The 72089-nt window shown below is 38.9% G+C and overlaps 2 protein-coding genes across 2 annotated transcripts; one reads left to right on the top strand and one right to left on the bottom strand.

Moving 5' to 3' along the window:
- The first annotated feature begins 16960 nt into the window (after positions 1 to 16960).
- LOC138882702 (uncharacterized) lies at positions 16961 to 17839 on the top strand. The gene is made up of 2 exons (XM_070163317.1): positions 16961 to 17227; positions 17348 to 17839. Exons 1-2 carry the CDS (start codon positions 16961 to 16963, stop codon positions 17837 to 17839), a joined length of 759 nt encoding a protein of 252 aa, XP_070019418.1.
- An 18459-nt stretch (positions 17840 to 36298) lies between these two features.
- Positions 36299 to 36754, bottom strand: LOC138882703 (serine/threonine-protein phosphatase 7 long form homolog). Its single transcript, XM_070163318.1, has one exon. It carries the CDS (start codon positions 36752 to 36754, stop codon positions 36299 to 36301), a length of 456 nt encoding a protein of 151 aa, XP_070019419.1.
- Positions 36755 to 72089: the final 35335 nt, after the last annotated feature.

Consider the following 72089-nt stretch of genomic DNA (forward strand, 5'->3'; position numbering starts at 1 on the left):
GAAAATTATTTAACTGAAAAATATAAGAAGTTTGGAAATTGTACAATGTTTGAATTTGATGGTATCGAGCCCGTATTTTGGTTTCGGAGCACGCTACAGGTTTAATTGGTATTTAAGTTTTGTCTGTAAAATTTGGTAAGAAACGGAATTCATATGACGTGATTCGGACCCTCGGTTGTGAAAATGAAAACCTTAAGAGTTCTTGAGATTTTCATTGATTTTGATGCTAAATTCGTTGTTTAAGATGTTATTTGGGCGATTTGATCGCACAAGCAAGTCCTAATGATATTTTTAGGTTTGTGTGCATGTTTGGTTTGGAGCCCCGAGGGCTCGGGTGAGTTTCGAATAGGCTACGGGGTGATTTACACTTAGAAAATTTGGTATAAGTTGTTGCTTCTGGTGTCCAGGCATTTTGTGCTTCGCGGTCGCGAAGACACTCTCGCGATCGCGAACTGTACTCAGGGCTGGGGTTGGGTTTGTTCATCGCGAACGAGTAGCCATGATCGCGAACGCGGAGCACCTGAGGGATGCTCTACGCGAACGCGACCGGTGTCACGCGAACACGTATAGTAAATTGGAGGTGGGCTGGGAAACGATCATTTCTTCTACACGAACGCGTACATTGGTCCGCGAACGCAAAGGCCAGGGAGGCATACCCTTCACGAACGCGTGGAAGATCTCGCGATCGCGTAAGCCTGAGGAAGGCTGCTCTTCGCGAATGCGATAGTGCTCATGCGAAAGCAATGAACACTGTCGCCCAACACTTAAAACAAAAACAGAACGAGAATAAGGCCATAAATTCATATTTTCACAAACTAGAAGGCATAAAGGTGATTTTCAAGAGACAAGTTCTTCCCCAAAGTGTTGGTATATGATTCTAAACCACTTTCTATCAATTACCCATTACATTTCATCAATTTTCATCCAAAAATATAGGGTTTTCATGGTAGAAATTAGGGATTTGGGTAGAATTAGGATTTTTTGTATAATTGGAATTTAGACCTCAATTTGGGGTCGAATGGGGTCGAATTTTGAAACTAATTGCATATTCGGGCTCGTGGGTGAATGAGTAACGGGTTTTGGTCCGAACCTCGAGTTTTGACCAAGCGGGTCCTGGGTCGATTTTTGACTTTTTGGGAAAAATGATAGAAAACCTATAATTAAGCATTGGAGTTGAATTCTTTAGCACTTATTGATATTTTTAAGTTGATTATGGCTAGATACAAGTAAATTGGAGGTGAAATCTAGAGGGAAAGCGGTATTTGAGGCTTGAGTTTGGCCGTGGAATCCGAGGTAAGTGCTTGGTCTAACCTTAGCTTGAGGGAATATGTGTTGTGTCTTATTTGCTACGTGTTAGTGTCGAGTACGATGTATAGGTGAGGTGACGAGTATCTATACGTTGGTGTCAAGCATGCTCGTGAGTCTTATACTTTGATTGTTGTAACTTTTATTATGTACTGTTCATGCTTAAATTGGTGATTATCACTGTGGAACAAGACTTATGATAAATTCTTGGAATTTGACCATTGTCGAGCATTAGTTCAAGTTGAGGTTTATTTTGTAAAGTAACTGTTGAAACTAGGTTGGTTATAGCTAATTCCCTTGCCGAAATATTATTGTTTCTATTATCGACTCCCTTGCGGGGACGGTATTGTTCTATTGTTGATTCTCTTGCCGGGATGTTATTATTTCTAGTGTTTGGGTGAGGAAGAGTGTAAAGCATGAAGGGTGATGTCGTGCATGATATTGTGAGTGAGTATTAATGCACGAAGGGTGATGTCGTGCTGATATTGTGAGTATTAATGCACGAATGATGATGTCGTGTCATATTATTGAAAGTAAAAGTACGAAGGGTGATGTCGTGCCATGAATATGAGAGAGTAAAAGCACGAAGGGTGATGTCGTGCCGTTTATGTTGATTTCTATTGTGAAGATGAGAGTAAAAGCACGAAGGGTGATGTCGTGCACTTGTTACTGCATTATCATTTTCGTTGCTTCAAGTTTGATATTTACTTTGTCACTTTATTCTATTATTGCAATAACCTAATATCCCCCTCAGCATGTTCCCCCTTTTCCGGTTTTATTCTTCTAAATTTTTGTTATTATTGCTTCTCGTATATGATTTAACTGCACAGGTTTATATGGTTGTCCCGTCCTAGCCTCATCACTACTTCGCCAAGGTTAGGCTCGACACTTACCAGTACATGGGTTCGGTTGTACTAATACTACACTCTGCATGTTTTGTGCAGATCCCGGTACTGGACCCTACGGACCGTAGTTTGAGGTTGCTGCCTTTAGTCAAATGGAGACCTGAGGTAGTCCTGCAGGTGTCCGCAAGCCTTGGCGTCCCCTTCTATCATATTTCCCTTTTGTTTTATCTATTTCTAAGAAAAATTTGTATTTTCTTGTATAGACCATTATTTGTTGTATTCGTAGACAGTCCGTGAAATTGTGACACCAGTTATGGGTGGAGTTTTATTATGTATTTCGTTTTAGCATTAAGAGTATCTTTGGGTCATTTTAGCCTATAACTTGTATAATATGGCGATGATAGAGTGATGGTGTGGGGCTCGGTTTGCTTACTGTTACGAGCTTGAAGACACATATAAGAAGAAGCTAGTTGCGGGTTTTAGTTATCATAAGATTAAGAGTCTACGTAGTGTCTCTTAATGGTCTGAGGAGAAAATTGTACGGGCTTGGTCCAAAATGAATAATATTACACCATATTAGAAGTATCTCCAATCAAAAATTAACTTTTACAGGGCAAAACTAAAACTGGCCTTAATTTACGTGTCAGGTTATACACATGTACGTACATGAATGATATTCATACATTATCTTTATTCTATTTTGTTTGACACTATTTTTTCTGTTAATCCGTTTTGAAAAGAATTGTTGTCAATTTTCTCTAGTGAAGAACTTTTATGGTCACACAAATGTTATGGTATATAATCATAAATTTCAACTGTTTTTTTTCTTTATTAAGCTTTGTGGCAAGTCAGACTAAGAAAAATAAATTGAACTGAAGGGAGCCTTCCATGAATGCCACGCGTAACGACCTGGCCGGTCGTTTTGAGAATTAACGCCCCGATCCCCTATAAATTACTTCCTGCATATCTTTTTCTATTAATGTGACTTGTCGGGATGATTCATTTGGAGTTTCGAAGTGTTTTGGGACACTTAGTCCCTAAATGAGAGCTTAAGTCTTAAAATTTGGACCGTAGTCGGAACAATATGAAGACGGCTTCGAAATGGAGTTTCATCAATTCTGTTATCTCTGTTGGGTGATTTTGGGCTTAAGGGCGTGTTCGGATTATGTTTTGGAGTTCCACAACTCATATACGCTTGAAATAGCGAAAGTCAAATTTTCAGAGTTTTGGATCGGTAGTGGAATTTTTGAAATCAGGGTCGGAATTTGATTCCAGAAGTTGGAATAGGTCTGTAGTGTTGAATATGACTTGTGTGAAAAATTTGGGGTCAATCGGACGTGGTTTGATAGGTTTCGACATCAGTTGTAGAATTTTGAAGTTTCAAGTTCATTAGGTTAGCATTGGGGATGAATTATTGTTTTAGCGTTGTTTGATATGATTTGAGGGATCGACTAAGTTTGTATGGAATTTTAGGATAGTTTGGCATGTTTTCTAGAGGTCCCGGGAGCGTTGGGTATGTTTCAGATGCTCAACGGGTGAAAACTTGGACTTAAAGGATTTTCTGGTGTGCTTGTTCTGGTGTTTTCGCACCTGCGGTAGGGAACCGCAGGTGCTGGGCCACATATGCGGATAACCAAGCACAAAAGCAGATTTTGGGAGAAGGTCCGAGGTCGCAGGTGCGAGGGGAGTTCCACATCTGCGATGGTCGTAGGTGCGAGTGAAGGAACCGCAGGAGCGTTGGGACCGCATAAGCGGACAAGGGTCCGCAGGTGCGCACGCGCAGGTGCGACCTCTTGATCGCAGATGCAAATTAGGTGCTATAAGTGAAAAATTGCATTTGCGATGGAAATTTCACAGATGCGGGACCGCAGATGCGATCCTTGGCCCGCAGAAGCGGAATAGGCAGAAAAGGGGATTTTTGAGGGTTTGAAATTCATATCACAAAAATTCAATTTGGAGTTCAGTGGAAGGCATTTTTTCGAGAGAATTTGAAGGAGAGCTATTGGGTAACAAATCCCAACTCAATTTTGATCATATTACATTAATTTAGTGTTGTTTCTTCATTTAACCAAGGAAATTGAGTGAGAAAGTTGGGAAAATGAGGGGAAAAGTTCCCCAATCGAATTTCTGAGTCTGGAGTGGGATTTCGATATCCGATTTGTATAATTTTGGTACGAGTGAATTCATGAGTGAATGGGTGTTCATAATTTGTGACTTTTACCCGATTCCGAGACGTGGGCCAGTGGAGGCCTTTTGGGAATTTTTCTATTTTTTTGCCTTAGCTTTGATTTCATTAGCTAAATTAGTTGTTTGTAGCTATATTTACGTTGTGTAATTGATTTAGATAGATTTGGGCCACTCGGAATTGGATACTCATGGCAAGACCATGATTTCAGATTGATTTGAGCTTGGTTCGAGGTAAGTGGCTTGTCTAACCTTGTGTGGGGGAACTCCCTTTAGGATTTGGTACTGTTTAATATATGAGCGCCGTATACATGAGGTGACGAGTGCGTACAAGGGCTATTTGTTGAAAAACACTCCGTTTCCATTAAGTAAAATATCGGTTTTCCTTAAAATTGAGCTACACTAATCTATGTAATTATCTTGTTAGGTTTAGAAAAGCATGCCTACGTACCTTAACTTCCTCAACTTCTTATCTGAAGTCTGTATAGCATGTTTAGTGAAATTTTCTATTCTTCCTTTACTCAGACGTAGCATAAATTGTGGATTTCTTGTTGTAACTGCTCTTTTGTTGGTTGAGCTGCACTACGGAACGGTATTTCGGTAGATCCCCCTGCATCTTTACTTTGGGACTACGGGACGGTATTCCGGTAGGTTTCCCTGCACATTTACGTTTGGGACTACAGAACGGTATTCCAATAGATCCCCCTACATCTTTACTTTAGGACTACATGACGGTGTCCCGGTAGACCCCCTGCACATTTACGTTTGGGACTACGGAACGGTATTTCGATAGACCCCCTGCACGTTTACGTTTGGAACTACGGGACGGTATTCCGGTAGATCCCCTGTTGATATCTCTGCGTTTGAGCTGTTGTTCTTCTATGCTTACATTCTTGTTAAATTTCAGTACTAGTTCTTACTGCGATATCTCATTCTGTTATATTTTATTATATATATACCAGTAGGGCCCTGACCTGATCTCGTCACTACTCGATCGAGGTTAGGTTTGGTACTTACTAGGTACCGCTGTGGCGTACTCATGCCCTTTCCTGCACATATTTTTAGTGTGCAGATCCAGGTACCTCACATCAGTTGCATTACCAGTGAGGCGAGATGACTGTAGAGACTTCGAGGTATATCTGTCGCGTCCGCATACTTAGGAGTCCCTATCTACTCTTTCTCAAGTTAAAGACTTCTTGTATTTTCTTCTTGTATTAAACTCTGGAGTATGGGAGTACTGCATCTTTATTTAGCTTATGACATATGACATTTCGGATTTTGAGAGAGTTTATGTACTGTTCGAAAGTATTTATTGTATATGCCGAGCGGCATCGCATTTCCTTGTTTAAGTTTACTTATTAATTGATAGTTATTATGTTTTCGTTCCTCTTTCCACGAAATATTATGCTTACCTAGTTATAGAGATTAGGTGCCATCACGACGGTTCACGGAGGAAGAACTAGGGTCGTGATACCACGATTGCCCCTCCTTTACCTCATTATCACGGGCACTGAACACTTAGCACCATAAAACTTTAAAAAATGAGTTTCTATATGTCCACTTAAAATTTTAAGAAAAAAGAAAAAGAAATTAATCATACAAAAAATTATTATATTATTTTGACAAATTTCTTGTGTTTTTTTATCTTTTCACAATTATGGTTGACTGTGTCAGCTCTTTTCACAATTAATCTTTTCACAATTATGGAACCCTAACCAACATTTTGGATTTAGAGTTTTCACCCCCTAACATAGGCTTTTTTTAAAAAATATATTGATAAAATAACTTGATATTTAAACATAAATATTTATGATCTGTTGTGTATATAATAATTGACCACCTCAAAGGTCGGAAGAAGATTCTTGAAGACCATGTTAACCCTTGCTGAAAGGGGTATTTAATGTTCGGCTATAATTTCATATTTTAATACATTATTTACCTTACATTTCGAAGCTTTAATGCTAAACTATATTATGTTTGTATTTAATTGAGTTTATTTTATGTGTAAGTACGTTAAAGACGAAAGTGAAAGCAAAGTAAAGATTTTATGTGTATTTCATATACTACAAGAATGACTTGTGATTATTTGATGATGGAAAGTATTATGATGTCATGATTGGGTGATGATTGAATACAAAATTATTTAAATTATAAAGTGAGCAAATTGACGTAAGAGACAATTGGAAAGCAAAGGCAAAGAGTTGGAAAATTAGGCAGAAATCAGAATGTGGAAACGAAGCAAAAGAGCAGGCGACGCGAGACCTTTTCCTGGCGTTAGAGCTTGCGTCGCCAGGACTAACGCACGGTCTTTCGCGTCTTTCGGGTTTTTAAGCCTATTTTGTCTCTTATATGGTTTTAGACTTGCTTATTTCGTCTAGGTTTATTTTCTATACATATAAATAATTATAAAACACCAATTTTGGGACCAAGAAGAGGAGATTGAGTTTGAACATAATTTAGACCTAAGGAGGCTAAGGAGATCGGGATTCGACCTAAGGAGGCAAGAACACATTAGGAGCAAGACGGAGAATTCTTCTATGAGTTTTTCACTTCCTTCTTGCTACTTCTATTATTAGTTATGAATTCTAGTACTGTAGTTATGCATACTATTATGAATAGCTAATTTGTTATCTAGGGTTTTGATGGAACCTATTGGAAGATGATTTTCCTGTTACGTGAATATAGATATATCGCAATATTTTCTCTATTTGTTCAACTACGTTATTATTGTGGTTGGTTGAAGAGCTTTCAATCGGCTGTGCCTATTTAGTGTGTATTACTCAGGAGAGAGTGCATATTTAGGTAGTTGTTAAACAACATCACTCCTAACGTATATGAGGGACCAATACGAAGGGTTTAAAGGTGGGATTAGGGATAACGAAACCTTGATGCGATCCGAGTGAGCCATACTTAATGCCAGCTAGCGTAATTCGGGAGAATATGTCTAATAAATTGTGGTAATTATTCGGGAGAGAGTTACGACAGTAAGAGTGCTCATGATCCGTAGAGAAGATTTAGGCAAATTGATAAAAAAAACGTAGCAGAAATGATTCAGACAATAGAAGAAATCATAACTCTAGATCTCCTTAATCTTGTCTCCAACCCTTATCCTTGTTAATTAATAGTTTTACTGCATTCTAGTATTTATTAGTTAATTATATAAAAATAAACATTATAATCTTTATAATTAGGAAATTGTTTGGACTTGTGTTTTTAGCGATATTGAATAACTGTAGCTAAGCCTTAGTTCTCTGTGGGATTCGACTCCGGACTTGTAAACCAGATTATATTTACAACGACCGCTTAGTCCTTTTTATAAGGCATAGTTGGACGTGATCAGGTATGGGAAAATTTAGAACCCGTTTGGATTAGTTGATTACAAATAGTTGATATGCTTGAAATGTTGAAAAATATTTTAAGTGCTGAAATTGATTTTTTTTTTTTAAATAAACATTTACGTGTTTGGATAGACGTGCTGATATTGGTTATAAGCAGTTGATATGTTTGGTAGAAAAGTGCTGATGAGCTGTTCTTTTGTTAAAAAGACAAAAGTGCCCTTAAAAACTTTACAACAGATTATACATTAAAAAGTTTCTTTATAAAGAAAAGGGGATGAAACACGAATATGGAATGAGGAGAGAATTAAAAAATTTATCTTAGGAAAAATATTTTATGAATTAAAAATATTAAGAATTTGTCATTTACTAATGAATATCATGCCCATGAACTTTTCTACATTTAACTACAACTCATTTGAATGTGCAAGAACACTACACGAGCTGATGAACTTGTCACCACTGATTATTTTCGATTCACCAAAGCTTGACGATGTCAATCAATTTTTACTATATATTTTGATAGCCAAGATTTATGAGCCAGGTTGCATTGCGTAATATTTGCCTAATTTCCTACTTTTGGTAACCTAATCATTAATTGTCGATTGACTATTGATCATCCCTTTTTCCTTAGAAGTAAATGAACACACGTTCTGTTACACGACCCAAAATCTCACATGTCGTGACAGCGCCTATCTCGATACTAGGCAAGCAAATAACCTCAATAAATCACATTTTTTAAGTTTGAAAATATAATATTTAAAGTCAATACTAGAATCTCATTAATACCGACATAAAACACTCTCAAAACCCGGTGTCACTTAGTACATGAGCTCTAAATGATAACAAAGTCTGACTGACAAAGATACTGTGAAAATATAGAGCAGTACAATAACCGAAAGGAAGAAAGAGTCAAGGTTAGCGTACGCCAAACAACTACCTTGATGGTCTCCAACTAATAACACCCTGAGATCTAACAGTCGTCGTATCCGGAAGCACCTGGAACTGCACACGAGGTGCAGGGTGTAGTATGAGTACAACCAACTCAGCAAGTAACAATACTAAATAAAGAACTGAAATTAGTGACGAGCTTCACAGCTAAGTCCAATTACAGTAGTTTCCAACATAAGAAAAATATCCATGCTTGCAAATTCAACAATTAAGGCCCACACAGTAATTTCATATCAAGTTTGACTAAACAGAAGGGTATGGACCCGTCCAGTTGTTTCGTGAGTTACAGCTTTGTTCTCTATTTTTCTACTTCATTTGTGTTCCTAAGTTGTACTATGTCTTACCAGGTCAGTTGGTTCGGGTCCGAAGTGGTTTTGGAGGAAAGAGTTTAAGATGGAAAAATTGACCGGATATTGACTTATGTTTAAACAATCTCAAATTTGAATTTTGATGGTTTCGTTATCTCCGCTAGGTGATTTTGGACTTGGGGCCGCGTGCGGAATGTGATTTGGAGGCACGTGGTAGAATTAGGCTTGAATTGGCGAAAGTTAGAATTTTGGCAATTTTGGTCGGTAGTGGACATTTTGATGTCTGGGTCAGAATGGACTTCCGAAAATTGGTGTATGTTTGTGGTGTAATTTCTGACGTGTGTGAAAAATTTGAAGTCATTCAGACGTGATTTGATAGGTTTTGATGTCGTTTGCGAAATTTGGACGTTCAGAAGTTCTTAGGCTTGAATCTGAGCATAATTTGGTGTTTTGGTATTTTTTTTAGTGATTCGAAGGTTCGACTAAGTTCGTATAGGGTTATATGACCCGTTGGCATGTTTGGTTGAGGTCCCGGGGGCTTCGGGTGTGTTTCGGGTGGTTGACAAAACAAGTTTGGAATTGGAAAAATTGCTGAAATTGAACTCAATTGTCATAACCGCACCTGCGGAGTGGTAGCCGCAGGTGCGAGCCCGCGGAAGCGGGTAAGGAGCTGCAGGTGCGGCCAAGGCTGGGTGGGTTGAATCATAGGAACGAAGAGGTGTGCGCATCTGCGAGCCCGCAAGTGCGACGATGGTTCCGCAGAAGTGAAGGTAGGGAGTTTGGCTGTTTTCGCAGAAGCGGAGAAATGATCGCAGGTGCGGTTTCTAGGACGCATGTGCGACGTCAGTGTTTAAGTAAGGTTTCGTAGAAGTGGAGCTCTTACCGCAAAAGCGGCTCCGCAGGTGCGAATATTGGACATCAGGTGCAGAATTAAGAACCTGTAAACAGAACACTTCACGAATTTTCCACGTTTTCGCCATTTTTTAATACAGACTTTAGAGCTTTTGGGAGGATGTTTGAAGGGGATTCAAGGATATTCATTGAGGTAAGTTTCTTGAGCTTTAATATCATTAGCTAAGGTATTTTCCGTTGAATTATTACCTAATTAGTGGAATTTTGAAATAAAAATTGGGGGTTAGGGCTTGGAATTTGGAAAGAGTAATTTGGGGATTTGAGTGACCAAATGATGTTGGATTTTGATGAAATTGTATGGGTAGACTCGTGAGTGAATGCGCCTTCTAGTTTTGTGATTTTTACTGGATTTCGAGACATGAGACCGGGGGCCCGGTTTGAGGCGATTTCGGGATTTGAGCCCGATTTAGTAGTTTGTTTTGTGGAATTGGTCCTTGGCATATATTGATTGTGTTGTGTTGCTTTTGACTAGATTCGAGGCGTTTGAAGGCCGATTCGAGAGGCAAGGCCATCGCGGAGTAGGATTTGGCTCGGATTGAGGTAAGTAACAGTTATAAATCTGGTCTTGAGGGTATGAAACCCCGGACATTGTATCTTGAGATTATTTTGGACGTGACGCACATGCTAGGTGACGAGTGTGTAGGCGTGCACCAAGGGGATTGTGACTTGGTCCGTCCCGTAAAAATTGTAAAATTGAACAACATGTTGCTACCTCTTTGTTATCTATGTGTCATGAAAGATTGACTGTAAATCATGTTAGAAACCTTGTTTAGGTTATATGTTGGCACTGTTGGGTCCCGTAGGGGCCGCATTACTTGTTGAATTGCCTTTTAAATGCTAGTTGTACTCAGTCACAGTTTTTACTCATATATCATATCTTAGTCTCTGTATTTTATATGATACTTCATGTTATTGTTGTTTGGGCTGATTGTCCTGATTTCTAAGAGCACGAGAGGCTGGAGAGATTGATGACTGAGTGAGGCCATGGGCCTGATTATGAAGATATTTATGGGATCAGGCTGCGCACCGCAACGTGTTTTATTGATTTATGACTGAGTAAGGCCGTGGGCTTGATTGATTTATTCCATGATTGGTTTGTTATAGCGTTTGGGATGAAGGAGCCCCTCTAGAGTCTACACACCTCCAGTGAGCGTAGGTACCTACTGAGTGCGAGTACCGAATGCCGAGTGACGAGTGATTATGAGTGACTGGGAGGAATGAGTGATTGTGAGATTGGAGTGGATTGGGAGGACTAAGAGATGATTGCCGGAGAGGCAGTATTTGATTACATTATTGATGCACACTGTTGCCTTATTTCCATGTTTTGGAAAACTGTTGAAAAATATTCTTATCTGGTTTTACTTGAAATTGACTAAAATAAACTAATTTGACTTGAATTACTAGAACTTGGGAAGCATGGCTATTTTCCTTTATGAAATTATTGAAAATGAACAAAACTGCGTAGCTCGATCTTCAATTCCTTATTTATTATTGTTACTTACTAAGTTGGCATACTCACGTTACTCCCTGCACCTCGTGTGCAGATTCACGAGCTGTTGGACGCGGTGATTTTTTATAGTACTCGTAGCTGGTCATTGGAGATCTCGAGGTAGCTTCCGGTATTCGCAGCCCTGCTTTCTTCTTTCCTATCATTCCCTGTTTCTGTATTTTATATTTCAGACTATGTTAGTCTTGTTGGTTTTCAGATCAGTTGTGTTAGATGCTCATGACTAGCGATACCCCGATGTCGAGCTTTATTCCCGCACTTATTTTTTAGGTTCACCCCTTATTATGGCAAAGATTTTAGTTATTTTAAGAGTTTTAATTATTTCTGATTATTGTTGAAAGTGTTTTCGTAATGTCGGCTGGCCTAGTATCATCGACAGTTGCCATCACGACGGGTAGTGTTTTTGGGTCGTGACAAGTTGGTATCAGAGCCTAGGTTACATAGGTCTAACAAGTCATGAGCAAGTTTAGTAGAGTCCTTTGGATTGGTACGGAAATGTCTGTACTTATCTTCGAGAGGCTAAAAAACCTTTAGGAAACTTCCCGTTCTTTAATTCTTATCATGCAAATCTGTTGATTCTGGTAACTAAACTTTTGTTATTCTATTCTGTCACAGATGGTGAGGACACGTGCTACCGGTCAGGACAGACAGCCATCAGTACCACCAATTGGGGCCGCGAAAGGTCGAGGTCACAGTAGAGGCTGTGGTAGGGGCAGGGGTGCAGCCCGCACAGCAGCTAGGGCAGCACCTACAGATCCACCAGTTGCCCTAGTACAAAATCAGGTTCCAGCTATGGATGCGCTAGCGGGACCAGCTTAGGAACTAGCTGTTCCCTTCGTGATTCCAGGTCTTCAGGAGACATTAGCTCAGATTCTGACCGTGTGCATTGGCCTTGCTCAAACTGTCTCTGTTGCCACTACAGTAGCCACTTCCCAGGCCGTGGGAGGCACTCAGACTCCCGCCGCCTGCACACCCGGGTAGGTTTTCCAAGGACTTCAGACACTGGGGGCACCATTAGCCCAGCAGGTTGCACCTGCTCAGAAATATGTGATTCCAGTCATGCCTGATGATGAGCAGCGTAGATTGGAGGGGTTTGGTAGACTTTAGCCTCCGACTTTTAGTGGCGTAGAGGGCAAGGATGCCCAGGGTTTCTTGGATAAGTGTCAGAGAATTCTTCGTACAGAAGGTATTTTGGAGACCAGTGGGGTCTCGTTCACTACTTTTTAGTTCTTTAGAGCTACCTTCACTTGGTGGGAGGCTTATGAGAGGCGTAGGCCTGTTGGTGCATCCCCTTACCTGGCAACAGTTCTCCATTCTCTTCGTGGACAAGTATATGTCGTAGTCCCGCAGAGAGGAGCTGTGCAGGCAGTTCGAGCAGTTGCGTCAGGATGATATGACTGTGATACAGTACGAGATGAGTTTTTCTAAGTTGGTCCATCATGCTATTTGGTTGGTTCCCACAGATAGGGAGAGGATCAAAAGGTTTGTTGATGGCCTCACATATCAACTGCAGATTCTTATGACTAAAGAGGGGGTGTCTGGTGCTTCTTTTGAGGAGTTTGTTGACATTGCTCTAGATATAGAGTCGATTCCCTGCCAGGAGCGAATAGAGAGGGAGGCCAAGAGACCTCGTGGATTTGGTAGTTTTGGTAGTGTTCCTTTTGGAGGTCAATTTCACCACGGTAGGGGTCGTCCTTTCAGGCATGCTCAGACGACTCGTCCAGCTCACCTTGGTGTATCATCTGGCCATAGTTTTCACAGTTCTCAGCAGGGTCACTCATCTCTCAGTGCTCTTCCAGCTTAGGGTTCGTCCCGTGCTCCATCGGTTCAGGGCTAGTCTATTGTCGGTTCATCTACCAGTTTTCCCGATGCTCGTGGTTCCCTTCAATCCCCACCACCACCACCAGGGGGTTATTTTGAGTATGGGGAGTTTGGGAATATATGGAGGTAGTGTCCTCATCGTCAGGGATGTCCAGAGCAGCAGAGTGGTTAGGCTACATCTTTAGCACTAGTTACATCGCCATCCCCCCAGTCAGCTCAGGGTAAAACTCAGTGAGCTAGGGGTCGCTCAAGAGGGGGAGGCCAATCAGGCGGAGGTCAGGCCCATTTATATGCTCTTCTAGCCAGGCCAGATGTTATTGGTTTAGATACTGTGATTACAGGTATTATCTCAGTCACCGAGATGCTTCGGTATTATTTGACCCTGACTTTACTTATTCATATGTGTCATACTTTGCTCATTATCTAGACATGCCCCGTGAGTCTCTAGCTTCATCTGTTCATGTATCCACCCTAGTAGGCGATACTATTATTGTGGACCGTGTGTATAGGTTGTGTGTACTGACCATTGGGGGATTGGAGAATATAGTGGATCTTCTATTGCTTAGTATGGTTGATTTTGATGTGATATTGGGTATGGATTGGTTGTCTCCCTATCATGCTATTTTAGACTGTCACGCTAAGACTGTAATGTTGGCGATGTTGGGGTTACCTCGAATTGAGTGGTGATGTCATTTAGATTATGTTCCCACTAAAGTGACTTTATACTTTAAGGCCCAACAGATGGTTGGGAAAGGTTGTGTATCCTATTTGGCCTTTGTGAGGGATGTCAGTGCAGAGACTCTTACTATTGATTTAGTTCTGGTGGTGAGGGATTTTTCGGATGTGTTTTCTGCAGACTTGTCAGGCATGCCGTCGGATAGGGATATTGACTTCGTAATTGATCTGGTGCCGGGCACTCAGCCCATTTCTATTCCACCGTACCGCATGTCACCGTCTGAAATGAAGGAGTTGAAGGACTAGCATCAGGAGTTCCTTTAGAAGTGGTTTATCAAGCCTTATGTCTCACCTTGGGGTGCACATGTTCTATTTGTGAAGAAGAAGGATGGCTGTAATAATCCAAAATATTTTTTTTAAAATACTTATTAATTGTGAAACTAGAGAATCAATTTTTATTTATAGTTATTGAATCAAATATTGAGTCCGAAACTTTTTTGATGGTTTTTTGGACAAAAAACACGTGTCTAATGTTTCAAAAAAAATGTTACGTTTCTAAGTAAAACGCAGTACTATATTGCGTTTTACTTTAACGGAAATTTGGCCGTTAAAGTAAAATGCAGTATAGTACTGCATTTTATTTTTAATTTTTTTTACTAATTCGTAGTACTATACTGCGTTTTACTTAAAATCAGTACAACACATTTGTTTTTTTTGTAAAATGCAGTATAATAATGCCTTTTACCTGAAACGTACTATTATACTACGTTTTACTCTGATTTTTGGCCCCACCAATTAACTGACATAACAATCTTTTAAATACATAAAACGTAGTATTGTACTGCATTTTACATAGAAAAATTCTTGGACTTACCTTATTTTAGGCGTTTCAATTTTATGAAAATCCATTCAATACTTTACTTCAAACTTACGTTCATACTTCTCTCTTCTTCTTATCAATCATTTTTTTACAACGTCTGAAGTGCCAAAAATAAGGGTTTCACTATATTGGGGGTGAGGTTGTGCTGGAGAATAACTCTGTGAGGTATAGCTCACCTCCACAGTGTCATGTTAAATTGCCGCTTACTATAGAGTACAATAAATTGGTATCGTTGTTACGTACAAAAATGAGTGATAGGAGGTGTTTGGTTAACCTTAAAGTAACCGGTAGATTTTCGTATTCAGTGACTCCGTAGGGGTTTGCTTTTTATTCTGAGTTTAACATCGAGGATGATGAAACTCTTAGAGATGTTTTGCGTATTTCGGATGAATACAGGGAATGTATTGTAATAAAATTATTGGAAATGTACGTCAAGGTGGAAGACGTTTCCAATAATGAGGGCGTGCATAGTAGGGATAACCCCCAGTCATCGGGTGGTTATTCTGGAGCAGTTTTTGCCGGACAGATTGCTGATAAAAGAGCTTGCCTTGATTTAAACTTGTCACCACCGGCGAATGAGCAACCACAAAATAATTTTTTGACTTTATATAATAAATAAGACGACTAGTAAACTTCAATTTTACTACGCTTTAGCGATGTTTATTTTATGTTTTAATTAGATTTGTATTAACACTCATATTTTTCATAGGGGGTACCGTCCGGATATGAATTTTACAAGTTATGACCCCGCCCCTTGTTGGAATATGCGTAGTTCTGGAGTATTGGACCAAGGTGGTCCATCCGGGAGTCATCGCCAACAAGAAAATATCCATCATGAAACGTCAAGACAGTACGACTTGTAAGTAAAATGATATAGCTATATCTAAAGTATTTATCTAGTTGGGTAACTTGTCATTTTGTTCTTTTTATGTAGTGAAAATGAGCTTCTTGAAGCTCTTGACCTCACACAGTTGCCCATAGACGACGTATTTACTCGTGATTTGGCAGATGCGCAGAGTCAGGAAGATGATAGTGATTATGACAACAATGCGGATGAGTCTGGGGATGACACACCCTTCCATGATGAGGGTGATGATGAGGAGGAAGTGAATGTTGAACCTGAGCTGACGAGGGAGCATGTTCCTCCACCTCCCGCTAGACCAAGAGTGTACGAGTCCCACGTGCCATTTCATGAGCGGAATATTCCCTACCTTGATAATTTTCCAAGCATGCCGAACGTGGATGCCCTCACAAGGGATGATGATGTATTTCGGTCAGTGATGTAGGATGAGTCTAGACCAGCTGTTCTGACAAAGGGCATGTATTTCCCCGAAAAGCTCGCCTAATTAGGGATGTAAAAATCTACAGTACAAGAGAGTGCCGTGAGATAACGGTAAGTGAGTCAACTACGGAGAAATATAAGGTTGTATGCCGTAGAGACTTTATGGGTTGTCACTGGATGTTGTGTGCCACCAAGAAGAAATCAGGTTTGTGGAAAGTGGGTAAATTTATTAGCGAGCACAGATGTGAAATGGACACATACAATGAGAATCACTTTAACTTGGATGTGGACTTGATTTCTCCTGTCTTGATTCCATATTTGGAAGTGTCCTGATTAAAGAGTGTATTACAGTTGTCCACCAGGAGTATGGTTGTACTATAACCAAAAGAAAGGCATATCTCGGTCACAAACGTGCCTTTGAACTTATTTATGGCGACTGGGATAAGTCTTTTTCAAATCTGCCCAGGTACATGGCTGCACTGCAACACTTTAATCCCGAGACTATTGTTGAATGGAGGCGTGAGCGGAGTCCGGACAGACCCGAATATATTTTCAACTATATGTTCTGGTCATTTAAACTAGCAATTGATGGTTTTGTGCATTGTCGTCATGTTATTTCCATAGACGGTACTCATGTCTATGGAAAGTATGATATTAAGCTTTTGATTGTAGTTGCAGTAGATGCCAACGGGCAAATATTTCCACTAGCTTCTGCCATATGTGCCAACGAAAGCGAAGAGACATGGACGCTTTTTTGAACCACTTGAAGCAGCATGTTGTCAAACAGCGTTCAGGTATTTGTCTAATATCTGATCGGCATGGTGGTATTTTAAATTTTGTACGTTACTTTCCTGAATGGTAGGAACCATATGCATACCACCGTTACTGTGTGCGTCACCTGAAGGCCAATTTCCAGAAGAAATATCCTGACAAGGCCTTGCATGACTTAATGTGGATGGCTGCAACTGAGCACCAGAAGTGCAAATTCACGAGGCGCATGGAAGCGATCCGGCAGTTAGAACCACAAGCCTATACTTGGTTGATGGGGCATGAGCTTCACATATGGACATTGCATGATGATGGCGGCAGACGATGGGGAGCCCTCACTACAAACGTGTCGGAGTCATTCAACGGCTTGTTGAAGTCTGCTCGTGGTCTGCCTGTCACTTCCATAGTCTGCATGACATTCAAACAGAGTGTAGAGAGGTTTGTTGAAAGGCATGTATCTACATCAGCATTGATGGACAGGGGTGTTCAATTTATGCCAATACCCATGAGAAGATTTAAAAGGTCCAGGAGGCGAGCATAGTGGCATTCATTTCTTCAGTACGATCATGAACAGGGTATTTTTGAAGTTAAGACCGCTATCCGTAGACACCGTGGGAATAATCTACAGACAGTGAATGAAAATAGAAGGTTGTGTTCATATGGGAAATGGACCATATACCACATGCCGTGCGCACATGCGTTGAAGTGTTTTCAACAAGTTGTATATGGGGCAAAAAACTATAGTGATAGGCAATACAGTGTTGCTGCATGCATAGACACGTATAGTGGGAAGTTACAGCCATTAGGTGTTGAGCATTATTGGCCGTCGGAACCTTTTAAGATGGTATGTAACAAGGACTATTTGCGCAAGCTGCAAGTACAAAAGAGAACGCGTATACGGAACCAAATGGATGTTGGTGACACCGTTTATCCGCGTAAATGTGGCATATGCTCACAAACAGGACACAACCGTCGTAAATGTCCTTCAGGTGGTGTGCGTGGTGGTGGTAAGCCATCTCCTGGTGCAAGTTCGTCGAATGTACCCAACTATCAAGGATACCCCTAATCTTTTGTTTTGGTATTGTTTTTTGTAATACGTGTTTGTACTTGTGTATGTTGCATTATATATCAAATAAACTTAGTACACATACATGCCATACATGCCAATACATGCCACTTCAATACATGCCATACATGCCACTTCAATTAAAATAAAACATTACTACAGCACAAACACAAACATAACAGGCCAACATAATAAAAATACATAAAATATGAAAAATACACTAAACACATACATGCCAATATTTAGTGTCGGTTGCCATTTATTCTCCGCTCCAACCACTTAAATCGTTCTTCTATTTGTTCTTTTTCTTCTTCTACCTCTTTCAGTTTTGCCTTCACCTCCGCAAGTTCCCGTTTATATTTTTTTTTACATTCCTTTTGTGCTTTACAATTCCATTGTGCTTTTTATTTTTCTTCTCCCACCTCCTTTAGTTTTGCCCTCATTTCTACAATAATTCTATCGCTTTCTCTTTGTGTTTCCCGTTGGCATAAACACATATTATGAAGAAAATGCAGTTGTTCTCTGTAGCATTCCTGATAACATGGTTCATCAACCCATTCCTCAAAATCACAAATAGGTTCACCGGGAACCTTGTATAACTGGTTCATACAGCACCAGTAGCGGCGTCCAACTTCACCACCGTCCCAACAATTTTGCATCGAGCATTCTTTTCCATAGTTGCACTTTGGTGGACGAAGAGGTTGAGCCATTTAATGAAATATTTGCTTTTAGTAAAAACCTTACTTTTAATGAAATATTTGCTTTTACTAATTTTTGAGCAAACAAAATAACTATAATGAGGCCTCTATTTATAGGCGAGATTTAATATATAAAGCGTGGTATAGTACTGCGTTTTATGGAGTTGTCTTGTCGTTCTGAAAAAAGATTAAAACCCTGTGAAAAAAGCTGCTTTATTGCAGAAAATTTTAATATATAAAGCGTGGTATAGTACTGTATTTTATGGAGTTGTCTTGTCGTTCTGAAAAAGATGAAAACCATGTGAAAAAAGCTGGTTTATTACAGAAAAATTTAATATAATGCGTGGTATAGTACTGCGTTTTATGGTTTTAGTTATCCTTTGTGCAGTGATGGTTTTAGTTTTACTGTTTGTTTTTGTGTTACGTTTGCAATGTTTGTGTTTCTTGTGTAATATTTAAGTAAAATTGTTGTTCAAACGCAATTAAAATAAAAATGTTGTTAAAAGATAATTGTTACCATTATTTACATAATGCACTATTTACACAAACTAAAAACATAAGTAAATCAGTGAGTCCCGCAGCCTGTGTGCTTCAGTGCTGCTGCCGGCCTAAGTCGCATCCCCTGTCGTCCGGGTACACTATCTGGATCATCGTCATCAAGCCGCCTCTTTATGTGAGGATGTGCAGCAACATCGACACCACAGCTAGCAGGATCAGAAGAATATGTCGTCGGGTCGTCAGTAACCTACAAAACAAGTAGTAATCTTAGCATGTGAAAAAGTATATTTGTATTGTACGTGTTGAGTCAAAAATTATTTTCTCACCGTGGTCTCGTCGGCTGCCTGAGTATATGCATCCATGGTATCATCATCAAAGCATGTAGTGGCCTCAAAGATGGGCTGGGACAAAACATACATAAGAAAGTTAAAAATTAATTAATGTCAGCTCATTAAGGAAAAGAAAACAAATTGAAATTTTAAAATAATACAAACATACCTGCCCCGGTGGTAGATCCGCATCAACCGCCGGGGATGAGGCATAACTCAACCTGCGCCCGCCATCCACGTCCCGGGTAGGCTGATCCTCAGCTGCGGTAGATGGGCATGCAAAGTACTGGTCTACATCCCCGTCGAATGTACCCGTGATCGACAATGCTCCTTGTAAGCACGTGATTTTTGCCCTATATGAGAATTACTCCCAAAAAATTCAAAATAAAATAATTTTCCTTGGTGTGCAATTTTGTGATATTTTTATGATATTTTTGGATAATTATTTGTATTTGTCTGTACATGTTTAGTTGTTAAATTAATAAAAAATACAAAAATATGTCGCATTTTGCATGTAGGATGTAATTCTACAATTGTTAGTAATTAAGTTTGTTTTACAAAAATTGAAAATTACAAAAATAGGCATCTTTTGCATTTTTAGCATTTAATGTCCAAATATACAATTTTATGCTTAATTATTATTTAATTGTGCGTTAATTGTTATTGGGAGTTAATTTGCGCTTTTATAACTTAATTTAGTTCTTAATAATAATTTAAGTATTTTTTATAATTTAGTTTTAGAAAAATAAAAGAAGACCAGAAAGCAAAAATACAAAGAAAAATCGGATTGGGCCACTTCTTCAATTGTAAGCCACAGGCCCAAAATATTGTCCAACCTTCCTCATGAACCGGTCCATTTCAAACCGGGTCGACCCGGTCCGCCCCATAACCCCAATACCCAACCCCTCTACATTTTTCATTTTTGTCCAACACAAAACAAAACAAAAACCCAAACCCTAAAACACTAAACCAATCCGCCCCGCCCCCCTTCTTTCTCTTCATCTTCTCTAACCTCCAAGCCCCACCTCCCATGGCTGCCTCTTTCCCTCCATCCTCACGTCCAAGCAGTCCGCCATCGTCATCTTCTGCTTTGTCATCACCATGTTCGCCATTGCTGCATCTTTGTCGTCAACCATCATCCATGGCTGCCATGGCTAGTGCATCCATCGATGCCACGGCTGCGTCTTTAATGCCCATGGCTTCTACTGTTCTTCACCTCCAGCTGCTGCTGCTTCTGTGTTCAACCTCGCCTTCCATGGCCGACTGTGTCGTCGACTAAACGACCAGCTGCTTCACTACAGTCTGTCGACCAGCTCTACTGTGCCGCGATGCTGCTTTGCCATGTTGCTGCTGCGACTACGCGACTGCTGCTACTTCCTCGCCACGGCAGCTGCTTCTGCTTTCTTCTCCAACTGCTCCCCGCCGCTTCTGCTGTTGCTTCATCTTCTTCGTTTCGTCAAAGTTCGAGGGTTTTTCGTTGAGTCGAGGTCCGGTACGTCGAGTTTTCTGTCCGAGTTTTCCATTTCCGTTCGTCGTTGGTCATTCCTAGTTAGTTGTATTTTGAGTTCCTCCGTATTTTGTTTTTGATATTCTCAAATCTAAAATCGGTAAATGTTTGTTTTATTCATTATTTTGTGAATTTTTCAGTTTGTTTCATGTTTGTTTCATTGTTCTTATTTATTGTTTAGGTAAAAGTTGTTAGTTTAATGTTGGTTAGATACAAATTGATGTTTAATTAATTATCTCTTCAATTTGTTTCATGTGTTTTATGTATTTTTCAGAAATTGTTAATATTGTTAAATTCAAGTTTAAGTTCATAATTGTTTCTTCGTCAATCTTGTTATTTGTCTAAAAGAATTTAGTTGTAATAGGGACATATGTTGGTTTAATCGTTTGAATCCGTCATGTTTGTTGTCTAAAATGGATTTAATTCATGTTCATCTTGGTTTGAAGTTCATTTTAATCCAGTGATTTAGTGTGAGTTTATGTTTTGGTTTTTGTTCGTTGATGAATCATGTATTGTGTTGTTAATATTATTGTTTCATTGCTCATCCATTTTTGGTTTAAGTTAACCAGGATTGGTTCCCAATATGGTTGATTTATTCACATTAATTTGATGTTGTTCATCTGTGTTCATATGAGTTGTTGTTGAATTTGTTTAAGAAATTGGTCATATTGGCTATATTTTGGTTGAGTTTGATTAATTGATTGGTTATAGTTGATGGGGGTAGTTTGGTAAATCGCAGTACGTGCAGGGGTAAAATGGTAATTGCAATAAGGTCGGAGGGGTAGTTTGGTAATTGAACATTTTGAATAATTCTTTATGTTAAGCATGGGGGACAAAATGTAATGGGATGGGGTTTGATATAGTTGTTTAATATAAATGGGGGACAAGACAAAATGTAGTGGGGGGAATATGGTAATTATTTATGGTAGGCATGGAGGACAAGAAGTAATGGGTTGGGTTGATATATTTGTTTAATGTAGTGGGGGATTAGTGGGAAGATAATGGGTTTGGTAGGAGAAAGTATGGTTTTATTAATGGATTAAAGGGTTTGGGATGGAAAATAAATAAGAGGTCTTGAATCAGATTTTAGGAGGAGAATAAGAAAAAGAACGGACAGAGAAGAATAGAGAGAATAAGAGAGAGAAAAAAAGAGCTGAATATTTAAGAGAAAAAGAAAAATTCCGAAAAATATTTAAACTTTCAAATAAAAAAAAACTAAAAAAAATCTTCTGCTTTCTTTCATTGTTTGAAATAAGCATTAATTGTTGTTGTTTCATAAAAGCTTGAAGCTTTTGTTTTGGGATTACTACTCCACCGGTCTGTTCCTGGGTTGCAACTGTTGCTGGACTGTTATTGCTGTGCTGTATTGTTATTACTGCTGCTGATTCTCATCTTCATCTTCTTTTGTTTCCAATATCAGGTACAAAACTGACACGCTGATTATTGTAAACTGAAACAGGAAGCATGAATACGAAAATGAAGAGTTGAATTCTAAATTTACTTTAATTATATTCTGAAGTTTATTTGAATGTATAAATTATTTAGCTTGCAAAAATCAGAATCATGTAGTTATTTAATACATATAGTGGAACATCCGTCGATAGCTTAACGGATGAACTATCTATATATCGCCTAAAAATAAATAAATGGTGTAGTAACTCTGCCGAGTAAAAAATCTAACGAATAGGCCATCTAGTAGGAACTTGGTAGAAATATTTTTTAGTTAAATAATATTGGTTAATTTCAGCATGTAAATGGTCTAGGATTAAAATTAGATTGCTAAGTTTTTTTTTCTAATTTGACAAACTGAGAGCATGTCTAGTATAATGTAACTAGGTAATAACATGTGAATAAGACGACCCAGGTCTAGTTTTATGTCATACACGTTGGGCCTCGGCCTGCAGTGGCAACGGACTGTCCTGTTTGCATCATTTTCAGATTTTATGAATCATATTCAAAATTCATCTATAACAACTCAAGCATGTAAATAAATTAAGATATTTTCTCTTTTATTTTGTAGAGACAAATTTCAATAGAAAAATGTAGGCATTTTAGGACTGTCCTTTTAAAAATAAAATGAGACGAGCCTCGCTTAATAAAATGTATAGATTGCGGGGCCCTCATAAAATGTTTAATTAAAATTAATTAGACTTCGGGATCAGCCGCTTAGCGAACTTCATGGCTGTCCCCATAAATAATAATACGCTAATCGCTTTAGGCACGATTTTAATAATAATACATTCTTAAACACGGGTGCGCATTTATGCGACCCAAATCCAAATCCCAAAACATTGAATAAAAATACGTTCCGGATCGCGGGTGCATTTTATGTGACGCAATCCAAAGACATGTTTTTAAACGATGTTCACATTCTTTTAAAAAATATAATAATAAAAGCGGCTAAAGGATAAAATTTGCACATAAGTTTATAATACATTATATCAGATAATCAAGCCAACTATAACAGTTGAGCGACCGTGCTAGAACCACGGAATTCGGGAATGCCTAACACCTTCTCCCGGGTTAACAGAATTCCTTATCCGGATTTCTGGTTCGCGGACAGTAATACAGAGTCATGCTTTTCCTCGATTCGGCATTAAAATTGGTGACTTGGGACACCCTAAATCTCCCAAGTGGCGACTCTGAAATAAATAAATAAATTTCGTTTCGATTGTCCTTTAATTGGAAAAACTCCTTGTACCCTCGCGGGGGCGGAAAAAGGAGGTTCCATAGCTTTGGCGACTCTGCTGAGGATAAATGGACCCAGAATCTCTGGTTCAGGGTTCAAGAATTCGAGCTTAAAATAACTGTTATGGTTGGCTTTGTTTGTTATCGGATTTTTTTTTAACGTATTCATGCTTAATGTGCTAAATGTTGCTTTTTACCGCTTTAATATTATCTGAATTGTGCATATAAAACTGCTACGAAACCCTTCTTCCTTCTGAGTCTTCTGAATTTATGGTGAACACGTGCGCGTGGCCCCCCTTTCTGTTAGAAGTCATACCAAATAATACGAAGTTGGGACAAGTAACTAGGCCGGGTAGACTTTCGTGCTCCCGGTATGTTGCCCCCACTTCGGCTCAAGCTGTCCACTTGGGTAAACCATGTCTAAAAGAATATGCCTCAGGTTTTTCACTTAGAATAACTCAGCTTCATGCCGGATCCCTAGTAGGAACAAACGTTGGAGGCTCAACACAGGGGTTGGGTCTGTCTATGACAGGTATACCAAAAAATAAAAATGACCATCCTGATGCATCTTACTTGCTGCTACTTGCGCATTTATTTAATTCGGACTTGTGTGTTGACTGACTTTTGAATATCAGGAATAATATTTTGAAATTGAAAAAAAAAGAAATAGTGGTTAGGGAATTGATTGTTTATTTTTAAAAAAAAAAAACCAACGCCCGAATACCGTTAAAACTCTGCCGAAATTTTGAGAAAATGAAAAAAAAATTGTCATACTAGTTTGTTTTATTAAAAGCAAAAGAAAAATAGAAAAAAAAAGTCGTTGTTCTGTCTTATTTTTAAAAACATAAAAATAAAAAAGGAAAATAGTTTGTCTTCCCCTGAAAAATGACAATGAAAAAAAAAGTCTTATTTTTAAAATAGTTTTTTTTATTTGTTTCTGAAAATGCCAAAATGAAAATGAAAGAGTCGTGCTTGGAAAGTGGTTTTGTTATTTGTTGCTGAAAAAGAAAAAAAAATCCTGTTTTAAAATAGTTCGGTTAATTTGCCCGAACTACACGGGTTTGATTCTCACCGGATGTGAGATACGTAGGCAACCCTCATCGGGTCCAACCCCACCTTTTGCTAAGATAACCAAAAATAAAAAATTAAAAAAAAATATGTCAAAGTTTTAATTTTGTCATAAATAAGTCGGGTGATGCTGTTTTGTCAAAAATAGTCGAATGCTCCCGAAAGGGACGCCGAAAGGCTGACTTTGCATAAACAGCCACTTTTTGGGTCATGTTTAAGATGTGGTCCAGTTGACCCACACAGCCTTAAAAATCTTCGCCCTCGAGGCGCAGGAGGGTCGTGTTTGCAACACCAGGTTTTTATTGTAATTTGAAAAAGAAAAAAAAACAAAGAGACCGTTTGGGCTTTTGGTCAAAATAAGCCGAGCCAGCTTCGGCAGTGTCTTAAACCGTTCTTGCCAAAATAGCCTTAGAGTATCTTTCAGTTGTCGAAAGGTTATTTGCGTAAAAGAATGGACAAGTTTGTAAAGTGTCATGAAATAATCCTCCCCGGCCTCAAAATTCATGTGAAATTTGGAAGGGGCCACATTTGCAAAAATAACCGTTTGGTTGCATTTATCAAACGGAGAAAGGAAGCTGGCCATTTATTTTTGGAGTTTGTAAACCTTTTAATTAGAATATGTGGGTTGTTTGATCTTCGAGTTTGTAGGTCATCTTTAAACCTTTGAAATCCAGTTTGTTTTAATATGAATATTGAAAAAATTATTGTTTATCTTTATTTGGTCCGAACTACGCAAGGTCTGATTCATGCGGGGTCATGATACGTAGGCAATCTCCATAAGATTCGACCACAACAAAAAAAAATAAAAAAAAATGATGAAAAAATGAAAAAAAATCGAAAAAAAGAGAAAAAGAAAAAGAAAAAAAATGTTGTTAATAATGAGGACCGACTGAGTCCATTCTATTCTGTTTTGCTTTGATTCACAAAGAAAGTTAGGTGGTTGGTTTGTAGTAAGCCGTAAATACAAGACCCAGAAGCACACTTTGCGGGGATCAGGCCTAATAACAGAAGCACTCGAATCCTATTGGGACTTGTTGACGGAGGTTGATGATATTGAAGATGGTAATGGTCTTGGTAGTATTGATGCGAAGCTCAGTGGCTAAGATGCCAGTTTTGATAAAGTGGGAGGACGCTCCGTTCCTTTGTTAGCAAGAGAGAAACTTGTGGTGGCTTATTTTGTTGTCATTTCTGTTGACCGGATTATTCTTAGGGTTGTAATCCGGATATTGTCTTGTGTCAAACTTTCTTATCTTCCCATTTGTCATAGCGGTCTGTTTAAGTTTGTCCATGCTATTTTAGGATTTTATTTTGGTTTGTTTTGTTTGTTTTGTTATTCAAACCATTTCGCCGGTAGTCTAACACAAAAGCCGGTCTTTTATTATTTCCAGTCATCTTTTTGTTTAGTCCTCTTATCATTTTTGTTCAGCACCGATTTTAGTGACATGACATGCGCACACAGTTTGGGCCTAATCTTAAAAGTTAATCATAAAACCCCAGAAAGGTGATCAGAGCATTTAAAGGAAATAAGGACGGTTTGAGATTATTCGGAGCTCGAGTCATGTGGAACTGGGGCAAGTAAAGCACAAAGAAGCCCGTTTAAAAGCAAGATTTGCCAAATTGGCATGAGGGTCGTTCATGGTAATAAGAGTGAGAGTGTCGCCCAACGGTGCTTTAGAAATGACAAATTTAAAAGCAAACGTGTGAATATAATTGTCAAGTCCAGCACCATCGGAAGAGACTATAAATCTATGTTCAATTATGTTGTTTGCACTTGGCATGTTTTGAAGACTGGAATGACGAAGGCATTTTGTTCTGCTACCTAAACACTTTATCCTTTGTTACCCCTTTTGAGCCTTATTTATTTTTCTTTCATACCCCTCATTCGGAATCATTAGCAACGACTAGAAAACACAAGCATTACAGGTAAACAAAAAAAAAAGAGAAAAAAGAAAACAGCAAAACGACAAAAGAAAAATGAAAAAAAGAGAGAAAAGAAAAATGATAACAAAAACAAAAGAAAGTCAATTGAAAAAAGAGGAATTGGGAACTACGTTTGACCTGATTCCTCAAAGAGGATACGTAGGCGCTTCACGGCTCGGTCATAGGGTGCATAATGGCCACAATGGTCACAGTGCGCATGGTGTAATAAAAAAAATTAAAAAAAAAATAATTATAAATAAATAATCCCCAACCAAGAAACTGGGGCAAGGGTTGCGCTTGTGGTAAGCAAAATTGGTTCCGAATGTTGTAATTTTAAACCCCAAATTTATTTTGTTTTTGAGTCTTTAATACCCTTTATTTCTAGCCTATCCAAAACCCACATTACGGTCCAAAGAAAGACCTTCTGATCAGTCTTCAAAAGATGTCAAGTCAGACAAATGAGAGTCTTACCGGTGAACATAACATTCTGTTCCAAAGCAGAAAGGACTCTAATCTCCAGCAGAGAGAGTCATACCGGCAACGCTCCAAATTCCCAGCTGGAAAGTGATACAAATGAGAGAGTCTTATCGGTGAAAATCTTCACGGACACCATAAGGCGATGAAAGCTGAGAGAAAAACCAAAATGAGAGAGGCTTGATAGTGAAAATCCTTCGGGCACTACAAGTCGAATAAGATTGAGAATCAGATGGGGAATTGCCAATTGCAGGTCTTGAAAGACGATTGACGGCGGAGGATAGGCCGCAGGTGCATGTCATGACCATTAGAGTCGATATCTGCGTTTGATAGGTTTTTATTTATAGTTTCTTTTGTTAAAGAGTCATCTTTTTCCTTTGTCTTTTTATTCTGTTCCCTTTTATCTTTTCCTTTCATAGAAAAATACCCCAGTAGAGTATGTTTGGTCAGAACAAGTGAGAATTGACTTCAAAATATGCCATCAGCTTTACAATTATGCAAGATGAGATCTGGCTAGTACATCCAAGTGGTATAGTCAGCAAGGAACAAGCGCGAGGCCAGTGTCAAGAAAGATATCATCCCTTGCCAAAATCAAAGGTTATAAACCTCAAGGCCAGGGCCCGTGGACAAATCAAAGAGAGCAATGAGCATGATTTGGGAAATTCTTGCGAGACTAAAAGGTCGGGAAAATGACAGTTTCTGAACTATGCCACAAAAGAAGAGGTTTATCCCCGGCAGAAAAGGATTATCCCCAGCAGATAATATCATCCCCAACAAGTTGTGGAACGCAGAGCAAGAAAGGAGAAAGGGAAAGCCATCCCCAGTAGGAGTATCACAACCAACCACCGCGTTTTAAACTAACAAATTTTGTTTAATTTGAAACAGGTAAAGGAAATGACATTGATGACAAAAATGCATGCCATAAGGGAGACTGTCAAACTGGAGCAGAAAATTTTCCTTTCATTTAGAAAATTTTCTGGAAGTCAGATACCCATTCGGGGTAGAATAAAGATAGCACCAGTCTCAAGGGAAGTGGTCTTTGAACCAGTTTTACCCCCAACATAACAAGTTTTAATAAAAGGAGTTGTATCCCCAGCGGACAGAACCAAAGAGATGAAACTGGTGTTTAGAAAAAGCGAAAGCCATTATCATCCCCAGCAGCTTCCAGAAGAATGAAGCATCGATTTGAAGGGATAAAATTCCCCAGCAGCGTTATCCTCAACAACGTTATCCCATGAAGATAACACTTTTATCCCCAGCAGTGTTGAGAGAAAATAAAAAAACAATTTGAAGGAGGGGAATAAAGGAGACTCCCCCAGTGGTATTATCCCCAGCAAGCAGGCGTCCACCTGGAGAACAAGGAAGAACAATTGAAGTAGCAAGCAGGCCTCCACCTGGAGAACAAGGAAGAACAGTTGAAATATCAGCAAGCAGGCGTCCACCTGGAGAACAAGGAAGAACAGTTGAGATATCAGCAAGCAGGCGTCCACCTGGAGAACAAGGAAGAACAGTTGAGATATCAGCAAGCAGGCATCCACCTGGAGAACAAGGAAGAACAATTGAAGTAGCAAGCAGGCCTCCACCTGGAGAACAAGGAAGAACAATTGAAATACCAGCAAGCAGGAGTCCACCTGGAGAACAAGGAAGAACAGTTCAAGTATCAGCAATCAGGCGTCCACCTGGAGAACAAGGAAGAACAATGGAAGTATTAGCAATCAGGCGTCCACCTGGAGAACAAGGAAGAGCAATGGAAATATCAGCAAGCAGGCGTCCACCTGGAGAACAAGGAAGAGCAATTGAAATATCAACAAGCAGGCGTCCACCTGGAGAACAAGGAAGAGCAATTGAAGAAATAGCAAGCAGGCGTCCACCTGGAGAACAAGGAAGAACAATTGAAATAGCAAGCAGGCGTCCACCTGGAGAACAAGGAAGAATAGTTGAAATAGCAAGCAGGCGCCCACCTAGAGAACAAGGGAATATAATTCAAATTTCAAGGTCAGGAGCCCCCCTGAAGAACAGAATGGCAATTTTTTTTGACATTATTGGTTGAAGTCAGGAGCCCCCCTGAAGAACAGAATGGCGATTTATTTTTGACATTATTGGTTGAAGTCAGGAGCCCGCCTGAAGAGAGGAAAGGCGTTTTTAAAAGTTGTTGAAATCTCGCCAACATAAAGAAAGGAATGGCATTTTTTTAAAAAAAGTTGTTGAAATCTCGCCAACCTAAAGAAAGGAATGGCATTTTATTTTAAAAGTTGTTTGTTTGAAGTCAGGAGCCCGCCTGAAGAGAGGAATGCCGTTTATTTTTAAAGTTGTTATTGAAGTTAGGAGCCCCCCTGAAGAACGGAATGGCGTTTATTTTAAAAGTTGTTTGTTTGAAGTCAGGAGCCCGCCTGAAGAGAGGAAAGACATTTATTTTAAAAGTTGTTTATTTGAAGCCAGGAGCCCGCCTGAAGAACGGAATGGCGTTTATTTTAAAAGTTGTTTGTTTGAAGTCAGGAGCCCGCCTGAAGAGAGGAAAGGCGTTTTATTTTTCAAAATTGTTGTTGAAGTCAGGAGCCCGCCTGAAGAAAGGAAAGGCGTTTTATTTTTAAAAAACAAAAGTTGTTAAAATCTCGCCAGCAAAAGAAAGGAATGGCATTTTATTTTGAAAAGTTGTTGAAATCAGGAGCTCGCCTGAAGAGAGGAATGGAGTTTATTTTTAAAGTTGTTATTGAAGTCAGGAGCCCGCCTGAAGAGAGGAAAGACGTTTATTTTAAAAGTTGTTTATTTGAAGTTGGGAGCCCGCCCATATAACAGAGGAATACGTTTCAGTATTACATTTCAAGCGTTGAAGTTGGGAGCCCGCCCATAAAACAGAGGAATACATTTCAGTATTACATTTCAAGTGTTGAAGTTGGGAGTCCGCCCATAGAACAGAGGAATACATTCAGTCTTTTCATTTCAAGTGTTGAAGTTGGGAGCCCGCCCATATAACAGAGGAATACATTTCAGTATTACTTTTCAAGTATTGAAGTTGGGAGCCCGCCCATACAACAAAGGAATACATTTCAAGATCAAGTCAGAAGACAGTAAAACAGAGGGTTACAACAGGAATCCCCAGCAGGAAACAATAAAAATCCCCAGCACCGGAAAGCAGAAGGTTGCAACAAGAGGTCCCAGCACAAATTCAAGCGCCTGAGTCAAAAGGAAGAAAGGACGCGTCTTGAAAGAAGCGGCTGGAGAACGTTAAATCATGTCCAGCATAACAAATCTGATGAAGAAAGCCGTATCCCCAGAGGAACCGCCGAAAAGCTTAATAAAGAAAGCCATGTCCCCATCGGACCGAACAAAATGATGAAAACTGGTATTCAGAAAAGCAAAGGGCTAGAAGCATCGGAAGAAAAGCACCGGAAGAAACGCAAGCAGAGAAGAAAGCAAGGCAACAAGAACAAATTGCAGTCTAGCCTAGCTTCTTGTTTTCTTTTAAGCACGGCGTAACAAGGAGATCGGTAAGCAGTGGTAATAGCATGCAACAACAGTAACATTGCAGTCCCACGGTAGTCTCAGCTACCAAAACTTTCCGAACTACATTGACCTGATTCTTGTTTAGCCCATGATATGTAGGAAACCTTTGAAGCAAAGGTTCGGTTAAATCTTTTTCAAAAAATGCTTCACACGGAGTACTCGGATGGGCAAAAATCGCTCGCTTTATCTTTGCACGAAAACCCTTCGTGTCTTCGGGCAAAGAGGGGCAGCTGTAAGCACGTGATTTTTGCCCTATATGAGAATTACTCCCAAAAAATTCAAAAATAAAATGATTTTTCTTTGGTGTGCAATTTTGTGATATTTTGTGATATTTTTGGATAATTATTTGTATTTGTCTGTACATGTTTAGTTGTTAAATTAATAAAAAATACAAAAATATATCGCATTTTGCATATAGGATGTAATTCTACAATTGTTAGTAATTAAGTTTGTTTTACAAAAATTGAAAATTACAAAAATAGGCATCTTTTGCATTTTTAGCATTTAATGTCCAAATATACAATTTTATGCTTAATTATTATTTAATTGTGCGTTAATTATTATTGGGAGTTAATTTGCGCTTTTATAACTTAATTTAGTTCTTAATAATAATTTAAGTATTTTTTATAATTTAGTTTTAGAAAAATAAAAGAAGAAAAGAAAGCAAAAATACAAAGAAAAAACGGATTGGGCCACTTCTTCAATTGTAAGCCACAGGCCCAAAAAATTGTCCAACCTTCCCCACGACCCGGTCCATTTCAAACCGGGTCGACCCGGTCCGCACCATAACCCCAATACCCAACCCCTTTACATTTTTCATTTTTGTCCAACACAAAACAAAACAAAAACCCAAACCCTAAAACACTAAACCAATCCCCCCCCCATTCTTTCTCTTCATCTTCTCCAACCTCCAAGCCCCACTCCCATGGCTGCCCCTTTCCCTCCATCCTCACGTCCAAGCAGTCCGCCATCGTCATCTCCTGCTTTGTCATCACCATGTTCGCCATTGCTGCGTCTTCGTCGTCAACCATCATCCATGGCTGCCATGGCTAGTGCATCCATCGATTCCACTGCTGCGTCTTTAATGCCCATGGCTTCTACTGTTCTTCACCTCCAGCTGCTGCTGCTTCTGTGTTCAACCTCGCCTTCCATGACCGACTGTGTCATCGACTAAACGACCAGCTGCTTCACTACAGTCCGTCGACCAGCTCTACTGTGCCGCGATGCTGCTTTGCCATGTTGCTATTGCGACCACGCGACTGCTGCTACTTCCTCGCCACGGCAGCTGCTTCTGCTTTCTTCTCCAACTGCTCCCCGCCGCTTCTGCTGTTGCTTCATCTTCTTCGTTTCGTCAAAGTTCGAGGGTTTTTCGTTGAGTCGAGGTCCGGTACGTCGAGTTTTCTGTCCGAGTTTTCCATTTCCGTTCGTCGTTGGTCATTCCTAGTTAGTTGTATTTTGAGTTCCTCCGTATTTTGTTTTTGATATTCTCAAATCTAAAATCGGTAAATGTTTGTTTTATTCATTATTTTGTGAATTTTTCAGTTTGTTTCATGTTTGTTTCATTGTTCTTATTTATTGTTTAGGTAAAAGTTGTTAGTTTAATGTTGGTTAGATACAAATTGAAGTTTAATTAATTATCTCTTCAATTTGTTTCATGTGTTTTATGTGTTTTTCAGAAATTGTTAATATTGTTAAATTCAAGTTTAAGTTCATAATTGTTTCTTCGTCAATCTTGTTATTTGTCTAAAAGAATTTAGTTGTAATAGGGACATATGTTGGTTTAATCGTTTGAATCCGTCATGTTTGTTGTCTAAAATGGATTTAATTCATGTTCATCTTGGTTTGAAGTTCATTTTAATCCAGTGATTTAGTGTGAGTTTATGTTTTGGTTTTTGTTCGTTGATGAATCATGTATTGTGTTGTTAATATTATTGTTTCATTGCTCATCCATTTTTGGTTTAAGTTAACCAGGATTGGTTCCCAATATGGTTGATTTATTCACATTAATTTGATGTTGTTCATCTGTGTTCATATGAGTTGTTGTTGAATTTGTTTAAGAAATTGGTCATATTGGCTATATTTTGGTTGAGTTTGATTAATTGATTGGTTATAGCTGATGGGGGTAGTTTGGTAAATTGCAGTATGTGCAGGGGTAAAATGGTAATTGCAATAAGGTCAGAGGGGTAGTTTGGTAATTGAACATTTTGAATAATTCTTTATGTTAAGCATGGGGGACAAAATGTACTAGGGTGGGGTTTGATATAGTTGTTTAATATAAATGGGGGACAAGACAAAATGTAGTGGGGGGGGGGAATATGATAATTATTTATGGTAGGCATGGGGGACAAGATGTAATGGGTTGGGTTGATATATTTGTTTAATGTAGTGGGGGATGAGTGGGAAGATAATGGATTTGGTAGGAGAAAGTGTGGTTTTATTAATGGATTAAAGGGTTTGGGATGGAAAATAAATAAGAGGTCTTGAATCAGATTTAGGAGGAGAATAAGAAAAAGAACGAACAGAGAAGAATAGAGAGAATAAGAGAGAGAAAAAAGAGCTGAATATTTAAGAGAGAAAGAAAAATTCCGAAAAATATTTAAACTTTCAAATAAAAAAAAACTAAAAAAAATCTTCTGCTTTCTTTCATTGTTTGAAATCAGCATTAATTGTTGTTGTTTCATAAAAGCTTGAAGCTTTTGTTTTGGGATTACTACTCCACCGATCTGTTCCTGGGTTGCAACTGTTGCTGGACTGTTGTTGCTGTGCTGTATTGTTATTACTGCTGCTGATTCTCATCTTCATCTTCTTTTGTCTCCAATATCAGGTACACAATTGACACGCTGATTATTGTAAACTGAAACAGGAAGCATGAATACGAAAATGAAGAGTTGAATTCTAAATTTACTTTAATTATATTCTGAAGTTTATTTGAATGTATAAATTATTTAGCTTGCAAAAATCAGAATCATGTAGCTATTTAATACATATAGTGGAACATCCGCCGATAGTTTAACGGATGAACTATCTATATATCGCCTAAAAATAAATAAATGGTGTAGTAACTCCGCCGAGTCAAAAATCGAACGAATAGGCCATCTAGTAGGAACTTGGTAGAAATATTGTTTAGTTAAATAATAGTGGTTAATTTCAGCATGTAAATGGTCTAGGATTAAAATTAGATTGCTAAGTTTTTTTTAATTTGACAAACTGAGAGCATGCCTAGTATAATGTAACTAGGTAATAACATGTGAATAAGACGACCCAGGTCTAGTTTTATGTCATACACGTTGGGCCTGGGCCTGCAGTGGCAACGGACTGTCCTGTTTGCATCATTTTCAGATTTTATGAATCATATTCAAAATTCATCTTTAACAACTCAAGCATGTAAATAAATTAAGATATTTTCTCTTTTATATTGTAGAGACAAATTTCAATAGAAAAATGTAGGCATTTTAGGACTGTCCTTTTAAAAATAAAATGAGACGAGCCTCGCTTAATAAAATGTATAGATTGCGGGGCCCTCATAAAATGTATGTATTAATTACTTAGAACTCGGGATCGGCCGCTTAGCGAACTTCACAGTCTTACCCATAAATAATAATACGCTAATCGCTTTAGGCACGATTTTAATAATAATACATTCTTAAACACGGGTGCGCATTTATGCGACCCAAATCCAAATCCCAAAACATTGAATAAAAATACGTTCCGGATCGCGGGTGCATTTTATGTGACGCAATCCAAAGTCATGTTTTTAAACGATGTTCACATTCTTTTAAAAAATATAATAATAAAAGTGGCTAAAGGATAAAATTTGCACATAAGTTTATAATACGTATTATATCAGATAATCAAGCCAAATATAACAGTTGAGCGACCGTGCTAGAACCACGGAATTCGGGAATGCCTAACACCTTCTCCCGGGTTAACAGAATTCCTTATCCGGATTTCTGGTTCGCGGACTGTAATACAGAGTCATGCTTTTCCTCGATTCGGGATTAAAATTGGTGACTTGGGACACCCTAAATCTCCCAAGTGGCGACTCTGAAATAAATAAATAAATCCCGTTTCGATTGTCCTTTAATTGGAAAAATCTCCTTGTACCCTCGCGGGGGCGGAAAAAGGAGGTTCCACACTCCTGACGGGGTGACATCCGATGCTGGCAGAGATAGCTGAAGGTTGTACGAAGGCATGCTTCTGGAAGGCTCATCTACCCGAGGTATATAATCCGACTGATCATCTCCAAGCGCCTCAAATCCAAAGTCCTCATCATGTCCCTCAATAGGTGGGTCGACAGGTGCCTCAACACCCCCTTGCTGGGTACCACCTCCTCGACATCCCCCGCGACCTCGTGGGGCACTCCTCCCTCGTGCCCTATCCCTACCTCGTGGGACACCCCTACCCCGATGGTAGTCCTCTGGCGCTGTATACTGAGCCTCGTGGTCTAACCTCGCGACATCTCTCGCCTGAAACAGGTTCTAACGAGCCAACTGTGCCACCCGTCGGCCATAGTCAACGACTGCAGGGATGTCGGTATGCTTCTGCATCTCCTGTCCCAACTGGTAGAGGTGATGATGCCCAATAGCCTATGAAACATTTAAAATATTAATTAAATAACACTATATCACAATTATACGATATTAATAAGCCAAAAAACATACCAGTGCCTCGTGCCTCCCGGCGTATGGTCTATAGCGCTCGCCAAGTACATGAATGGGGTTCCCGATAATCAGTCGGGTATGACGGCAGTACCATGATGCATACATATGAATAGTGGCCTCCTGGGTAAATGTAGGTGCTGGTGGAATACGGTCAGCTCGCTACTCCTCCCAACTTTGGACCTGCTGCTCTAGCCATCCCATATATATATATCATCCAGCCTGGCACGGTCATCCCGCTGATGGTGTGTAGCCACCCATCCAAGCTCCCCCAGTATAGGCTAGGGACAGTGAAACTGGCGAAGCACATGCTCTGTGGCATGATACTCAACCATATCGAAGAAGATCATCGGGACGGAGGTGCTCCAAAGTAGTCGATCGACTGAGTAATAAACGAGCAGCTGAGCTAGCAACTTGTCGCTCTATGGGGTCCAAATGAACTACCAAATAATAACATAAAAGTGAGTATGGCAACACAACTCAATTTAAAACAAGTAAGTGTAGGTACATATTTACCTGTCTGTCCACCAGCATATCTAGCACATCCCTAATAAGGGGGAGATTATGATGATCATCGGTCCCTCAGTAGTTCCCACGGCGGAGAATCCACCTAGAAGCTAGAGGAAGAAATGGATAAGCCTCACCGGGCGCAAGTGGTGGTAGATGTGGTTGCAACGACATAATCCGCTGCCAGGCCCAAACCTAAGATAAAAGGTTGATGTAAAATTTATGATTCATTTCGACCATATAGAATTCGGAATAATGAACAGAGTATTCGAAAATGTTGTCACATGTAGGAGGGGTAGAAAACAACATATGTCCACCAATGGGCCCATGCTCGACCGGCACATGCTCCTATATAGGTATGCGAGAACAGCAGCACCCTAGCTATACTGGGGTAAAGCATCAAGCTGCTGAAGATGATGGAGAAAGCGCATACTCACGAGACTCCCCGAAGTGTTTGGGAACAAGACACAACCGAAAAACAGGAGCAACGCCAACCACGTGTACCTCTCAATATGGATATCCTCCGTCTCATCCGTAATGTCTGGGTGCAAAACAGCCATATGATCTCTAATGGCTGACAAAGCAACGCGACTGCCCCCAGCGTCACCCTAATGTCTATAACCAGTGAAATACCCCATCATATCCAAAAACTGTGCACGCATCATGGATCTAATGTACTGGGGTAGTGCCACGGCCCATCCATCTACGCGTAGCCCGTATAAAGCCTGAACATCCTCCAGCGTGATGGTGGCCTCTCCAGTGGGCAAGTGAAAAGTGTGCGTTTCCGGTCGCCACCGCTCTACCAAGGCCGTGATGAGAGACCAATCAAGCTGCATCCGTCCAAGCTCAAAAATCGTATAGAAGCCCGTAGCATGTAGGCGTGCGACTACGCGGGCATGGAAAGGATGATCCACGATGAACTCCCACAAATCGTCAGGTCTACTGGGGCGGAGAGCCTGCATCGATAGTTGTCCCTCCCATACAAAGGAGGACCTATGGTCGCCCTGCAACACTAGTAGCTGATCCTCGGCAGGTCCAGGATGCGCAAGCGGAGGAAAGTTCATGTCGTATACTATAATTTAAACAAAATTAATTGTGTGTGTTAGTTTAAGGAATTAAATAATTAATTATATTTAATATTGGACTGAATAATTATGTATGGGTTCCAAGCTCGACATTTGAGGCCCGGTTGCACCAAGTTATCCTTAATTATTACGCGTGTCAATTTCAACATTTTTAGAATTTTGTGAGCTTAATAAATTAAATAATTAATTATATTTAATATTGGACTGAACAATTATGCATGGGTTCCAGGCTTGATTTTTCAGGCCCAGTAGAACCGAGTTATCCTTAATTATTATGCGTGTCAATTTCAACATTTTTAAAATTTTGCTAGTTTAAGGATATAAATTAAAAATTATTGAATTGGACTGAATAATTATGTATGGGTTCCAGGTTCGATATTTGAGGCCCAGTAGCACCAAGTTATACTTAATTATTATGTGTGTCAATTTCAACATTTTTAGAATTTTGTTAGCTTAATAAATTAAATAATTAATTATATTTAATATTGGACTGAATAATTATGTATGGGTTCCAAGCTTGATTTTTGAGGCCCGGTAGCACCGAGTTATCCTTAATTATTATGCGTGTCAATTTCAACATTTTTAGAATTTTGCTAGTTTAAGGAATTAAATTAAAAATTATTGAATTGGACTGAATAATTATGTATGGGTTCCAGGCTCGATATTTGAGGCCCGGTAGCACCAAGTTATCCTTAATTATTATGCGCGTCAATTTCAACTTTTTTAGAATTTTTCTGGTTTAAGGAATCAAATTAAAAATTATTGAATTGGACTGAATAATTATATATGGGTTCTAGGCTCGATATTTGAGGCCCGGTAGCACCAAGTTATCCTTAATTATTATGCGCGTCAATTTCAACTTTTTTAGAATTTTGTTAGTTTAAGGAATTAAATAATTAATTATGTTTAATATTGGACTAAATAATTATGTATGGGTTCCAGACTCGATATTGGAGTTAATTTTACAATATATATTAGAGTTTGCAGTTACTACATACTTAAACTACATAGACTCTACGCTAAAAGGTTCTACATTTTACTACGCTAAAAGGCTCTATATTTTACTACGCTAAAAGGCTCTATATTTTACTACACTAAAAGGCTATATTTTACTACACTAAAAGACTCTACATTTTACTACGCTAAAAGGCTTTTTTTTTTACTACTCTAAAAGGTCACTATTACATATAAAACAACTAACATAAAATATAAATATAAACAACAAATAAAATAAATAATATTAATTTTTTAACAATCCAAATAATTTATGAAATTTTAATAATTTTTTGTACCAAAGCTAATAAATCAATCCGGGTATAAATAAGATACAAATTTAAACATAAATATAACACAAATTAACATGAAAACACATTAAACAATACAAATATGCATGTACTATATGAGTTTCGAAATAAACAAAATCGAAATACCTCGATTTAAGTTTTTTGAATTTGATTGAAATCGAATTTTCGCACTCGAAAGAAGGAATCCAAAGCTTGTCTTGTGTGTGGGACCTACACTCCTCTTTAGGTGACGGGTGGTGCCAAAATTTTTTTTTACTTTTACGCGGGGGGGGGGGGGGGGGGGGGGGGGGACCAGTAGAATCCAAAGAAGAAGGGGTCGTTGGTTCTGTGGTCCAAGGAAGAAGAAGGGGTTTATTTTATTAAAGCAATTCGCAGTATAGTACTGTGAATTAGTAAAAAAAAATTATAAATAAAACGCAGTACTATACTGCGTTTTACTTTAACGACCAAATTTCTGTTAAAATAAAATGCAGTATAGTACTCCGTTTTACTTAGAAACGTAACATTTTTTTAAACATTAGAAACGTGCTTTTTTTTGCAAAAAAACCATCAAAAAGTTTAGGACTCATCAAATATTAAGCTAGTTGAGGAAACCTACTACTCCTATAATTGTATACAATAATGTCAAGTAAATTTTCTGGTGGGCCTAGCCCTATTGTGAAAGGTCACGTGTCAGATTGACCTTAGAGGATATAAGTGTTAGGTCTCTTCATCATTGGGAATAAAACAAAAAAGAAAAGAAAAAAAATGGAGGACTTTAGAAGAAAACTGACGCGGCAGCGTAAACGAGCTCAAATTGTGGCGTCACTATTGACGAAGCCAAGGAAGGGAATAAACTTGCAGGCTTCAGGTATGTGTAGTGATTTTGGTAAGGATTTTGAATATAATTTTGTTAAGTAATAATTAAGGGATTAAGGATATGTTTCGTTGTATAGTTTTTGGGGAAAAGAATTACTGACTTCTACTACTACAAAGTCTAGATTTTTACGGCACCAAATTGGACTTTCAGTGATTAATTAATGATTAGCCCATAATTTATAGATAAAGTAATGATGATTCAATGATTAGAATGGTTTATAAAGTCATCTCCAACCTTGCCCCATCCTCGTAATGAGGGAAATATTTGAGGAAAATTAGCTCCAACCCTCCCCCATTTTTGTCCCCAAAATGGGGATGAATAATGTTCCCTCAAATAAGGGGGTACACTATTCATCTCCCCGATTACTATTCATCACTTTTTTATTATTATTATTTTATTATTTAATCTTTTTATTTATCTCTTTATATATATACCTAATTATGTTTATGTAATGTCTTTATAATATTAATATTATATCTTAACTTTGGTGTATAATTTTGATAAATTAATTTTCGTGCATTTATTTTTATGTAGAAATGACAGTAGATGAAAATCAACGATTTCAAGAATTTTTATTACGACATAGAAGAATTAAGGACAAAGATGCTCAATTTGCACTTCGTAATGCATTAATAGATCATTTATGGGAGAATACTAGAGGTTGAAGTTGAATATTTATCAGGTATTTCGAATGAATTTTATCGTTATGTAATATATATTTAATTAATCTTTTATTGCAATGATTTCACTTTTATTTGAGTTATTAGTTAATCTATAATATTGCTTACAAATTATATTATTTAAAATTTTATGGAATTGTTTTAATTATGGAAATTACAAATTAATAAAAATAAAAGATGGAATTTGTTTAATGGAAATTAAAAAATGAAATTGAAATGAAAGAAAATAATATAACATAGAAGAATTAGAAGAATATAAAAAAGTTTGGGGAAAAAGATGGGGGAATGGTTGGAGTAAGTTGTCCCCAAAATGGGGATTTCCCCATTTTGGGGACCAAAAATGGGGTAAAGGTTGGAGATGCCCTAATAAGATTGGGTAAATTAAGGCATTGTAACGTATTCTACAGTTGCATTGCTGCGACATTCATGTTCTGCGTTTGCTAATTTGTTCAGATTTTTAGTAATTGGATCGGGGGTTCACTTTGATTTTGACTTGTCCTAAGATTATGAAAAATTATTCACCTAGACTAATTAGGACGTGTTATTCAATATTTTGAATAGATTGAGGCCATTTGAGGTCGTTTGGTTGGTGTTCTAGGCATTACAAAATTGGGGAACTTCCCGTTAGTGAGGTAAGTGAGACTTTAAGTTTTGATGCTTGCTTTTCTAATATCTATTTTGGAAGTATATTTTATTTCTGCCTGGTCAATGTGTTGGAACGAGCGTGTGCTTGACAAAATCGGTGGTCTTTGACCAGCCGCAGAAATATATTATTTTGTAAAAGGCTAAAATTATTTAATAAGTGATTTGTAGTGTAGGTGTGATGGGGCGTAGCCTTGTGCTATGGCGTTGGAGCGTTATAAATTATTTCTTCGCTGACATAATATATTTGGGGCATTGTGTATGCCGCCGTGACAGATTTGGGGCATTGTGTATGCCGCCGTGATAGATTTGCGGCATTTTATGTGCCGCCGCTATATATTTAGGGCATTGTGTATGCTGCCGCTATATATTTGGGACATTGTATATGCCGTCGTGATAGATTTGGGGAATTGTGTATGCTATCGTGGACTCGTTGGGGTGTTTGGTTAATTTCCTACATTGCGGTTAATGACAAGTCCTTAGTGTAGATTGTGTTGAGATATATGTAGTATTGTTGTTGAATAATTATTTGGACCTTATAGAGTAATTATATGATAAAAGAATTTTTGTGCGTATTATTTGTGTGCTCATTGTGTGTATATTTTCTAACACTTGTTCCAGAGGTATTCAGACTGGCGGGTCGATGATCTTACTGGGTTATATTTACGTATAACTCACTCCTTACCTGCATGTCCATGCAGATACTATTGGTGAAGACGAAGCTAGTAGCCGACGAGTTCGCTAGAGTTGATTTAGTTATTGAGGTGAGCCGCCGCATTGTTCGTGGAGGATGCCCAAAGAGTCTTTTATCATTTATTCATATGCGGCCTTTGTAATTCTATTAGATGCTCCATGGTCTAGTGTTGGATTTGGGCTAGAGTTTTAATCTAATATTTTGAGATATTAATTGTTCATAATAGTTATCAGATTATTTGGGTACTCATTTAATTAATCAAATGCTGCAAATTAATGGCTAAGGTAAGAAAGTATAGTTCGCCCGACAGGTGGTGTTAGTTGGGTGCCAGTCACGTCTAGGGGGTAGTTTGGGACGTGACAAAGTTGATATCAGAGCTTAGACTTTAAGTCACGGGTCATGGAGAAGTGTCTAGTAGAGTCTTGCTCATAGGTATGTAGGCGCCCATACTTATGATCTTAAGGCTACTAAGCATTTAGGATGTTTTCACTTCTTTCATTCCTCATTCGTGCGTTAAGCTAAATCGAGTTTATTCCTAGTATGTCCCTTTAGTAATTGGCTAGGCCGCGTGTATCCTCGTCTATTAGACGACACCGTAGATATGGAAGTTTCTAACAATCTATGAGCAATTGAGAGTGGCCTTGAGTACATGAAATATTACGTGCATTGGTGATAGTTGATATTTTATTTGTTTTAAATTTTGGGATAACTCTATTTTCCAAGGAACGTGTGCCAAATTTTTTTAAAAAAAATAAGAGGTTTGAGAGTTAGTCAAATTTTTTAATGTTGGAAATTTGTGTGAATTGTAAAGTGATCTAAGGATTTGATTTTTCCTGAGAGCGACATATTCAATATTTGAAGTTGTGGATACAACTCCATGTTATGAGTTTGATTTGGATAAGAAAAGAATTGGACGTAGAAGTATAAAGTATAAAGTAACAATGTCTTAAACACATCTAGACTGTAAGGCTTAGCATGAAAGATATTCTGAGAAAGATGCTTATATGGGTCTAAGCTTAATCTCTTTTGAAGTGATTTGATTACTAGTGATATCGTGATGGTACTGTTATAAGTGTATTTGGGGCATGACTATTCTAATTTAAGTGCATTGAGTATGACCTTGATTGTGGCACTAGGTGATGTAAAAGGTACAACATATTATACTTGGGGTCCGTTAATGAATTCCAATCTATGAGAGAAAGTAAGATATAAGTATAACGCTTAATGCACCAATATAGCAAAAGAGTGAGTATGAAACTTAGCGAGTAGTGGCATGATTAGCTATTAAAATAAGGGTAGAACGTATAGTATGGAGACTGTCATGTACCATATACAAGAGAGATAGACAATTTAAAGAGTTGAAATACTTGAAAAGAATTAACAAATGTTATCGAATGTAGTGTTTTATCCTGACAATTGTCATGTTGTTATATCTTGTATTACATGAGTTGAGAAAGTTTGAATATTGACGAGGTGATGCAATAATTGAAAAAGTATAATTTTACCCAAGTGGGGGAGCCTACTATTATTGATTATATTTATCAGACATGTGGGACCACAGTTACGACATAGGGATGGTTGCGAATTTGTTATGGTTTGTATTGTTGACATTTAAGTGAACTTGTGCATGAATTGACTAGTTTTATCATATTTAGTACTCCTAATGTGTCATACGTGGTGACAATCCTCGTAAAAAGACTATATTTGTGGATAGAGTATATAGAGGATGTGTGATACCCTACTAGTGTTGCCGATATCTGACTTTAATGTTATTATGTGCATGGAATGATTAGTATCACGCTATGTGATGCACAATTGTCAGGTAAAGGATATTAAGTTTGTTATTCCTATGGTCTTAGAATAACATGGAAGAGTATTCACGATTGACATGGGTGAGAAAGTTCCTTATACGAAGGTTTTACACAAGATGAATAGAAAGTGTTCAACATATCTATCTATGATTTTTAAGGCAGTAGAGTAGAGATTCTAACCTTGAGGATATTTGTAGTTGTTAATAAGTTTCCAAACGAGTTACAAAAAGCGTATGTAGGGTAAGTATGAAAAGATAAGATGAGTATAACGACAAAGTATTCATACCTCTCTTTTCTAGGGTATAGCTCGCTTAACATTCGAGGACGAATGTTCTTTTTAAGTGGGGGAGAATGTAATAATCCAATTTTTTTTAAATACTTATTAATTGTGAAACTAGAGAATCAATTTTTATTTATAGTTATTGAGTTAAATATTAAGCTAGTTGAGGAAACTTACTACTCCTATAATTGTATACAATAGTGTGCAAGTAAATTTTCTGGTGGGCCTAGCCCTATTGTGAAAGGGCACGTGTCAGAAGAAAACTGACGCGGCAGCGTAAACGAGCTCAACTTGTGGTGTCACCACTAACGAAGCCAAGGAAGGGAATAGACTTGTAGGCTTCAGGTATGTGTAGTGATTTTGGTAAGCTTTTTGAATAGAATTTTGTTAAGTAATAATTAAGGGATTAAGGATATGTTTCGTTGTATAGTTTCCAGGGAAAAGAATTACTGACTTCTACTGCTACAAAGTCTAGATTTTTACGGCACCAAATTGGACTTTCAGTGATTAATTAATGATTAGCCCATAATTTATAGATAAAGTAATGATGATTCAATGATTAGAATGGTTTATAATGAGATTGGGTAAATTAAGGCATTGTAACGCATTCTACAGTTGCATTGCTGCGGCATTCATGTTCTGCGTTTGCTAATTTGTACATATTTTTAGTAATTGGACCGGGGGTTCACTTTGATTTTGACTTGTCCTAAGATTATGAAAATTATTCACCTAGACTAATTAGGACTTGTTATTCAATATTTTGAATAGATTGAGGTCGTTGGAGGTCATTTGGTTGGTGTTCTAGGCATTGCAAAATCGGGAAACTTCCCGTTAGTGAGGTAAGTGAGACTTTAAGCTTTGATACTTGCTTTTCTGAAATCCGTTTTGGAAGTATATTTTTTTCTGCCTGGTCCATGTGTTGGAACGAGCGTGTGCTTGGCAGAATCGGTGGTCTTTGACCAGCCGCAGAAATATATTATTTTGTAAAAGGCTAAAATTATTTAATAAGTGATTTGTAGTGTAGGTGTGGTGTGGCGTAGCCTTGTGCTATGGCGTTGGAGCGTTATAAATTATTTCTTCGCCGCCGTTATAGATTTGGGGCATTGTGTATGCCGCCGCTATATATTTGGGGCATTGTGTATGCCGCCGTGATATATTTGGGGCATTGTGTATGCCGCCGCTATATATTTGGGGCATTGTGTGTGCCGCCGCTATATATTTGCGGCATTGTGTATGCCGCCCTGATAGATCTGGGGCAATGTGTTTGCCGTCATAATAGAGTTGGGGCATTGTGCATGCTACCATGGACTCGTTGGGGTGTTTGGTTAATTTCCTACACTGTCGTTAATGACAAGTCCTTAGTGTAGATTGTTTTGAGATATATGTAGTATTTTTGTTGAATAATTATTTGGACCTTATAGAGTAATTATATGATAAAAGAATTTCTGTGCATATTATTTGTGTGCTCATTGTGTGTTTGCTTTTTCTAACACTTGTTCCAGAGGTATTCAGAGTGGCGGGTCGATGATCTTACTGGGTTATATTTACGTATAACTCACTCCTTACCTGCATGTCTTTGCAGATACTATTGGTGAAGACGAAGCTAGTAGCTAACGAGTTCGCTAGAGTTGATTTAGTTATTGAGGTGAGCCGCCGCATTGTTCGTGGAGGCTGCCCAAAGTGCCTTTTATCATTTATTCATATGAAGCCTTTTGTAATTCTCTTAGATGCTCCATCGTCTAGTGTGAGATTTGGGCTAGAGTTTTAATCTAATATTTTGAGATATTAATTGTTCGTAATAGTTATCATATTATTTGGGTACTCATTTAATTAATCAAATGCTGCAAATTAATGGCTAAGGTAAGAAAGTATGGTTAGCCTGGCATGTGGTGTTAGCTGGGTGCCAGTCACGTCTAGGGGCTAGTTTGGGACGTGGCAATGGCACTATAAGAATGTGCATTGGTTAGTGGCAGTTGAACAAAGTCAATATCAAGAACAAGTATCCCTTGCCGTGCATTGATGATTTATTTGACCAGCTTCAGGTAGAAAGGGTGTTCTCTAAGATTGATCTCAGGTAAGGATATCACCAGTTGAAGATTAGGGATTTAGACATTCTTAAGACGGCTTTAAGGACCCAATATGGTCATTATGAGTTCCTTGTGATGTCTTTTAGACTGACCAATTCCCCAGCAGCGTTCATGCATTTGATGAACAGTGTGTTCCAGCCTTATCTCGACTCGTTTGTTATTGTATTTATTGATGATATCCTGGTGTACTCTTGTAGCTAGGAGGAGCATGCCCAATATTTGCGGATTGTGGTGGAACGGTTGAGGGAGGAGAAACTTTATGATAAGTTCTCTAAGTGTGAGTTTTGGCTTAGTTCAGTGGCGTTCTTGGGGCACATGGTGTCCAGTGAAGGTATTTAGGTTGATCTGAAGAAGATAGAGGCAGTCCGGAGTTGGCCCAGACTGACGTCAGCCGTAGAGATTCGTAGCTTTCTTGGTTTGGCGGGTTATTACCGTCGGTTTGTTCAGGGTTTCTCTTCCATTGCATCGCCTTTGACCAAATTGACCCAAAAGGGTGCTCCTTTCAGGTGGTCGGATGAGTGTGAGACAAGCTTTCAGACACTCAAGACTGCCTTGACCACAACTCCAATGTTAGTTTTGCCATTAGCTTTAGGATCATATTAAGTATATTGTGATGCTTCTCGGATCGGTATTGGGTGTGTTTTGATGTAGAAGGGTAAAGTGATTGCTTGTGGTTCTCGTCAGTTGAAGCCCCATGAGATAACTACCATATTCATGATTTAGAGTTGGATGCCATTGTTCAGACGTTGAAAATTTGGAGGCATTATCTCTATGGTGTGTCTTGTGAGATTTTTACTGATCATCGTAGCCTCCAGCACCTGTTCAAAAAGAAGGATCTAAATTTGAGGCAGCAGAGATGGTTGGAGATGCTAAAGGACTATGATATTAGTATTTTGTACTATCCGGGAGAGGCCAATATGATGGTCGATGCCTTGAGTAGCAAGGCAGCGAGTTTGGGTAGTTTTGAATTCCTTCCTGTTGGTGAGAGACCCCTTGAAGTTGATATTCAGGACTTGGCCAATCGATTTGTGAGATTGGATATTTCGGAGCCCAGTCGGGTCATAGCTTGTGTGGTTTCTTTGTCTTCTTTTTTTGATCGTATCAGAGAATGCCAGTATGATGATCCTCATTTGCTTGTCCTCGAGTACAATGTTCTACATGATGATGTCAGAGATGTGACTATTGGAGATGATGCGGTATTGAGGGTGCAGGGCCGGATATGTGTGCCCAATGTTGATGGGCTACGGGAGTTGATTCTAGAGGAGGCCCATAGTTCGCGGTATTCCATCCATCTAGGTGCCGCGAATATGTATCAGGATTTGAGACATCACTATTGGTGGAGGAGAATGAAGAAAGATATAGTAGAGTTTGTAGCTCGGTATCTCAGCTGTCAGCAGGTGAAATATTAGCATCAGAGGCCGGGTGGCTTGCTTTAGCAGATAGAGATTCCAGAGTGGAAGTGGGAGCGGGTCACCATGGATTTCGTAGTTGGGCTCCCACGGACTTCGAGAAACTTCGATGCTATTTGGGTGATTGTAGATCGGCTGACTAAGTCCGTGCACTTCATTCTTTTGAGTACTACCTATTCATCAGATCGGTTGGCTGAGATTTACATAAGAGAGATTGTTTGCCTTCATGGAGCGCCAGTTTCTATCATTTCGGACCGAGGCACACAGTTTACATCGCAGTTTTGTAGAGTCGTGTAGCGAGAGTTGGGCACTCAGTTTGAGTTTAGAACGGCATTTCACCCTCAGATGGACGAACAGTCCGAGCACACTATTCAGGTATTAGAGGACATGTTACACGCTTGTGTCATTGATTTTGGGGGTTCATGGGACCAGTTTCTGTCACTCGCGGAGTTTGCTTATAACAACAGTTATCAGTTGAGTATTCACCTTAAAACCAATCACATAACACAAAATCCTGGATTCCATACCCTCATAACCAAATTTAGAACTGTTACTTACCTCGAACTGTGTAATTCTTTATTCTGCTATGTCTTTTCCTCTCGTATCGACCTCCAGATGCCTCAAATCTAGCCCTGGTTAATTTTTTTTTGAGCAAACAGGAAATATATATATTAGTAATTAAGTAGGGTTCAGTACATTGTACGCATACTTGGTGTCTCTAAGGAAATTTGATTACCTAGGCTTGCTAGAGTGTTACAAGCATCATAAGATAGAAATTTCTCAAAAATATATTGTTTTAGTAGGTCCTTTTCCACAAAACATTTTACATAAGGTGGAGCTTCAACAAAAGTCTTCTTGCCTTCCAATTGATCCTTAGCCTTTTTGCCATGTGATGAGCTACACTATTCCTTTACCTGAATGTGTGCTGGAAGATTATCTCCTTCTGTTGGTGCATTAACCACCTGCATTCATTGACAATATCGTCATATAACCTATTGCCCTGTAGGATGGATTGGATAGCCTCCACAGAATCTGTCTCTATTACAAGCGGGTACATTCTTCATTCCTTAGCCATTTTGAGTCCCTCTAGTAGAGATTTTATCTCCGCTTCTAGTGATCTGCCTGCATATGATTGTTTACCAAAGCCCACAATCCAGTGTCCTTTGGCATCCCCGAAAATACCTCCCAATCCACATTTTGTGTAACACTATCAAAACAAGCATCAACATTAAGTTTAGACCATCCTTTTGGTAGTTTTTGCCATGCAATTTTGATGTGGATTTTTGGAGGAGTGTACATACTTTTATCGGTGAGGAGTTTATATTCAGTAGACTTTTGAATAATAAATTCACCATTGATGGGAGTAGTCGTGTTATTTTGGTTATTATTGTTTCTATTTATCCAAGTGTACCATATAATAAAAGGAAAGAAGAGGTCCCAATTAATAAAATTATTCCAAATTGGGTAGTTAAAAAATTTCAATTGGTTCAGCTAGTGGTCACCTGGTTCTTTATAGTATTGATGCCAGACACGGTTTATTCAATTCAATCAATACTAATTATAGGAATTAATTCCATATGTAAATACAAATTTTCCAACAAAATCCGAAATTTAACTAAAAAATTGCCCTTAGGGCCCACGTATCAAAATCCGACGAAACTCACAGAATCCGACGAAACTCACAAAATCCGACAATCCATTCAATTACGAGTCCAACCATACCAATTTTATCAAATTTCAATAACAACTCGACCTCCTAATCTAAAATTTTCATTCTTGAAAAGTTTTGCAAAAATCTTGATTTCTTCTATTTAAAATCGAAATAAATGATGAATATAACAATGGATTTATGAAATAAAATCACCTTTGGACATAAGACACTTACCCAAGTCGAAGTCACGAAGAAATCCACAAAATCACCCAAGAATCGAGCTCCAAAATTCCCAAACGAAATGAAGGAAACGACCATTTTTTATCTTTAAATTTCTGCCCATCCGTCACTTAAAGTCCATTTTCCGTCACTAAAAGTCCACACCAGAACTTGCTTGCATCAGCAGTTATTCTTTTCACCTAAAGAGCTCTAACTCCATCATACAAACTTGGAATTCGATGATTCTTATTCCTATGAGTCACAAATAATAATACGAACCTAGTCCTTCAATCGAAACTCAATTCGGAGCCCATTTGCTCAATGTGATACCAATTTCGCTCGTTAAACAATTAACTAATGTTTCGTTCTAAAAACCCAATCGCGACTTGATGAAATTAGACCAAACTTTTCAAATCATTCCTATTATTCATTATCAAAATTCCAGAAGTCTCAAAATAGGATTTCGATCTCTAGAACTAAATATGGACCTTTGGATCATTACATACTTATGCTCAAAACACCAAACTCTTCCAAAAACTCTTCCATAACTCATCCGAGCCCCATGAGACCCCAACCAACTATACTAAAAAGTCCCATAATATGACACGAACTTAAGCGATGCCTCAAATTACATTAAACAACAATAAAACATAAATCGCACCCCAATTCAAGCCTATTGAAAACTAACAAATTCCAAATCCTACATTCGATGTCGAAACATATCAAATCAATTCTGATTGACCTCCAATTTTGCACACAAATCATGAATGACATAATGGAGATGTTCCAATTTCCAAAATTTGATTTTGATTCCGATATCAAAAAGTCAACTCCCCGGTCAAAATTAAATTTCCTATTTTCAATATTTCAAGCCTATTTTAGCTATGGAGCTCAAAATAAATATTTGGACACACTGCTAAGTCTTAAATCACCATACAGAGCTATTGGAAGCATCAGAATTCCATTTCAGGGTCGTTTACACATAATTCACCATCCAATCAATTTCTTCAACTTAAGCTTCCAAAACAAGAATTGTTCTTTCAATTAAATCCCGAATCATCCGAAACCCAAATTTGACCACCCTCGCAAGTCATAATACACATTTCAAAGCTGCTCGAAACCTTAAGTCACCTAACGGAATGCTAATTCTCAAAATGATAAATCGGGTCATTACATTCTCCCCCACTTAAACATATGTTCGTCCTCGAACGTGCCAAGAGTTGTTCCTAAACCTTCAAATCACTATTTCACCTTATCACGCGCATACCTAGGGGTGATCCCACGTCTCTCTATTCAATATAGGTCTGATGACACCACATAACTGAAAATTACTAATTTAGCATTAGCCCATAAACTTTGGAATCCAATTTCCAACGTCCAAAAATTTCTTTTGAAGACCCGAATCTCACATCTACATTGTATATGAGTCTTAACAAGTTGTATTAAGCCTTAGCCATAACTCCAGATGTAATCACATGATATACACACAACCTGCATACTCGCAATAGTTTCTAATCAATGTAGCTGCTTAAAAACAAACCCGATACTGGCATTATACCCCATATCAAACAATACCTCATTCCAAAACCTTCGTACACTGCCAATAATGAAAGAAACACGCAAAATTTCATGACCACTTACCAGATCAACAAGTCACGGAGCTTTCCCTCGTTCAACAAGTACCAAAGCCAATTATTTAAGCCGAATTCTAAATTATTCTTCCAACATGCTGTAATCAAATCTGGTAGTATCCATTCTAGGTCTAATGACCTCATCTCATCCAACACAACCACTCTAGTGATATGCCACATCAATACAATCTAAAGTCGTAACCCGTTCAATCAGTGCACCAATAAGCAACATTCCAAATATGCTCAATCACGGAAAATGACTCAAACGAGAGAACCATCCTGCAAGTTCAACAAGTACCTCTACAACCAAAATGCTACAAACCCATCATACCTAGTAAAACCAAGACACACAAATCTAACACAAAGGATCATCTCCCGACATAACCCAACTGCAATGCATGACCCCATCTAAGCACTGGTCCATATGAAATATCTCAAGCCACATTGCTCAAAATCAACAACCACATGAAATTTGACATCAAGTACACGAAGTGCATGACCATAAACATGGAGAAGAAAATAACACAATATACCACAATCCGGAAAGACCATAACTAAGGCGCAATCAACCATTCCACACCCCAATCATCATCTCACTCGAATTTGCCTATAATGCCCAAATAGAACCGCACCATGTGTGAATATAGCCAACAAATCACAACCTTTCGTAACATGGAAGAGTAACACATAGAACATATCCGATACGAATAAAAATAAATTCTAACCGAATGGCACATCCCTCAACAATAGTAGTTTGGAGTCAACAAATACGACTCAGTGTAGAATACACATCCTCATTGGGCCTATCAATGGGCCCCCAAATCAATTCCAGTCATCCCCAAATGGACAAATAGCCCTCCAAACCTAACCATAACACATATTATCATCTGAATAGCTTTGGCCACATCTTCACAGTCCACAGTCATGAAACAACCTGCCTCAGATAACTCCTAGTCTCCAAATCTATAGAACACACGAATAACCATATTTGATCCCAAATCCACCACCTGAATGTCTAACATATCTCTCATACACGATCATCCCGTGAGGAATACTTCTATGATTCTTTAGTGCCATATAACAATAATGTGAATTTCAGTAGTGTATCAACCAGGTGGGTACCGCTATACTAATAAGCATCTATAAGTTAAAACACTATGCACCTTCTAAAATGCGCACCATTCTTAGGAATTACCGAGTTGTTATAACATTCATCTAAATGTCTGAAACTAATCATGTTGTCCATAATTCATGACCTTCCCTTCAAAACTGAATTGCCGCCTTGTACATTCAATTCTCAATCCCACAAGACACACCGCCTCTATTAGACCACTATACAAAAAGTACGAGAATTTCATATCACCTCTGAGTCACTAGTAGAATACATACCCGATTAGTTAGAAATCTTCCATCTGCTCCCTTCCAGGAGGGAATCACAATACACAACACGTTCCTCACACCAGTAGAAAATATCCGGCTTAAACCATGGTAAAAACCATCAAGAACACTTTGAAATCTATTTGCACATAACCAAGCTATCAAGACTGAATTCCTCTAACTCGACCAAGCCACGTAGGTTACCAAATCCAAGAATATTGCCACCAAAACATCTATAGAGCCTCAGCAGATTATAATTACCCTCGTAAATACCACAACTGAGACACCCACTCTGAAAAGATATGGGACTTAAAATTGTTCTTTTACCTTTCTTATACTGGAATATAGAATCCATAGTCATAGAGAATTAACGCAAGTCCCGGCACAATCTAATGCAAATCTCAGATTCTATCCATATACATTCTTAATTATCAAATGTAAATCTCGGACCCATTAGAACCTTCTCGAGAGTCACCACTCTACTGAAACCTGAATTGCACTGCCCAAACAGGCCAAAAGACACATGCCCCATTACCACAACAACACACAAAAAAGTAACCATGCCTTAACACCACCGGTCGAATTCATATTCCATGCGAGCTACATTCTTCGCGATTAACAACTTAATCCTTCCATGATTTTTCATATTTTCATAAGTGCATTATATCCTGTATTTGGTAAATTGCCTTACTCGAGTCATCATCGATCTCAGTCTATGCAGTCATAACTGTTCCACAAGTATGTCTCTGACCAAAACATAAATTTAACCTATAGCTATGAAATTGATTTATCAATAGCACGCTCCCCCACTTGGCTCAAAGCCATAGATCAAAACGCTCAATAATTCACAATACCCATATTCAATTACTGCTATAACACCATAGTGAGATTTAACTAAATTTTTCCCAAGCTCAGGCAACATAACATATATGGTACCTCAAATCGTCTACTAAGCTCGCCTTCATTTCATGTGACGGTCAAGTCAACTTTCTTGACAAATTTAAATTCAAATCTCAATACATCTACCTTACTGATAGAAAAGAAGATTCTCCACACAACATTATAAAGATCATGCCTCTGTAGTTTATTTCGCACGTGGTAACCCACATGTTTAGCCTCAAACTGGCATCTTTCTAGACCTTTTTTACTACCACAACTACTACATAATCACTTAACCTTCATGAGTTTGAACTCATTAAAAAGACACAAAAATTTAATTTGTTCCACAATTACACCACGTGAAAGATCCTTGAATGCATTCATAACTCGAGACTCTACGTCAAATCAAGATAGAAGTTAAATACCCAATAGTCCTTTTTACATTTCAAGCAAACATTTTTTTCATCACTTTCAAACCATCTGAACACATTCCACAGTCACAATATAATCATCATATGGTTATCCAGCCGTTCATCGAGCCACAAATTCAACTCGTAGGGACACTACCGAATATATGAGTCCAATTGTACAGATTCACACAACCAAAACTACCGAGCCTAAGTTGTGGTTGTCCCATCAATAAAACATAGAAAAGACATCTCATACCTCCTTCATAGAATCACAAGTTGTTGATGCATAACTAATACCGAACACTCACATACGCATAAGAGTGAGTGAAACAAATTCAAAGAGGCACGCTTCAAGCTGAATCAATGTCGCACGAATAAGGAAAGAAAGATGGGAAGTTTATCCTAAATGCCATATAGCCTCTCAAAGATAAGTATTGACGTCATTATACCGATCCGCAAGACTCTACTAGACACTAGCTCATGACTCGTGAAACCTATGTAACCTAGGGCTCTAATACCAACTTGTCACGATCCAAAATTTCACATGTCTTGATGGCGCCTATCTCGATACTAGGCAAGACAATAACCTTAATAAATCAGATTTTTTTCTAAGTTTGAAAATATAATATTTAAAGTCAATACAAGAATCCCATTAATACCGATATAAAACACTCCCAAAGCCCGGTGTCACCAAGTACATGAGCATCTAAATGAACAAAGTCAGACAAAGAAAAATACTGTCTGAAAATCTAGAGCAGTAAAATAATTGAAAGGAAGAGAGAGTCAAGGTTAGAGGACACAAAACAACTACCTTGATGGTTTCCAACTAATAACACCCTAAGATTTAACAGTCGCCGTATCCAGAAGCACCTGGATCTGCACACGAGGTGCAGGGTCTAGTATGAGTACAACCAATTCAACAAGTAACAATACTAAATAAAGAACTAAAAGTAGTGACGTGATTTAGAGCTAAGTCCAATTACAGTAGTTTCCAACATAAGAAGTAGGAACACTTGCAAATTTAACAATTAAGGCCCAAATAGTAATTTCATGTCAAGTTCGACTAAACAAAAGATAATATCTTTCAGAAATTTCCAAAATCGTGATATATGATAGCTGAAATGCAACAATAATGAAATCAATGCATTCTCTCAGAACAACAGTCAGTCAGTCGTTCCACTCTCTTAGCACTCGACACTCACACTTAGTAGGTACCTGCGGTTACTGGGGGGTTGTACATACACCGGAGGGGCTCCTTCAGCCCAAGTGCTATAATTTACACGAACAACTCACGTGCTACACGGACAACTCACGCACTACACGGACATCTCACGTGCTATAGTATAAATATCTGGATCCGCACGGACAACTCACGTGCTATAATATTAATATCTGGATTCGCACGAAAAACTCATGTGCTATAATATAAATATCCGAATCTGCACGGACAACTCACGTGCTATAGTATAAATATCTAAATCTGCACGGACAACTCACGTGCTATAGTATCAATATCTCACAATCAATCCCTCGGCCTCACTTAGTCATAAATCTCTCCAGTCTCGCGGGGACTTAGTAATCATGAAAATCAGTCCAAAATGATGATATGATGTATCAATAAATACCAACAGAGACTGAGATATTGACGCGCCCTTGTTTTCTCGCAAAATCGGGTTTCGACATTGACAACTCTTTTAAGGAAGGGGAGGAATGGTTATTAAAAGAGAGTCACCACCTAACGGATTAAGGTGTGTTAGGGAACCTATTGCAAATGACTCAGGTTTACTAGTTGAGTCACCAAAGATCGGGCAAGGGCTCGAATTACCTCGAGAAGAAGGTGTTAGGCACTCCTCGAGGTCCATAGCGGTGGGTCCCGTCCAAACTCAAATCATGTGAATTAGTCTAATAGAGAAAAGAGGGGATTATTTTAATAGGAATGGGGGGTCCTAAGTTTTTTAGCCTAAAGGATCACCCCGTGCAATATAAATAATACTTCATAACTCCTCTAGGACGGGAGTGTTACAAATATTATTCAGCGGGCATAGACTATCATCTCCTGCTACCCGATTACTATCATTAAGTTATTTACCTAAAAACGCTATAGTCAATTCTAAATCGCACCCTATGCGTCTACTACCCGTCCCTTACCTATGGTCCCTGAGGCATTTGGACCTCTATTTTGGATGGTTCTAGACTCAACTTAGGTTGCTCAAAAATGGTAAAACTAAGTGACATACAAAAACAAGTTGGACTTTTATATAAAACAAATAGGGTATCATATTATCCTACACACATTAGGAACCAAATGCACGTAAACAGATTAGGTGTATTTACAGTTTCAAAAGTAAAGGTTGTTAGGTCCTATAGACATGATCTCTAGGTGATTCGGAATTCTAATCATACTGGCAGTTTATGTAAAGCAATTCCTACGTGATTGCGTATATGCCTACTGAATATAATTAGAAGCGATTAAACCTATAGACATGTTATCTAGGCGAATTACTCAGCAGTTGATAGTGATAACAACGAAGAATATTCAGAATTACTCAATTATTCCTATAGGCATGCTTTCTAGTGATATTCAGCAATACACCATATGAAGTTCCAGTTTTAGTACTTAATGCATATGGTAATTACCCTATGGACATGAGTTCTACCTCTGATGATTGAAACTGCTATTACTTCTTATAGATATGCATACTAACTGAGCAAGTGTGACAATCGATTAAACCTACATGCATGATTTCCAAAGAGGTAGATTTGAATATGATGTAATGAAAGTTGAACTTAGTTATTTTATTTCCTATAGGCATGGTGTCTAATCATGTAAAGCAAAATAGGCAGGATATTCATAGAACTTATTTGAGCCAAAGAAAATCCCTATAGGCAGGTTATCTACCGAGCATATTTAAGCCAAAGTAAACTCCTATAGGCAGGTTATCTAAGATGTAATAACAGACAAAGTACACATCTAGGCAAGTTTTCTAGCATATAATAGCAGAATGTTTTAAATAAAGTAAAGTCTATAGGAAGGTTATCTAACATACAATAGCGCAAAGTAAATACCTATAGGTATGTTATCTACCCATTTCATACAAAATATCAAAAAATAAGCCCATTTTCCAATTTATTATTGCCCCAATTGTTATTACAAATAATTATTAAGACCAGAATCGAATGAATGAATTACAAGGTACATAACTATAGGAAGCCTGCAGCAGGCCAAAATACGACTGGACAGGCCAAGCCTTCAACTCACAATAACTCCAAAAGCCCATGTTCATTGATACATAGTGACCAGCAATGAATGAATCACCTCTATCTCAATACCAAGCCCAAATTTCTAGTGTGTCAGAGTTTCCAAGGGCTTCAAGAACTCTGGGCAGTGCTCACACTCGAGAGGAATAATCAGAACAATTCAAGGAAAACTATGCACCAAATCCTGGTGTGTCAGAGTTCACGAGGGTCTTATAGGAACCCTAAGCATTGCTTACACTAGGAAGGCCAGGGGACAGTACTTAAATTGCTTTAGCTTTCAGCCAGAAAAGAATGACAATTTAAGAGAGAAGGGTAGATTGGAGAGTGCATATAGGGACAAAATAACACATAGAACAAACACATTTGAAATTAAGCAGACTTGATAAAGTTTTGAAAGTTAACAAAGTCATATACTAATAAGGATCAGTTCATGCTTCACAAAGATGACAAAGATTTCATATCAGGCTAAGTCACAGAAAGGGAGCTGATAAGTCAGGGAAACATTAATTAGCAATAACAATTTAACAAAGGTATCCTAACATGGTGAGCACAGAAACAGACATGTAATATGGCAACAGGTTTAACAACAAGCTAATGAGTCTACTAAGGCTTACATAATTAACTAGTTCTTAAGTAAAGGTATCAAAAACATGTTTAATACTAAAATATAATCCTAGCCTTGAATACAGAAAATAACTAGTCTAATAACAATAACATATTAAACGAGTAATAAAGGAACAAAGGATTAAATAACTTACGAATTCAGATGAAACATAAAAGAATCTAGAAATGTAGCAATGGTCACCAACAGAAGCAAACAATAGAGGATTTCTGGCTTTAGCTTCCAGCCAGCCAAGAATTAAAAGATAGAATAATAACAGTCTATAGTTTATGGTAGTGAAAATGTTTCGAACTCTAAGTCTAAAGGGGAATGGGGGAGGGGTTTAAATAACACTAAATTAGAGCACACAAATATGGTAATAATTAGTCAAAGTACCACAAAGGAAAACATCTAATAGTTAGTAAGAAAAGAAAAACTCGAAACCCTAGTTTAGGTAAAACATACAAAATCGGCAGAAATAACAAGTAAAGAGGATTATATAGACAAAGATCTTAAATCAATAATTAAAGAATCGAGCAGATTTGGTTTGATTTCAAAGAATCAAAACCCCTAATTTTAGGGTAAGTAAAAATCAGTCAGAAATTAACGAAGAGAGTTATAATAAGATGTACAAAGACATATAGACGAAAAAATTAAAGGAAAACTAATCAAAGAATAGAGAACAATATTAGATCTAGAAAGATCAGAACCCTACTTTTAGGGTAAGTAGAAAATCGCGAAGAATCTCAGAGATTCATACCATAAAGAAACGAGAACGAACACAAATAGAAAGAGGTCAAAGATTTGAACCAGATTTGGTTCAAAATTAAAGAGATCCGCTTGTCATGTTAGGCAAGCAATTATGTAACACCATAAGCGAGTAAACCAGGAGTGACAGGGGGTCAACAAGGTAAAATCATTGATTGATTCCATTTTGGGTTGGAATCAGAGAGGGTAATAGGTGACGGTGCTAGGGTTTCCACAAAAGAGAAGAAGAATAGAGAGCATTTAAGGGCGGCGGGGTTTAGGGAATGAGGAGATTAGGGTTGGGCTGGTTAATTTAAAATTGGGGAATAAATGAGGGTCGTTGATCTTGAAAGATCAATGACCTGAATTTAAGGGAGATTGGGTCGGGTATAGAAATGGATATGAGGACTAGGCTAGCAGGTTTTTAGCTAAAGTGTTGGGCTAGGTGTTTAGGTCATTGGGTTGGGGGTTGGTCCGAAAATAGGCTCAAAAATGGGTTGTTATTTAAATACCCAAATTTAATTAATAAATAATTTATAAAAATAATAAATAAATAAATAAAAATATTATTTGTGAATAAAAAACAAATAAAATAGTTATCTAACATTATAAAAGTATAAAATGATTATTTTGGCATAAATAAAATAATTATAAGTACATATAGGCTATTATTGCAAATGTGCAATTTTGGCCTTAAAAATGCAAATGTAATTATGAAAAATATGTTAAGAAAATATTTAAAACCTAATATGGGTGTAAATGGTGAAATTAGATGATAAAATCATTATAAAATAATTTGTGAGGTAATTAATGAGTATTTATATAATAAAAATGTAGGAATATATTGATTTTAATCCTTTTAATAATTATAGAAAATTATGAAAAATACTTGTATATGTTTATAAATCAAGTGATGGTGCATATCCACTATTTTGAAAGTATATATATATATATATATTTGAAAAAATATGAGAAAAAAATTGGGTATCAACAGTTGTCCTCTTTACCTAGGAAGGATGAAAAGGTTGTCCGGTAAGAAATGATGATCGATTTTGACCGAATGGAGTGACTTGAAAAATATAGGCCGCACTTTGGTTTCTGAGCTACCTACATATCCCTGGTTTTACAGGAATCAGGTCATGTGTAGTTTTGTACCCAACGGTGAATGAAACCAATGGAATTGTTATAGGAATGGTCGTGTGTTTCGGAAAGGGTTTTTTTTGGGAAGGATAGTATCAGATGGATTTATGCGGAGTTATGAATGTGAATTTGAAACATAACGGATGTGTTATAGAGCAAGAATCTAAATATCCATAGAGTAAGAAATGGGAATTGATGGTGGTTGGTTACGTTTAAAATATTTGCAAAATGTTAACGTTGCAAACGGAAACCGGAGCGAAGATTTCTCACGTTTGAAGAATAGTTACTTCCTGGATTACCTACAAAACTTAAAACACGATGCGTGCAAATATATATAGATTATTGCGAGAATATAAACATGATGCAAATTTCCTTTGGACCATGAAGGTTGTCTTTGGATAGTGAGGATGACGTCCCTAGACCATGACATCCCGGGCCATGAATCATGAGATAAGGGATTCACAGGCCATGAGATGATGTTCTCGGGTCATGAGACTGGTGCCTCTGAACCATGACACCTTTGAATAATGATGTGCGATATTGAGAGATCCTCAGGCCATGACATGGTGTCTTCAGGCTATGAGGATGACGCCTTCGGGCTATGAAGCCTTTGGATAAGATGGCAATGTTTGATCCCATGAGATGCAGAGACATGATGCTGGGTCATATAAGAGAAACAAGACAGAGCTTACTCTTGCATAAGATTGGGACATAGCTTAGCCTCGGGAAGGCAAAATAGTGCTAAATTTCTAGTAGCATAGTATTTGGCATCACACAAGGAAAGGTAGATCTTAGCCTTATGCAATTGGGGAGGCAATGGTTAGTCTTATGAAAGAAAATGATGCTTAGTCTCATACAATAAAAGGCAATGCTTAGCCTTATGCAATTGAGGAGGCAGAGCTTAGCCTCATGCAAGAAGAGGAGATAGGTCTTAGTCTCATGCAATGGAAGGCAATGCTTAGCTGTATGCAATTTGGGGAGGCAATGCTTAGCCTCATGCAAGAAAATAAGACAGGGCTTAGTCTCATGCAATGGAAGACAATGCTTAGCCTTATGCAATTTGGGGAGGCAATGCTTAGACTCATGCAAGAAAGGGAGACAAGGCTTAGTCTCATGCAATAGAAGACATTGCTTAGCCTTATGCAGTTGAGGAGGCAAGGCTTAGCCTCATGCGAGAAGAGGAGACAATTCTTAGTCTCATACAGGGAGAAGGCAATGCTTAGCCTTATGCAAGAAAAGGAGACATGGTTTAGTCTCATGCAATGGAAGGCAGTGCTTAGCCTTACGCAGTTGAGAAGGCAGGGATTAGCCTCATGCAAGAAGAGGAGATAATGCTTAGTCTCATGCAATGGATAAATAGCAAGTAGGAGAAGAATATTTCTTAGCTGGAGATGTATTTGCGCTTGGCAGTCCGATTGTTATAAAGGTAATGATTTTAAGGTGCACGTACTTGTGGTTATTCCCTGTTCCTGCACAAAAAGAAAAATAATGAGTTTTGCGGGAGAGGTTGGTTCGTGCCTTTGTCTGCTTGCTTTGCTCCGCCCCGCTCTAGAGTCCTGTTCGAGTCGCTATAGGCAGAATTTGGCTAAAAATAAAGTTTTCAAAAAATGTATGAATAGTTATTTGAAACATAGTAATATGCAATTTAAAAATCGATAAGATGAACCAGTAACTGTGACATTATTAAAGACATTGCGACCTTCTTGACATAGAATTTTGAGGGCCCTCCTCAAAATTCTACCCCAGTTATCTAGATGAATTTCTGGCTATTCCACGTACAGTGCCGTTGGCTGAAATTGCTTCGAAATTTTAAGGGTCCTTCTAAAAATTTTGCCCCAGTTTCTGATTATGGGGAAAATAAATTTTTATTGAATTGTGACTGAACACAAGGCGATGCCTACGTATCCCCTCTTAAATGGGAATCAGGTCAAGCGTAGTTCAATTACATCATATAAAGAAATGCAAACTGGTTACACATAGTATCTTTTGACTGCATCTGAATTGATAGGCTTTGGCCAAATTTCTCCGTCCATCTCTACGAGTATGAGTGATCCTCCTGTTAGTATCCTGTGAACCATATAAGGGCATTGCCAGTAGGGTGAGAATTTCCTTTTGGCTTCATCCTGATGGGGAAAGATCAATTTCAGCACCAGCTGTCTCGGTGTGAACTGTATAGGTTTGACCCTTTTGTTGAAAGCTCTGGACATTCTGTTTTGATAGAGTTTACCATGACATACTGCATTCATTCTTTTCCTGTCAATGAGAGATAATTTCTCATAGCGGTTGTTTATCTATTCGGCATCGCTGAGTTCAGCTTCTTATATAATTCTCAAAGAAGGAATTTCTACCTCGGCGGGGATAACGACTTCATTACCGTAGACCAATAGGTAAAAAGTTGTCCCGGTTGATGTACAAATTGTGGTACGGTATTCCAATAAGGCGAATGGTAACTTCTCGTGCCATTGTTTTTTATTCTCTACTATCTTCCTTAGTATCTTCTTGATGTTTTTATTGGCAGCCTCCACGACTCCATTCATTTGAGGCCTATAAGTTGTGGAATTCTTGTGCTTGATTTTAAAGGTTTCACACATGGCTTTCATCAAGTCACTGTTGAGATTGGTGTCATTGTCAGTGATGATGGATTTGGGAATGCCGAATCGACAAAAAATACGATCCTTGATGAAATATGTAACGGCTTCTTGATTACAGCTTTGTAAGATGCAGCTTCAACCCATTTTGTGAAATATTCGATGGCCACTAGAATGAACCTGTGCCTATTTGAAGCAGTGGGTTCGATTGACCAATGACATCCATTCTCTAGGCAGCAAAAGGCCAAGGTGCACTTGTTGCATTGAGTTCATTTGGTGGTACTCGTATCATATCTGCGTGAATATGGCATTGGTGACATTTCTGGACATACCGGATGCAGTCCGTTTCCATAGTCATCCAAAAATTTTCGGCTCTAAGTATCCTCTTGGCTAGGATGAAACCATTCATATGTGGGTCGTCGGTTTCGACATGTATCTCTTCAAGCAATTTCTAGGCTTCTCTGGTGTCAACACACCGTAATATGCCTAGATCAGGAGTTCTTCTATACAGAAGTCCTCCGCTTTGGAAAAAATGGGTTGACAACCTCTGAAGTGTGTGTTTTTGAGTGTGGTTTGCGTGTTCTGGATATTCACTTTTTGCCAAATACTCCTTGATATTGTGGAACCATGGATTTCCATCCATTTATTCTTCGACATTAGCACAATAAGCTAGCTGATTATGGATTCTTACCGAAATGAGATCGATGAAATTCCGGTCCAGGTGATGTATCATGGAGGACAAAGTGGCTAGTGCATCTGCGAATTCATTCTGGATTTTGGGGACATGTCGGAACTCTATTATAATGACTCAGCCGGTTATTTCATGAGTTACCGCTCTATTTCCTCCATTTCTGCTTCTTATTGTCTTGTTCATCTGTATTATATGTTATCGGGTTGGTTAGCTCGGGTTCGGAGAGGTTTGGTAAGGTTTGAGACACTTAGTCTCTTTTGAGTCAGCTTAAGTTGGAAAAAGTCAATCGGATGTTTACTTATGTTAAAAAGGGATAGAATGTGAATTCTGATGGTTCAGATAGTTTCGGGAGGTAATTTGGGACTTAAGAATGTGATCGGAACGTGTTTTGAAGGTCCGTAGTAGATTTAGGCTTGAATTGGCGAAATTAGAATTTTGGCGTTTTCCAGTTGCTAGGTGAGATTTTGATATGGGGGTTGAAATGGAATTCGAGGAGTTGCAGTAGGTTTGTTGTGTCATCTGGGATGTGTGTGCAAAATTTTAGGTCATTCGGACGTGGTTTGATAGACTTTTTGATCAAAAGCGGAATTCAGAAGATTTTTGGATTCTTAGGCTTGAATTCGATATTATTTGGTTGATTTGATGTTGTTGAGGTGTTTTGAAGATGGGTATAAGATTGGATAGTGGTATATGACTTGTTCGTGCTTTTGGTTGAGGTCCTAGGGGCCTCGGGATGATTTCGGATGGTTAGTGGGAGATTTTAAGTTGGGTTTGGCAGCTAAAGTTATCTATTGCTGTCATAACCGCACCTGCGGCTAGGGGACTACAGGTGCGGACTCGCAAAAGCGGATATGGATCCGTAGATACGGCCTCAGGCAAAGAGAGAGAAGACGCAGATGCGGGAGGTGATCCACACTTGCGGGCCCGCAGATGCGGAGTCCGGGTCGCAGGTGCGGAAATGGGACTTAAGTGAAAAATCGTAGAAGTGGTGCCTTTGCCCGCATAAGCGGTATCGCAGAAGCGGGAATGGATCACAAATGCGAAAATCCTGGGTCAAAAAGTATATATTACATCATTCGCGAAATTCAGCCTTTCTTCAGCATTTTTAAATTGATTTTGGAGCTTTTTGGGGGATTTTGAAGAGAGAATCCAAGGGAACTTCATTGAGGTAAGATGTTTGAATATAAAACTCATTCCTATGGTGTTATTTTATTGATTAGGCTTGAAATATATGGAAATTGGTGGGTAAATATTGAAGAAACTAGGGATTGAGATTGGAGACCTTTGATTAAGGGTTTGAGGGGCCATTTGTTATCGAATTTTGGTATTCTTAGTATGTATGGACTCGTGGGAGGATAAAGAGTTTATTGATGTAATTGTTATCAGATTCCGAGATATGGGCCTGGGGGTTGGGTTTGGTTAATTTTGGTTTTTGTATTGTAATTTGATTATTTTTGCTTGGGCTTCGTTCCCTTAGAAATTTTTTACGTCATGATTCTCATTTTGGATAGATTCGACGCGAGTTGAGGCTAAGGCGAGAGGAAAAGGCATCACGTGCTAGAGTTTGGATCGGATAGAGGTAAGTAATGATTGTAAATGTTGTCTTGAGGGTATGAAACCCCGGATTTCACATCGTTGTGCTACTTTGAGGTGACACACATGCTAGATGACGAGCGTGGGGTCGTGCATCGTTGGGGATTGTGACTTAATCTGTCCCGTATGACTGTTTAACCACGTGTTTGATTGAAAACTGTTTGCTATCATCATGTTTTGGATGAATGCCGTATTTGGGCCTCGTGCCAACTGTTTTGGACCCTTAGGAAATTTTTACTACTATTCCTCACTGTTTTGACTTCATATTTGCACTCAATCATGCTGTATTGTACTGTTTCACAACTCTGCCATATTTACTCTGTTTGACATCTTAAATGATATTTTGGGCTGGACATCATATTTTACTATGCCCGAGTGGCTTTGAGAGATTTCTAACTGAGTGAGGCTGAGGGCCTATATTGTGAGGTTATTATGGGATCGGGCTGCGCGTCGCAGCACTATTGTGCTGATTCATGATTATGTGGCCGAAGGCCTGATTTGTTTTGCCACGAGGTGGCTTGTTATAAGGCCGAGTGCCTGTTTGATTATGCCACGACATGGCTTATTATTGCTCTTGGGCTGTAAGGGGCCCTCTCGGAGTCTGTACACCCCTAATGAGCGCGGGTACCCAGTGTGAGATGTGATGTAGCCCGAGGGCCTGAGGTTGTTCCATGTTATTGCTTGGCTGATACGAGTGATAGTGAGATATCCTAAGGCGCTGATTCTGTTGGTATTTTGCCCGAGGGGCTGATTTATGTATCTATCTTTTCTCCCTATTTTCATTCACTCGTTTGAACTGCTAAAAGATGTTTTAAAGAGGTTTTTAATGAACTAAGGTGTTTCTATGAGTTTTTACTATTTTATTGCATTGTTCTTGTTTTATACTGCCTCCTTGTAGCATTCTGCTGTGTTTTACGTGTTTTCTTATCGCTCACCTGCCTTTACTTTAATTACTTACTGAGTTGGCGTACTCACATTACTCCTTGCACACTGTGTGCAGATTTAGGAGTCTTGGGCCACGATAGCGAGGGATGATTTACTTCTACCACAGGCTTATTCGGAGTTGACTAGGTAGTTGCTCGGCGTTCGCAGCCTAGTGCTTCTCCTTCCTATCTTTACTTTCCTTGTACTAGATTTGTACTAGACTGTGTAGTCTTTTTCATACTCTTAGACAGATATTTAGATGCCCATGACTTGTGACACCTCGATGTCGGGCTGTGTTGTTTCCGCAATTGTTCTGTTTCACCCTTTATTTTGGGATTTATTGTTTATTTATGATTAAAATCAATTGTTAGAACTGTATTAAATGGTTTGAGGATTTGTGTCGGCTGTCCTTATTTCACGAGAGGTGCCATCACGACCGGGTCCGGTTTGGGGTCATGATATCTATCTTTATGAACCTCTTCATCATCTCTTGTATGTGATGCAGATACGGCAATATCTTGGTATTCTTCGTAGCCCATTATCCTTGTACCTGGTGCACTAGCAGGTTTGAACCACCAATTACCATCAAATTCTGGATATTCATGTTGATAGCCAAATTGAGCCCCAATACGCAAGCTTCATACTCTATCATATTATTGGTTCATGGAAACCTGAGTTTTGTAGACACCGGGTAGTTTTGACCGGTTTCAGACACGAAAACAACTCCGATACCGACTCCCTTGAAATTTGCAGCTCCGTCGAAAAACATTTTCCAACTGTCGTAGGCTTCAGTGATATCTTCTCTTGCGAATGACACCTCTTCATCAGGAAAATAAGTCTTCAGTGGTTCGTATTCTCGTCCTACAATATTTACCGCAAGATGATTTGCTAATTCTTGTCCCTTAACTGCCTTCTGAGTTACATAGATGATATCAAACTCACTCAACAATATTTGCCATTTGACCAACTTTTCTGTAGGCATAGGCTTCTGAAAGATGTACTTCAGAAGATCCATTCTTGATACGAGATATGTAGTATAAGCATAGAAGTAGTGCCTCAATTTCTGGGCTACCTATGTTAGAGCACAATAGGTGCATTCTAGTAAGGCGTACCGGGCTTCGTAAGGCGTGAACATTTTGCTGAAATAATATACTGCCTGCTCTTTTCTCCCTGTCTCGTCATGTTGCCCCAATACATAACTGAAAGACCCATCTAATACGAAAAGGTAGAGTAGTAATGGTCTACCTGGCTCTAGGGGGACTAGGACTGGTGGTGTGGACAGTACTCCTTGATTTTGTAAAAAGCCTTCTGACAGTCTTTAGTCCAACTGGTTGCGGCAACTTTCTTCAACATTTTGTAAATCGGCTCACATATCATTGTTGATTGTGCTATTAAGCGGATGACATAGTTGAGACGTCCCAAGAAACTCATCATGTCCTTTTACTCTTTGGTGGTGGTAAATCTTGGATAGCTTTGACCTTTGACGGGTCCAACTCAATTCCTCGGTGGCTGACAATAAATCCTAACAATTTTCCAGTAGGAACTCCAAAGGCACACTTTGCGGTGTTCAGCTTCAGATTGTACTTCCTCAGCCGATCAAAGAACTTTCTCAAATCTACTTTATGATCTGTGGCCTTTTTGGATTTGATGATGACATTGTCCACAAATACTTCTATCTCCTTGTGTATCATGTTATGGAAAATGGTTGTCATGGCCCTCATGTAGGTGGACCTAGCATTCTTCATATCGAATGTCATCATTTTGCAGCAATATACTCCTATGGTGTAATGAAGGCTGTCTTTTCTGCGTCTTCTTCGTCCATCAAAATCTTATGATAACCCGCGAAGCAATCGACAAAGGACTGGAGCTCATGTTTGGCGCAATTATCGATTAGTATATGTATATTTGGTAGTAGAAAATCATTCTTGGGACTTTCTCTGTTAAATACTGATAGTCGACACATACTCTGACTTTTTTGTCTTTCTTCAGAACTGGTACAATGTTTGCCAACCAAGTTGGATATTCAACTACCCTGAGGACCTTAGCATTGATCTTCTTGTTGACTTCTTCTTTGATTTTCAGACTCATGTCTGGTTTGGACTTTCTGAGTTTCTACTTTACTAGTGGACATATTAGATTGGTAGGTAACTTGTGAGGCACTATAGATGTGATTAACCTGGTCATATCATCATACGACCATGCGAAAATGTCCTCATACTCTCTTAGGAAACGAGTGTACTCTTCCTTCTCTGATGGTGACAAGTGAATGCTTATGCGAGTTTCTTTGACGGTTTCAGAATCTCCCAAGTTGACTATCTCCGTCTCGTTCAGGTTGGACTTAGGTTTGTTCTCAAAATTCTCAACTTCTCTGATGATTTCCTCAGGTATCACATCTTCTTCTTCTATCTCTTGTGAGTCACTATCCTTACGTTGCGTTGTCTCATTACATGTCACAATCGTTGGTTCATCAAGGTAAGAAATAGTAATTATGTAGAGCAAAAGACATGAAAGATAGTAATAATAAAACATCAAACTGTTGATAAATGTTGAATCGTTAAACAAAGAAATTTTTAATGACTTCAAACAATGTTTTCCAAAGCGAAATACTGAAATAAGGATGTTTTAAACAAAAATACTCAAAAGAATTGTTTTCAAAATGAATAACACTAGCAGCCATGCTACCCCGGAACTCGTTTGGCCCTGGATGGTGTGGTAGTCCGGTTTCTTATAACTACTCCCTTCTCCACCATTTGGATGATGAGGCCCGCTTCCTCCTCGTCCTCCTCCTCAACTATCACATTGTTGTCTATGTCATCATCCTCCAAGAACAGGTTCCTTAGACCAGCTAGAACTTCATCTTCTTCATACCCCCACATCATGTCAGCCTGATGAAAGGATTGGCTCAAATGCAGAACCGACTGTTCAAGAGGGTAATAAGACCACGCCATGGCGCGACCAATCGTCATATTCCTACTAGGTATACTGGTATCCAAGCCCAAAGGCTGTGCCATGACGCTTTGGCCATATTGGTTTTGTAATGCCTTGGAGGTTCTTCCCGAGCCCTTAAACGGGTTCATACCCTGACCATGCTAGTATGCTTTCTATTTTGCTGCTCCACCTCTTGTCCTTTTCAATCGCATTGACGTGGTCGATGCGGTGATAAGTATCCCCACCTAACTTCCTTCTATTTTCCACGACCGGAATAGTTTGGTTGGTATAAATGGGATTACTCCGGTCTCCATGAATAATCACTTCCTTATGATTCCATTCAAACTTTACAGCCTGGTGCAAAGTAGAAGCCATGGCCCTGCTGCATATATCCAAGGTCGTCCCAATAGTAGATTGTATGAGGCGGATATGTCTAGTACTTGAAATTCAATATGGAACCAGGTCGAACCCATCTGCAAGCATAGATTGGTTTCCCCAATAGTGGCCTTTTGAGACACATCGAACGCCTTCACGTTTATAGTCCCTGCTCATATTTCATACAAACCTTTACCCAGCCTTTTCAGAGTTGTTAGCGAACAGAAGTTGAGACTGGACCCTCCGTCTATCAAAACCCTGGCAATGAATTTATCCTTGTATTGCACCGTCATATGCAGCGCCCTATTGTGGCTTAATCCCTCTGGTGGCAATTCGTCTTCATGAAAGGTGATCTTGTGGCTCTCCATTACTTGTCCTACCATGTTAGACATCTCCTCATTGGTGATATTGTTAGGCACGTAAGATTCATTCAATAACTTCACCAAGGCATTCCTATGTGCCTCAAAATTCTGCAGTAACAATAGGATAGATATCTGAGCAGGAGATTCATTTAGATGGTCTACCACAGAATATTCCCTCACTTGAACCTTTCTCCAAAGATCATCCAGTCAAGTTTCAATGATGGGTTGTTTGGCAGCAGCTTCTCTATTCTCAGGTGTATAAATTCTGCACGTCTTGGTCATTCTTTGTGCCGCACTAGATTCTTCCATTTTGCTTTTCCTTTCCTACTAGCTTCTGCAACATAATCCCAAGGTACGACATTGGACATAAAGGGTGGTGTGGATGCTACCTCCATAGTGAAGGGTGTGGCTTCTTCCACTTCAAATGGAATAGGTGCAGCTGAAGGTGTTGTTACTTCAATTTCGAACGGAGTCGATGCGGCTACCTCAACTTCGACTGGTGGCCGTATCTGTACCACCATAGGAGTGAGAGTGACTACGGGTTTCTCAGGATCATCCCCTTCTTGAATGAGCCTAATTGACCCTTTCGGGTCCCATTCTTCATCAGTTTCTATCACATTGACTCCTTCGCAGCTATGATCTGGGAGAGGATTGTTGCGGATATTAGATGCAGCCTTCTTTGCATGTATGACCTTGGTATCAATCAACGTCTAGATCTTGTCTTTCAAAGTGCTACATTCATCGATGGTATGACCTTTCATGCCGGAGTGGCAGGCACATGTATTGTTTGGATTGAACTATTGAGAGGAGTTTTCCATGGCAACAACGGGAATAGGGGTAAAATATCTGGCAGCTTTCAATCTTTCGTATAATTGATAGATGGGTTCAACAATAGGGGTGTATTGTTTGGATGGCCTGTGGTCAAAGTTTGTCCTGTGTTTCTGATAGTTTTGGCGGGCTAGTGGTAAGTGATAATATGTTGGTTGGGTGTTATAAGTGTGGTAGGTAGTGGCGGGTTGTGGATATCTGGGAGGTGAAGGTTGATATATAGGTGGAGGTGTTTGGTACGTAAGAGGAGATTTTGGTCCTTGGGCTACCATCACGGGCCCTACTTCTTTCTTCTTTGATATGCCCCCTAACTGCAATGCTTTGTTTTGTAGCCTACAATGCCTCAACATTAGTCACCATCCCACTCTTCATCCTTTCTTCAATCCTTTCCATTAGCTTGATGATGTTGGAGAATTCGTGATTCTTGATAACCATTAACCTTTCATAGTATTGTGGATACTGGGCCTGGATGAAGAATTTGTTCATCTGCTCTTCTTCCAATGCCGGCCTTACTTTTGCATCTTCTGATTTCCACCGAGTAGCATACTCGCAGAAAGTCTCCGTTTGTTTCTTCTTGAGGTTTTATATGTAGAAGACGTTCGGTGCATTTTATATATTAATCCTGAATCGATCCATGAAGTCTGATGCCATGCTTACCTAGCTAACCCACTTCTTGGGATTTTGACTGATGTACCAAGATAGGGCGTCTCCAGTGAGACTTCTCATGAACAGTTTTATGTGGATCCTCTCATCTTTTCTGACTCCTACGATCTTGTCACAATATGTTCTTATATGCATCTTTGGGTAACCTATTCCATCAAACATCTCAAACTTAGGAGGATTGTATCCCTCCGGCAGTTCCACGTCGGGTTGAATACATAGATCTTCATAATTCAAACCCTCAATGCTTTTTCCTCCTTCTACACCATGGACTTAGCTGGTGTGTATGAGGTTTGTTGAGTGGGGTGAGGTAAGTTTTCTACGTATATGGGCTTGTTTCGTTGGATACTGCAGGTTTTGAGTGTAGTGGTGTTGAATTCTGCGGATCGGGAGTAAGTTGTGGTGTATTTTGAGAAGTATGCTAGGTCATAGTTTGTGGATACTGAGTTGGGTTATGTTGGTGCTGAGGAGGATTTTTTATTGGAGGGGGATTAGGATTTTGGGGAGGCATGGCGTATTGGTGAGGTGCGGGAGGATTTTGTGGATGCTGGTTTGGTGTGTTTTGAGGGTGTCCTGGGTTTGGGCATTTTGCTGGTTAATATCCGGGACGTTTAAGGTGAGGGAAATGTTTGCCAAGTTGCGGACCTGCTCAAGTTCCCCTTGCAATTCCGGTATTTTCTGCTCCAACTGTAGAACCAAATCATTCTGCGCTGGAGTACTCCGATCGTCTGAAGTTTCAACATTCTCCACATGTGCGTCCTTATATTTCTTGATACCACTTATATAATCCATTTTAGCATTTCCCTTACTTTTAGGATCACTTGGAGGAGGAGGAGGTGGAGAACATCTAGATTTGGTATGATATGCTGATGATGCCAGTATGCACAAACCAATCTTAGGGGATGGGAATAATCAAAACAAAGGGAAAAAAGAAAAAAGAGGTAAAACATTTTGTAGGGAATTTTGGAAAGGATATTTGCAGTATTTAAACATGTATTATAAATTTGCATCCTAATTTTGAGGATCTCATTGTTCCTGAGGTAGGCCTAGCGATACACAGATTTGGAGAAACATAATGCCGATAATTGCCTCATTAATAAATAAGTCAAACCTCTAAACGAAAATAACAAAAAGAGTTACTAATGGCATTTGCCTTATTACAATCAAATTCTAAAACAACTTTAGAAAAGCAAGTCAACAATAATTCTAATCTACTTGGTCCTGGAGGGACCTTCTCCAAGCTTGGCCTTCTTGGTCCCATCGATCAGATTCCCCAGGTCGCGCATGTCCAGTAGTAGATATGCCCTTGCTAGGTGTCCTCCTTCATTGCCCTCTGCATTCTGACAATCCACGATCCTTTTCCTCATTTTCCCTTCAAGTTCCGTTAGACCATGTTCTAAATATTCCAACCTTTCCATTGACTTTGTAGCAATTTCCCTCCACTCATTGATTGATTCTATGTCTAACTTGTGTTGTTCTAGATGTCTGGCCTCGGACTCAAGGATTCTTTTGCGCAACCTCTTGTATTTCACCTGTGCTTTGGCAACTTCATCTATGACCCTGTTTCCTCGATCGACCCCTGGCTCGACTTCTCCCGCTATGTCATTATCCAACCATGATAGGTAGAAATATGCATGACCGGCGTGGTACAGATCTGGATCAACGTTATCTTTTTCAGAATAATCTTCGAATGCCACATGTGTTGGGCCTCAGACTTGTATGGAATGGCATCACCTTGAAAATCTGCTTTGTAATGACTCATCTTGGAGACTCGCGGTATGACTTATTTTCTCCTGGCCTATCTCATGACTCTAACAGGAACATAAGGATATATGCCCCTTAACCTGATCAGCACCAAATGAGGAACATCCCTGGACCTGATAATGATTTCACTAGTAGGGAACCACTCCAACATCCAATGGACATTATCATCAGTCAGATTGCTGAAAAAGTGTACCCAATCCACGGCGTTTTCTGGTTGTGCAAACCAGTCTGGGATGAAACTCATTCTTTTCGGATGGTGGAAAGCTATGTGGTCATTCCATGGTCTTCGTGGAAATTCATGACGGTACTGTCCTCTTTGAAGATGCTCCAACAACCATATCTGCAGCAACAAATTGCAACCCTCAAAATGTCTGAACTCCTTCTTGTAACGATCCAGGACTCGGTATATCTCTACTATGATCATTGGGACAATAGTGTAAGTCTGTCCCTCAATCCCTTCCATTAAAGTCTTGGTTACCATAGCCAACCGAGTGTGAATCCTATCTCCTTGGATTAGAAATACTATCATACCTATATAACAGACGATGAACACAAAAAAAACCCGACGATGAGTCCAGCTTAGGTAAGTGATGGCAAACTCATCATGAAAAATATGGTAGGATGTGTTGTGCCTATATTGCTCGTAGAGAAAGTCTAAAGGTATGTAGGACTTCTTCAGGTAGACTAACTCGTCATTCTTTCTAAGACCCATCATTTTCAGAAACCTCCTAGAAGTGCAATTTTCTGGTACCACTAGACCAAGACTATCCTAGGGTAGCCCAGTGGAACCTCCTATTTCTTCCAGAAGGGGAGTCATCTCTACATTGGCAAAATAAAAGACGACCCTTTCTCCCTTGCAGAATACGGTAGCAGCCTCGATCAGTATATTGTTTGGCTGAATGTCTAGCAAGGAGGGTAAATT

Source organism: Nicotiana sylvestris, chromosome 12, assembly GCF_000393655.2.
Source record: "Nicotiana sylvestris chromosome 12, ASM39365v2, whole genome shotgun sequence".
In the NCBI taxonomy this organism is placed as follows: domain Eukaryota; kingdom Viridiplantae; phylum Streptophyta; class Magnoliopsida; order Solanales; family Solanaceae; genus Nicotiana; species Nicotiana sylvestris.

What these genes read in the sequence shown, in the direction of transcription:
- LOC138882702 (XM_070163317.1), top strand. Translation starts at nt 16,961, where the DNA reads ATGGCTGCAACTGAGCACCAGAAGTGCAAATTCACGAGGCGCATGGAA. An exon ending in AGAGGTTTGTTGAAAGGCAT is followed by an intron (nt 17,228 to 17,347) that starts GTATCTACATCA and finishes GATCATGAACAG; the next exon opens with GGTATTTTTGAAGTTAAGAC.
- LOC138882703 (XM_070163318.1), bottom strand. Translation starts at nt 36,754, where the DNA reads ATGAACTTTCCTCCGCTTGCGCATCCTGGACCTGCCGAGGATCAGCTA.